Below are 72,089 nucleotides of genomic sequence, written 5' to 3' on the forward strand. Positions count from 1 at the left end.
ATCCCGGGGTCCTGGGATCAAGTCCTGCATCAGGCTCCCTGCATGGAGCTTGCTTCTCCCTCTGCCTGTGTCTCTGCCTTCTGTGTCTCTCAAGAATAAATACAATCTTAAAAAAAAAAAAAATTAGGTTTGATGGAGGGTTGCCTGAGGGTTTACTGAGGTTCATTCATGCTGGATGAATTTTCAAGTTTCTTGATTGGTTTGTTTTGCTGACTTTGAAAATGCAGTCAGTCATGTGTGTGATGACATGGCATTCCCATCCCAGCTTCCTGACTCTGGAGAAAGGAGTCCAACCTTTTTGACCATGCTTTCTGCACCGTAGAAAAGGGGAGAATGATGTTGAACATTCACAGGCTTTGCTTGCAATATGATGTGTGTCTGGTTGCTAATATACAAGTGTGTAACTTCAGCTCTATAGTATATTCTATAAACTAAACCAAAAGGCTTCTCTTGGTAAAGATATATTATTTATAAAATTTACGATCTTTAGGCCCCAACTAGCATATTTTAAACTGAAAACATGTGATTCAATGTCTGAATTGGCTCTGGCATTTCAATTATTAAAAAGTGGACTAGAAAGTTCGAGATGACAGGCAGCATTTGTGTTGACTGACTTTCAAAAAAAAAAAAAAAGGCTAGTATACAAATTAAAATGCTAGATGAGCTCAAGCTCTCAAAAATGCATTATCATCTTCACAGTCATCTAATTTAGAGACAATGGAACAAATCCAAGTAACAATTTTATTCTAGTCTATAGCACAATTTTTTACATACATTTTAGTGGTTTCAACAGTGTTACTTTTGAGCAGACTTTAAATGAATCCACAAAAGTTAATATATTAAAAACAAAATATACACAAAACAACAGGCATCAGGATGTTCAGAATCATGCAGATAGGGGTGGTCTGGTTGGTGTTATCACCGGGCACCTTGCCTATGTAAGAATTTATCAGCAAATACCAGTTCTGTTCTTCATTCCCATGTAATTCACTTAAATCAGAGCATTCTAAATATGTACACCCAAAATAAACCCTCTTTTAAAGCCATATAGTACAACATTTCAATGAATAAGCCTAAATGTGTCATTAAACCAACTATTCCACTGATCAAACCCAATTCTAGCAAACAGTCAATATGAGCACAGATCTAAAGGCAAGGTTATCTCATTTATTAAAACACCAATAGGAGATTAATAAACAAAGCAACTAATGTTAATCTTAATATAAGACACTGAAGGAAAACCAAAAATAATATATTAAATACCACTCGACTGAGCCAGGATATAACCCATGAACTACAGATGCATGAGTTTCTACCTATCAAACAATGCTTTAAATATTCTTCTACGGAAAAGAAAAAAGTATATCAGGAGATACAGAGGAAAGATAGGAATGTGAATTTGTGCATCTAATTCCACAACTGAAAATGAGTATCAAACTGATAATATTAAGCTAAGTGACAATGACTTAACTGACGGGCACCAAACAGGCAATACCACTATTTACTGTAATTCATAATACTCTTCAGGAATCTTCAGTGGATGACCACTCTAATAATACCATCATAATATAGTTGTGAATACTCATCCACTGTAGAAAGAGACCCTGAAGAAAACATGGCAAAGGCATAGAGAAAAAGTTGAATCTTTTGAAAAAGTTAATGATATCAAAATACTTTTCCATCACTGGTAAACCAAACTAGGTCAAGTATATGCCCCAAAGCAGCATGGAATTCAGAGTCAGAGGTTGGCAGAAAAGTTTGGAAAACCGCAGTTTTTAAAAATTGGCAATCCCCCTATGCTTAATAAAACTATCAGAAGAGGTATAATGTTTGTTCATTTGTGGAATGTTGACAGCTTGCTGCAAAAATTCACATGAATGAGGAACGCAGATGCGCTTCAATGAAATATTCTTTAAAAATTTACAAAAAATGAAAATTTCTATTTAAAAAATAACCATGTTATGCCAAGATGAAACATGGTAAAAGTAGTGTAAGTTCTGTCCATGATTCTTCACACAGCTTATGGGAAAGTGATAGAAACAATTTTCTCTTAAAAAGGAATCTTTGTTATTGCACTGACTTTTACAACCTGACCTAGTAATTTAGAAAAATCATGTAGGAAAATCTGTAAAATTAAAATACAAAATTCTGTTTGTAAACATCGGCTGGCCAAGTCTATCCGGAGTCCTTCATGATAGTGGAATGGAATGAATAATTAATTCACTACCTTATTTATCTGCTGTGAGGCGGAAAATTCTAGAACACAGCTTTTAGACTTTCACAGTAATTATATTCAAAAGATAGAAAGTCAGTGCAGTTGTCTTTTTTTTTTTTCCTCTGTGCAATTTTCAGCTCTTACCCTACTCCCAAGTGCCATAATTGAAATAATACTGGTTTTGAGACCTAGTACAGATTGGTCATAAATGTCGCATAAAGTCTGTAGGACTTCGATAAAGGTATTTCCAAATGGCATAGTAATGCACCGCAGCTGCCGTGGCCACAAACAGGTGCCAGATGGCATGGGCAAATGGAATGATGCCATCACTCTTGAAGAACACAACTCCCAGGCAATAAATTATGCCCCCACAGGCAAGTTCATGAAGTCCATCAGTGTTATTCTGTCAACAGAGGAAAAAAAGAAAGAGGTTTTGATGTTACTCTTGAAGTGACAAACTGAAGAGATCACTGCAATTCCCCCAAAGCTGGACAATGAAGGAGCTTCCCAGACAGAATCCTGATCTGTAAACAGGAACTAAACCTGAGTCTCTCATGCACCCACCTGGAGTACCCTTGGGGGCTGTCTTGATTGGGGCAGGCAGTCGGGTTACTGGCCCCCTTTGTAAGAAGCAGCACACTCCGCTCACCTACAGCATGCTGAAGCGGACTCTAACCCATCCAGATACGGGAGTTCATTTTAAGCAAGTATAATCTTTGACTTTCCACCTTCTTTAAGAGCTTCCTTCCCTACCAAGGCACATCCACACTGCCACATTTATAATGGACATCTTGGCCCAGGTTTGCACCTCCCCCATCCTCCTCAAACTCTGTTCTACGCTGAGATTCCCCTGCTTATGTGAGCTTATGGCTTCCTTATGGCTGACATGGGCAAATTACAGCTACAAGTGGCCTCGGAGATCAGACAGCAGGGAAGGATAACATACTTCCTGACCTTCTAGATGTTGTCGGGCCATTTTGTCTATGAGCCCAAGTGTTTTTTAGCTCAGCAGGAAGTTAACAGTCATGTGTGCTTTATAACACAAAAAGGAGAATTTTTAGGCTGCTTGAAGACTTGGCCCATCTTCAAAATTAAACTAGGCTGTATGAATGAGGGGAAGAGAACAGAGGCGGGGCTTAGGAGGCTGATGAACAAATCAGTCCCCTGGATTCCTGATGACTAGGAATAGAAAGGTCTCAAGTTCTGCAGGGTGGTGAAAACCAAGCCAGATTTTGGCAAGGCCTTGGAAGGGGATGGGTTGCGTGGGTGTCCCAGAGGCCTGGGCAAGCCTGTGAGCCCTGGAGCCTTGGACTGCAGCCAGGTCCAGCTGGGAGCATGGGAAAGCTCTAACGCAGCCATCAACCTGAATGGGTCGCATGCACCTAGACAGCAGCAGCAACGGACAATCATGAGCTAAGAGCCAGGTGTGAGGATCTAGGGCCACAGGTAAGGATCAGTCCTTTCGAAGTTCACTAAGACCCCATGGTTTTTGTACGAGCAAAAGATGGGGAAGGAGCCAACCCACGTCGACTGACAACAGGTTTCTCATTAACCTTTGAAAAATGAAAGTCAGCCAGATCGGTTTTTATCAAAAACAAACAAAAACCCCCAAAACAACCCCCTCCCAAAATACCACACATTTATTATTTCCTAAAGATTACAAAGCAACTGATATCTGTTAATTATACAAAATTCTATGTGTATGTGCATTAGGGCTATTTTTCTAGAATACCTAGAAGGTATTCATCAGATTCTAGATTACCTAGATTATCAGATTCTAGAATACCTTCTAGAAGGTATTCATCAGATTCTCAAAGGGGAATGTAATTCCCAAACAGTAAAAAGTTACTCGTCTTATATAACACAACCTCCTTATTTTAGAGATGAAGAGAATGGAACCAGAGGAATGAAGTAACCTGAACAAAGCCACAAAGCTGGGCACAGCCCAAAAGATACCACTTTTTTTTTTCTCTCTGCTAAAACAATAAGCAAGAGACCAAGCCAAGTATAGAGGATGGTTCTGACATATATTCTGGTAACAGTTCCTCAAACACCACATTTAACTTACCAACTTTCGGAGAACCAGAATGTAGTTAATCCTAAAACAAAACCTGTTCTCTTCATTACCTGTGTCATTGTGCTATTACTTTATCCCAGGCACTCTTTGAAGTGTTTCCATATATTTACTCATTTAATCTTCACAACCCTATTTAGGTACTATTAGTATCCTATCTTTACAGAGGAGAAAACTAAAACAGAGAGATTACATAATTTGCTCAAGGCTATGTAGTGCTTAAGTGTCAGAATCAGGATGTGAACCAAGGTGGTCTGGTTTCCTGAACTTACATTCTTTTGTTGGGGAGGAATGGGGGGAAATGGGTAATTTTTAAAAAATTGATAATTAATTTACAGAGTGCAATGCATAAATATTAAGTGAACATCATGGGCTTTGACAAATGCATACACCTATCTAACCCATACCTCAGTCAAGACAGGCAACTAGCCCAACACCCTCTCCCAATCCTGGACAATCTCTTCCAGGCAACCACTGCTCTTACTTCTGCTATTACCACAGACTAAGTCTATCTGTTTTAGAGCTTCACATATGGAATTATAGTGTACGCCTGTTTTTGTGTCTGGCTTCTTTTTTTGTACAATTATCACATTTCTGAGATTCCTGCACATGCTTATCTATATCAATCATTCTGTTTTATTATTATTTAGCATTCCCTTGATTTATTTAATTTGTTTATCAGTTCTTTCCATCCGGGCCTTATGGAGTCTTTTTGTCGATGTTTTCATTTCTGTTGGGTAGTACCTGTTAAGTCATAAATTTATGTTTAATTTTACGATACATGGCTAAACCATTTTCCAAAATAGTTATACCATATTACATTACCCCCAATGATGAGTTGGGGTTCCAGTTATTTCACATCTTTGCCAGAATTTGGTGTTGTCAGTCTCCAGGGTATATTCTGGTAGCACATTGAGGTTTTAATTTTCATTTTATTTTAATTTCACTTTAATTTTAATTTTCTGATGACTAATGATGTTGAGCACTTTTTCAAGGGCCTATTGGATGCTCATGTACCTTTCTTTGTGAAGTGTCTGTTCAAGTGTTTCACCCACTTTTATAGGATTGATTCTTAATCACTCATTTGGATTATTTTACATATTCCATATACATATCCTTTGCCAGATACATACAGAGAAAGCAAATATTTTCTTCCAGTCTGTAGGTGTCTATGCATTTTCAAGTTTACTGATCTTTTCTTCTGCAGTATCCAATCTGTTGTTAACCCCTCCAATAAATGTTTTTCTTAATATACTGTTTTCAAATCTAGAATTTCTACTCACTTCCTTTTTTGTAGTTCCATTTCTTTTCTAAGGCTCATTTGTTTACTCATTATGTTTTCAAGTCCCTGTATGCTAATTTCAACATTTCTGTCATCTTTGGATCTATTTCTATTGACTTGCTTTTTCCTTAGGTGCATGGTGTCACATTTTCTTGCTTCTTGCTTATCTAGTAATATTTGGATAAATGGATGCCAAACTGTTAATATATAGATTTTGCTGTCTTCCCTTCAGTAATGTTGAGTTTTGTTCTGGCAGTTTATGTACAGAGGATCAATTTTATCCTTTTCAGGTTTGTTTTTGGCCTTTGTTACAATAGTTCCAGGACAGTCCTTACTCTAGAACTGGAATAGTTCTTCTCCTAAGTGTAGAGGTCAACTTGCTAGGTTCAGTTGAACACCTGTGTTGTTCAGCATGGTCTCTCCACTGTGGCTGGCTGGACTCTGATCAACCTTTCAGCACCAGGCACTTATGGACGCTCATTATCTCACAACTCTCCAAAAGCCACTCTTGGCCAGGGCATGCAGAGTCTTGCCCTGCACAGGTTCAGCTTTGTATCTTGGCAAGGACTCAGGGAAATCCCTTTGTACATTTCTGGAGATACTTCTCTGTGAAGCTCCCTCTTCTCTGGGATCCTACCCCAAAACTGCAGCAGGCTCAGTAGCTAAAATACTGATTTCTGTTTTCTCTACCCTGACTACTGCTCTCTGGTTCCACTTTTTTTGGTTGCAGTTTGGAAAGTGTCCCCAGGGAGAAAATTGGGGCAAATTTGAAGCTCATCTTTCTATTTCCTCAAGGAACACAGCCTTGTGTCTGTGGTCCAATGCCAAGAAACAATTGCTTCAAATATTTTTGCCAGGTTTTTTTTTTTTTTTTTAATCATTCTTTATAGCAGAAGAGTAAGTCTGATAGCCCAATATTCTGACCAGAACCAAAGCTTTGAGTGTCCAGTCATACTGTTTGTTAGTTCAGATGGCTTAGGAGGTTCTTTTTGATCTGGTCTCTATCTCCCTCTCCAGCTTTATCACAAGACTTGTGCTATCTGCAAAATTATCCACCTTGTGCAGAGGCACACTCAAACAGGTACACACACACTCATATTCCAAACAATGAACTATTTTCAGTACTTCAAAGGTGCTGGTGCTTTCCCCCTCCCCAGGGCTTCCTTGATGCCAGATTCTTTCCTATCCAATTTGCATCATCCCTACTATCTCTAGGCTTTTTTCTCTTTAAGAATCAGCTTGAACATCATTTCCTTTGGTGCTTGGGTCATGTGCTCCCATAGCAGCCTATGCTTTTCCCAAAGACATTATAAAACTTTATGATACCTTTTTATTTATATGAATTTTAGGTTCCTGCTGGGTGGTGAGTTCTATGGGGGGAAATATGAGGATTATCCTGTTTGACTATCATAAACGTTAGTCACCGACTATTGTACAACTTGTGAAAATGCCAAGATTTAGGCTAGTAAAAATACTGGATAAACCAGCTTCTATGATACCCCGAGGGAATTTATTTGATGTTCCACTCTAATGATTAGTAACCTACATGTACAGACCCTGCTTTATGTTGCTTTGGGTGTCCTGATTTGCCCTCTAACAATATGGCCTTCAAGGCAGATTTTCTTGTTTCCATCATCCATCTCCTCCCCTTCACTATTCCCTGTTGCCTTTACCAACTAAACTATATTTATTTTTGGTGCTAGGTAATTACAACAGCTATCATAAAGCTCTTACCTTAAAGAAACATATTTTGTGACATTCTCATAAGACATATTCTCTGAAAAAAAAAAAAAAAAAGAAAAAAGAAAAGAAAAGCAAACCTATAGCTCCTAAGTCTTTTACAGGTGTTTTTGTGACCATGGTAGGGGCTATATACATTCTTATGTTATACCATATTACATTACCCCCAATGATGAGTTGGGGTTCCAGTTATTTATAATGGAACCTATGTTCCATTATAAATGGAACCTATGTGCCTATGAGCTCAGGAGTGAAATTATAGGTACAATTCTTCTGACCTTTGTAGACTGAGAAAAGAATTCAAACTAGATACATTATGAATTCCTTAATTAACATAGTGGCTAATGCCAAAAAATGTAGAGCATAAGACACTGGAGCTAATGGCACTACATAAGCTAATGGTACAAAGTAACCAGCTGGATAGGATCACAAGGCTATAACCATATGCTTTATTTTCAAACTGAGTGATAGATACACATGGATTTCTCAACAGCAATTCAATTTGAAAGGGAGTTCAAAATATATACACTGACCACCTACTACAGGTAATGTTATACTTCCACCCACGAAAGTCCTTAAAATTTTCAAGTAAAGTTAGAAAAAACAAAAACAAAAAAGTCACTTTCCTGAGAAAGAGAAATAATACAACTTAAAAGCAAGTAAGTGAAAGAAAAGTAAGAGGGAAGACTTGGGAAATACTAAATAAAATATTGACACAACCAATCTCTTGTGGTCCTTTTAAGATTTAGGAAGTCAGTAATTTATAGTTTTTTCATTATAAGACATCCAAAAAATTACCCTCCTCCATGGATTTATGGTTGAGACACCCAACAATTCAGGCAGAAATATCTATCTGCAGATGACTGCATGCCTCTTTGGGAGAAGGGTAGGGAAGGGGTGGGCTGAACAGAATGGTTGTCCAAAAGAAACACATACAGAAGATTATTATATGGAAAGAAACATACTTCAGTATATAACTTCCCCAAACTACAACCAGTAGCTCCTATAGATTGCAGGGACTTTGTTGTTATATACTTTTTCTTTGGAGTCTCCAGTTAATAATAGACACGTCATAACTTCAGAAAGAAGAGTCCCAGCAATTCAAAAAGAAATAAGGTGAAATACTTAAAATTATGAAGCCAGTTCTTACCATTGATGTCACCACCAAAGCTGGAGAAAACCCCATTGTGAGATAGAAAAAGAGTTCAACCACCTTATACCTGCAGGATAGAAAGGCAGCTAATTTTATCTTCCTGTAATACTTAGATCATTTCCATACCAGCTTCCCTCCTCCTTTGAGAGAAAAATGCAAATTCTTAAACTATTCCAATGAACATATTTTCCCAGTAGGAGACCTTTGGGCCTCTAATTAAAATACTACAGTTGAGTCACAATGAACTAGTATTTCTTACAGGATTGAAATGGCATCAAATGCCACATGCGATTTGGAAAATGTTTGCTACCAAAAGTGTTATTATTGCATCCAATCCACCATGCATTTCCCCCTCCCAATCCCAGAGTATTTGCCTTCATCATCACTCCAATCCACAGCTACAAGAAGTTGAAATTATGAAGAAGGACAGAGATGCCGTGTGGGGCCGGGTTTATCAGTGGCAAAGGGATGGAAGCCCTAAGGAATAAAGGGCATTTAGTTTTGTCTCTATTTTGCATCTGCACAAACTCTGACTTGTAAGGCTCATTGCATTAGGCTACAGAATGTCTGAAAATGCTAAGAAACACACTGTATTAAAATTCAACTTACGTTTCTGCCTAATCAAAGTAAGCTCTAAGTTCCTTGGAGGCAGTCGCCAAGTTTCATTTATATTTGGATTTGTAAGGCCTAGCACAGCACCTGGCACAATCTAGGTACTCCCTAATATCTGCCCAACCAAATAACCAAGGGCCAATCACACCTCATTCTCCATGTTTTATACTCAGAGTCCACCAGGAAGTAACCTTATTATCATGGAACTGGGAAGAATGGATTTGTGGGTTTGGTATAAAAGGAGGCCTGGAATAGGAGAAAAAATATCTATTTCACCTTACTTTCTATTTTATTTAAGGATGTAAGTTAGGGTCAAGTTTGAGCCCAAGAAGCAAACTGTTCCCTTGGATTTATATACATACTACATAACACTACTCAGAATTGTTAATTGTGGTCAAAGATGCATTTAAGTGACTTTCAAAGTCAGAAGTTAGTGAAAACTGCCATTTTCTTCTGAAAAGAAGAAACAACTTAATACTTTATGATAAACACAAGTTATGTTTGTATATGAAAGCTATTCTGCCAATAGCAATAGATAAGCTAATAAACTGCATTCAAGGACAATGATTTCATGCTTGTGAATTTCTCAAGTTCAGGTATGTGAAATAATGAAAAGAGCTATGGAGTAGAAACTAGGACACTTGGGTCCTACTTCTAGATTAATTGCTAATTTGATGCACATCCTAAATGGCTTCATTTTTTTTAAGCATGTAGCTGGAATAGATGACTTTGAAGGTCTCCTCTAGGGCTGTGGATGCTAAATTTCAATAAGCTTTCCTTTTTATATTGCTTAACACTTATGACTATGGACTATAAATAACAGGTTAAAAAATGTGCCCTATGGTTAGGATATTAAGAGTTTGGATGCTCTTCCAAATATTCCCTTCCTCAGAGAATCCTAGTTTGGAAGTCTTTTGGGTATGAATCCAAAAGGGAGGTGAGTGTTGTTCTGGTGCTTATCTATTAACTTCAATCTTCACTGAAAGCTTGAAAAGCAGTTATTTTTCTCATGTGATAAGTAAAAATCACAGAGGATAAGGCTAGTTTGCTGATAAGGTCAAGTCTCCTGTGGATGTGAAGTAACATCCAACTAAAATAGTAGTCCATCTTGTCCCTCAAATGCATCCTATCACACATGTGCCATTCAGTTCTTCCCAAAGCAATTATCTACCAATAATGAATACCAAATGGTTTTGAAGATTTGTTAAAAGCAGTATATATTGTTTATGTATTTCTACTATTCTGAAGTACAAATATAAAAAGCAAATTATGTTGTAATGTAGATAAAATTTAGGCAGTTAATTTTAAAACTATCAAATGTAAATTATTTTCTCTTACTTTTCATGGTAGAGAAATACATAAATGGTTCCTCCAGCTGCCATGAGCCAGATAAACCAGCGCATATGAGATGCCAGGGGTCCAAGTTCACGGAGATTTAACCTAAAAAATGTAAACATGACAACAAAGAACAGAGGTGATAAATGAAGGGAATTCATAGGACCTGTGTTTTCCTCTAGGCTTGAAAACTGGGCAAGTGCTAGCATAAAACCAGGATGAAAAGGCATTCAACAGGTCATGGAGGTATTTAGGCAATTTCAGTAAGATTAATAATTCAAAGATAAAATTGTTAGCTGACCTTTAAGACTTAGAATTAGTTCCAACGTGGTTTAAAAATAGAACCAGCTAAAAGGAGATATGCAGAAATGAGTCCCACCACACCTGTGATGCCCGACTTTCCTTATTAGGCAGACTGCTGTCAAATCAGCTTAATTCTGATAATATATTTGGGAGCAGATTGCTTACAAAGCTTAATAAGAACCCTGAACAGAATCCTCAACCAGGATCACCTACCCCCAGCAGATACCTAATACATGGACCAAGTATCTCCATTACCATCTCTCTGCCAAGGCAGAACATGAGAAGAATTAGCTCAACATATGTTATGAAAGACATTTTGTCAGAATTTAACTGTGGGCTCTTGTAAAGCCTGAATTTTAAGATGCTGCAAATTCATTTGTATTCATTTCATATTAAGAATAGCTATGAGAAAAAAATCAAATGTTATTCTGATTGACTATCACTACAAAATTATTATTTCCAAACAGAAAAAGCACCACCTGCCTATCGAAAACTACATGGGAAAAGGTTGCTTACTATAATATTTGATTCTTTAGCTTTTAAAAATTTTATTTCCTTATTTTAAGTTGTGGAATACTTCCCCAAATCCTGTAAGTGTTCTTGCTCCAATATGATGCAGAACTACAATACAGTGACAATTAGGGAGAGAACACACTTTTTACTCTAATAGATAATTAAGTTTCTTTGTAATGATGGATGCTGCATAAGTCAGAATGTAGAAGCCTGCTGCTTCTAGTGACTACAGCAAAGTGAATTTCTGAGTGTTTAAAACTGAACCATGTCTTGATAGAAGGAATCTAACGTTCCTTTAATTGTAGGTTTCCAGGAAACAAAAGATTCTATCTTATGTATACCAAAGGAGCAGAAAGACTAAAAAATTGAGCAGAATGTGAGGTATTTTATTGTTTTTAGTACTTCATTTTTATTTAAGCAATCTCTATGCCCAACACAGGGCTCAAACTCACAACCCCTGAATCAAGCTGCAGCCTCCACCTACTGAGCCAGAATACTAAGTGTTTTAAATAGCTAATTAATTAGTTATCTTACTCATACAGCTAATGAAATGAGAAGTGCACTCCATATATAGTAGCTACTGTGCTGTGAACTGAAGACAAATGGGATAAATTTTGAAAGTGAGCTTGTTTGCCTCATACATATTTATAGCATTTCCACTTAAATGATTAGATCTCCAAGTATTCTGAGCAGCAGCAGAAGTATATAGAAAGAACGTGGAAGGCTAAGGTGACATATTTTGAAAGTGAGCGTGCTACCTAGCACACAGTTCCTAACACTTCCTCTTGAACAATCCAGTGCCAGATATATATTCTGAACAGCAGTGACATTTTTTCCTTAAAATCTACAATATGACCCAAGTTTTTTTAAAAAAAGCATCTATATGTGTGTGTGGGAGGGAGTGCGGTAGGGGCACTACCCTACACATACACACGGGGCAGGGACATGAGGAAGTTAGGGAAGGAAGAGAGACATTCTATCCCAAAAACACTACCTTAAAAAATAGAAAGACAGGATCTTACCATGGAGCATAAGAAGCAGCAATGAAGAAATAAATAACCATTCTATCACACATGTGAAAACAATGCTCCACTGTCCTAGTGGGGGGAAAAACAAGTTAGACAAAGTTTTTAGAAAATTTTCAGACTCGCAGCATGGGTTACCATTCCACTATGTTGTAATTTCCACTCCTGTTCTAGTTTCTTGTGGCAGTTATAACTTGGCTCTCAAAGTCCCACAGCTATTTTTAATGATATAAAGCTACAAGTAAAAGCTTTATATTAATTTTAAGCTTGCACATACAAAAGTCACCATGTATGAGATACAGGGGGCAGGACCCCACAGTAATCAGCTCTGAATTTATTCTGGTTAAAATAAACAAAATCTGTCTGTGCTGCTGTTTTACATTTCTTTTAGATCTGATGTAACAGAAAAATGAAATTCCTTGAGGGCAGACCATCTTTCAACGCCTATCATAGTGTAGGGCATGAAGGAGTTCATGTCTTTCTAGAACATCTTCAAAGAAGCTCTCATTTCAAATATCTTAGTGTATACAAGAAGTTATAATAAAGGAAATTCAAAAACTAATTTAGGAATAGTAGTAACAAAACAAAACCAAAAAGGGCACATTTGCTGCAAATGGGTAGCCACCTGGATTTCTAAGTGAGCTTTTCCTTCCAAAACAGAAAATTCAGGAAGTGTACAAAGATCTGGCTCACTGAGGTCTAGCCAACCAGTGGATTATAGAGAGAATCTGCCCTTTACTAAGGTGATTTAAAAGTATGAATGCACTGCATCGTCTTGAATCCATTCTCAGTGTCCAAGGGGTGATACCTATAACTTGGGTGAGTGCTGGCCTTAGATTTTGCCTCACTACACACACGGTGTTGACCAAAGCAAGTTGAGGATGTTTTAGTCATGGCTATTGTTAGTCATATGTTAGTAAAGGGAAAATAATTTAGGTCTCGGATCTAAAAAAGCAAACACTAGATTAATGCTTCTCAAGCTTGACTGCCTATCACAATCATCTGGGAAGCTTATAAAATATAGTCATAAACTCTAGTCCAGAAGATTGTAATTTTTAAAATGGCTAGAACATGGGATAGAGGATGGAGGGATGAAGAGAATCTTTTATTATTATTATTTTTTAAACTCTTTGGATGATTGTGATTCCTAATCATGTCTAGGGCCTTTCCAATTCTGCTTTCTAGACTGCTATGCACTTGTTACAGCAGGTAAAGTCAGACCTGTAATTTTATTCAAGATTCATCCCAGCTTCTCTGACCCTCACTTATATCACAGGGTAAATAGAAACGACAACATTTCCATCATAGGAGTATGTATGAAGAGTATGTGTGATCACCTAGACCATGTGTTCATTAGGACAGCATCTAGCACACAATAGGTACTCAATAAAGGTTCATTCTTTTGCTTCTAAATAAGCCTAGATTTGGATACATAAAAAATTTAGGGCAGAGCAAAAATTCACACTTATAACTCTAGCAGTGCTAATTCAAGGTTCAAGAAAGCCTGGTTTCTATTACACTTTCTTCTCCAGAGCCTGGGAGGGAGGCCCTAAATAGTGAAGTAGGTATCTACAACTCTTTATTGATTCAGAAATCTAGATATCAAAGCCAAGTCAGCCAAGGCAACCACAAGCGTTGGATTGTGCCAGGAAGATAATGAAATACTCTGGCCTCTGGTCCCTGTGACAGTGTGTGCTAGGGAGACAGAGACTTTTGAGGCTCTCTTGTGAGCATGCCCCAGCAAGCCCTTGTGATCCAATGCTGTGGTTTTATTTTAGGTCCAAGAAGCTGTCACCCTATAGGCAAAGCTGGCAAGCTGGGAACTTTAAGCAATACTGAGAGGGGTATGGGAGTCAGAAGTCTGGGACAATCAGACTCAGCTGGTGTTACTGACCGGAGCAAGGCAAGCCACTTCTGAGACTCAGATTCCTCAGGTGAAAAATAAGGGGTTTGGATTAGATAACCCCTAAGGATCCTTCTCACTCTGACACTATGACTCTACATATAAGGAGACCAGTAATCACCTCATGAATCCCAAACCCTATTCTTAGATAAAGCATGTCTTTTTAATAATTGATTGTTTGAATAGTTTGAGATGCTTTTGGACATTCTGTAAAACCAAAAGCTATATTCTAGTATTTTAAAACACTCTTAAGTCTGCTCTGAATCCTCCTTTTACAAAACAAAATTTTGCACTTTCAGGTTGTACAGAATCCATTCCATAAGCTACTAAATGGTGTGCTTCTCGCTTCAGATTCCCCCAAATTAATCCTTCACTCAGAGGAGGAATGCATTCATGTCCTTCTTATTAGGAGGCTAGCAGGCCTGGTATGCCTTGCAAAGTACTTGACAGCTAATAGTAGCAAAACATGTGAATTCTGTTTGAGTAAGATACACAGGACCTAATTCTGAAAGCTGAACTTTGCAAAACAATAAACCCAAACTGTAGCCAACCTCCTTACATTACAAGCCCTGGTTATTTGTAATTTTCAAATCATTTTGGCATGCACTGTCTCATTCACCCATCGCAAAACCCTGGGAGTCGGGCATCATTATTGTCATTTTAGTGATGAAGAGATGGCAGCTCTGTGGGGTCAGGCAACTGACACTGAGCTAAGTGGCAGGGCTGGGCGCACTCCGAGGTCAGTGTACTTAGTCACTACCCCACAGCTGCTGTGCTCTTATGGTGTCCTTGGTGAGTTGACAACCTTAAAGGACAAGTCTCAGGATTTTACATTCTAAGTCCCAGGGAAGCAGTGCAATTTTGTTGGTGGCTTATGAGTAATGCCTGCTTTCTTAGATACATATGGGGGTTCTCAAAGTCTGTCCAATCCATAGGAATCTTCCTGGATAACGGCACAGCATTATAATCCACAAGGCAAGAAAAGGTCTATCCACTCCGTAGCTCGACCTGATTGAAACATGCTGGTATGGGAGGCTAGCCTGGGTCAGCTATTCTGATCTGGCGAATGGGCAGGCCACAAATGGTACCTTAAGTGGCTCTTCTTCCACGACACAATGTGAAATACTGTGGAAACGATGAAGAGGGCGCAGAGGCCCATCCCATAAATCCATGCGGTGATCTTTTCCCAGCAGTCGTCCGACAGCCGATGCAAGAGGGCACTGCCCACGATGGCTGGAACAATGAGGAACTGAGGGAAAGGCAAAGAAAATATCCTAGGTTTTACTATATTGAGAACTTTGTTAAAAATACATAGGTTTCAGGGCTCCTGGCTGGCTCAGTCAGTTAAGTGTCTGCCTTTGGTCACGATCCCAGAGTCCTGGGATCCAGCCCTGCATCCAGCTCAAAGCTCAGTGGGAAGCCTGCTTCTCCCTTTCCCTCTGCCTGCCACTCCCCCTGCTTGTGCTCGCGCTTTCTGTCAAGTAATAAAATCTTTTTAAAAATTACATAGGATTCCCAGGGACAAATTTTAGAAAGATCATTTTAAACACTTGCCTCTCCTGGGTAATCCTAACAAGAGCCAGATGGGGTGGTTGGTGGCTGCCCTGGGGACAGCAAGTGCTGTTTAGGGCCCAGGAACAGTGCCCACCAATCAGTACACAAATAAGCAGGTAAAGGAGGCAGCATTACTCAACTGTTGCAAGGCAGTTGTTTTTTATCCTAATTTCATTACACAAGAATATATTTCATCCTATTCTCTAATGTGATTTAGAGTAGGCATTTTGGGACCTCTGGGTGGCTCAGCGGTGAACGTCTACCTTCGGCCTAGGCATGATCTTGGCGTCCAGGATTGAGTTCCGTATCGGGCTCCCTGCAGGGAGCCTGCTTCTCCCTCTGCCTGTGTCTCTGCCTCTCTCTCTCTCTCTCTCTCTCTGTGTCTCTCATGAATAAATAAATAAAATCTTAAAAAAATAAAATAAATAAATAAAAATAAAGTAGGCACTTAAAATATTCAAATGCCAAGCATGTATCCAGATTTCTCAGGGAGGGCATACTTTTAAATGTTCTTTCCTATTTCCCCCATGATCTACTGAAATCTCAACATTTCAGCAAAGGGTTAAGTGAATGAATCGAGGTCATAAGTATTAAAATGTACACCACATACACAAAATCAACTGTGCAATCATAGGTCCTGATTTTTAGTTTGGATCTGTACATTCCACCAATCTGGGAACTACTGCAAAGTGAAAGCATTAGGGGGTTATTTCATTTTTAATAGCACCTTTCAAGTAAGCAAGACTAACCCATTCATACCTATTCAAGTAATTTTAAGAGATAATCTTACAGAGAATTTTGTTTTCTGTGCCAAAGTTTATAGTCATGAACAAAAATTTCAGTGTCTATCATGAGTAGGAGTATGATTAGTTTTTTTTTGAGGACTTCATCTTTTTAGTTTTTGGTTTCCTGTAAAATTGAAGAGTAGTAAACATTTTATAATAATGGACATCCTCAGGAAAAATAAACTTTTATTAGATATGAGAATAAGCATACCTGGCAAAGAATGCAAACTTGAGCAATCTTTTTGTCCCCAACACCTACGTCTGCCCTATTGCAACAAAATATCATATCCTCTAGATAAGATCAGCATTGAATATTCAAATGCTGAAGTTTTCATTGGCCCAGATGGTATGAGAAAATTAAAGACAGTAGTTTTTCGTAAGACAGAACTTTATGTATTTTGAGATTATGTCCTTTCTACTTTCTCATGTTAAAGTATCCTCTCTCTTTAATGAAATGAGGACAATGGAAGTTTTTGTCTGTTGTAGAAATTTTATTGCTCTATGAAAGTCAAAACTCAGAGATACAGTTTAGTAAATTTAGTAAGATGATATTTTCTGTCCTAAAAAATTAACATGGAGGTTTTGTCAGTTTTTCCTTAACTTTGTTTTATACAAGTATTCCTTAACTTACAGCATACCCAAAAGACATAAGGGATCATTCAGGTCCATCTCCAGCAAAAATATTCCTAAAGGCGAACTGTACATCTCAACAGTCAAACCATATTATATTTTAAGTGCTCAATATAATGCTAATTAACAAAAACTTTATTGATTACTTTTATTGGTCAGTGGTATGGAAACTATTATGGTACACTGTACCTGTAACTTTCATCAGGGCTTTGTTGATAAATAGAAAAAATAATGGATGTATACTGGAACAATAAGAAAAGGAAGTCTTTTTTAATTATATATCATACATATGACATATTATATATTATATATATTGAATAAATTATTATTCAAACTTTTACATTCCTCATATCCTAATCCTGCCCTAGACTTAAATATACACATACAAATACAAAACTTTTCCTTATGGGCCTGTGGATAATTATCTTTGGAAATAATTTTACTTTTAGCTGTTAAATTCATCAAACATTTGGTCAAGAATAAAAAAAAGATGGATATCCTGAGAGGTATAGAAGATAAATTAGACCATGCATTCTTTAGTCCAAGTTGGTCTAAACATTTTGATCCTCTGCTCAAAGCTCACTTGACATAACTGTGTCACTAAGGCAGACAGGAGTAGATCAAGTCTAAAGAATTCCAGCAAATCCTTCTTGTCCCCAGAATCTAAGCTATGGGTCCGGGGAGATTGTACATTAGAGAGGTTACTCCAAATTTCATTACTGTAGCTCTTTTACAGAATTCAGGGCAGGCTAGTCAGGTATTAATTTTTCCTCTTTGGCGAGATTCCAGCATATTAATTATTTAAATAAAGGTCTTTTTATTCCTTAAGGCAAAAGGACATCCGGTGATAAATTGGGATGATGTTTCAGTATTAATAAGTATTATCTGAATTCTACTACTATAATATATAAAACAGATTCTTCATAAAATTTGATTTAGCTAAGGAATGACCAGTGGCATGGATCTATTAGATTATAAAGGAATCTACTAGAAACCAGTTTATTTGGGGTTTGCCTGGCATCACTGTTTCTTTACAGAAAACCTTATGATTATTCTTTGGGGAAGAAGATTAAAGACATGAAAAGGCACGACTAGAATCCAAGCAAATTTTATTCTAATGACATATGTATACAAACTATGTGTTGTACTAACACTATCTAAAATAATTACATGAACTTGTTCTAAACACTCTTCATGAAAGGATTAGATTGGCCTCCTTTTTTTCTTATCTTCATACTATATAGCAGCTACCTCCTTTCCTTCAAGTCTCACTAAATGCAACTTTCAAAGAGAATAATGAAACCATAGACAAAGGGAAATTTATAATGACACAAGACAATGTCAATAACACATTAACAGGAAAACTAAGAAAATACATATTCATAAACACCACACACAAAGAGAAGAAATGCACCAAAGCATTAATCAATCTCTGGGCTGTTTATTATTTTTTTTATACATTCTTCGGTATTTTCTAAGTTTCTTAAAATGAGCATGTTTTGCTTTTATTAGGAAGAAAAAAGTTCACTAAGAATTTAGGGATCAAATCAGCTTTTTCTTCAACAATGTGGAGTAACATCTGCTCTGAAAAGTGGATGCTGTGGAAGTTGGGACAGTATGGCTACCTGTTTCAAGGGATCACTTAGTAAGAAAAAGAATCTTTTTTAACAAATCTGTGCATCTTCCTTGCCACATGAACACAGCTGACTGTCTTGAAAAGGTGATTCTCTTCATTCCAGAGCCGGTAGTCCTCCTAAGTAGTTTTCATTGGCTTTCCTAGAACTAAGGTAATTCACTATTTTTATTATTTTAAAGAAGATATTGTCAGCGAAAATCAGTTTAGGATGGACAGAGCTGGAGTAGGTCAGAGCACTCATGCTGTGGTAGGTGAGGTCACAGAGATAGATAGGTACATCCAACTATGAGCGGAGGGTCTTAGAGATAATTGCCCCTCCTCCCACCAGAGTCCTCTGGGAAGGATGCAAAGGGCAGAATGTGTACTCACTGCATGTGTGTAACAGTTAGCAGCATGTTCGTAACAGGTTGGTTTGTAGCGGCCATTGGCTGGGGCCCGGTGGTTCATGAACCTGGACAAACAAAAAGACATCACGTGAAATAAGCTCTAAGTGTATAAAGAACAATGGGGAAGGCTGCCAGTATCGTTTGGTCTATTCTAATTGAAGAGGCACTGCTGGAAATACCTAGTTACAGGAATAAGACCAAAGCCACTAAACAGGTGTAAACTGAGCCAACAGCCATGATCCGAAAGCAAATGCCCTAATTTATTGGATTAAGTATTCTTTCAGTTTGCTCAAAAGAAAAACCTCTACCGACCAAAAACAAACAGAAATCAATCATATCTACCCCCCTTCAACTTATAACCCCCCATGCTAAAACCAAAACCAAAACCAAACCAAACCAAAACAAACAATTTAAAAAAAGGCATAACCACATCTTAAATCCTAGGTAAAGAAGGCAAGGGAATTTTTCTAAACTTTACAAATGCCAGTAACTGCCATTCAAAGGAAAGGGATACAATGCAAGGTTTCAATTTTCTCTCTCGAAATGTATAAAGCTTATAAATCTTTACACCCTATGTTTCACGATCAGCAGGCCCATACAACTAGTTTCCCTATATCATATTACCTGTTCCAGCACCAGACAGCTTAAATAAATGATGCCTGGCTGCCTCTAAGTCACCTAAACTGGAGGTATGTTTTTACCTGAATTCTTCCAGAGTTAAAAACAGTTTGCTTTCAAATCCAAATATATAACTAGTACCTAATATTCTGGCTATAAAATTCATACATACACACAAATGTACGTATGGATCTAAATATCAAAATCTGTTATACATATAGACGCATACCCATATTCCATAATTCCCTTTGGGCCCACTTTGTGGAAATAGCATGAATAGGTGAAAACCGTGACTATCATGGGACCTGATGATATGAACAGCATCCTTCCACTTCAGTGTGTAGATGAGGATCCTCCAAAACCCAACCCACACTCGTGCCATGTTTCATGAAGGATGCTGGCTTAGTCTGTCTGTTCTCTGGAAAGGCAGATGTAAATTCAGGAAGATAAAAAAGCAGCTGCCCAAAAGAAGCAGATGCAGAGAAACAAAGAGAGGTAGAAGAGATCCAACAGCACTCAGGTCTCAGAGGCCCTGCTGCATTCCTGTGCTTAGGGCCTGCAAGACATCAACAGGCTTTGAGCTATTATAAATTAAATTATCCTTTTGCATGAGCTAGTTTAAGATGGGGAAAAGGGGAGAGTCACCTGATGCTACTGAGTTCTGACTAGTTATATTTTATTTTATTACCATGATGAAAAATGGTACCAGGCTGAACCAAATGGCAGAACCAGGTCTGAAGCACATGGTCAAGCCATCCTAAACAGTGCCTGGCTTAGGAACAAAAGACTAGCATTTTCTCCCTGAATTAAAAGGGCCTGTTTGTTAGGGGTACTTGGGTGGCTCAGTAGGTTAAGTGTCCGTCTTCGGTTCAGACCATGATCCCAGGGTCCTGGGATGGAGCCCTACATTGGGCTCCCTGCTCAATGGGGAGCTTGGTTTCTCCCTCTCCCTCTGCCTCTTCCTTCTGCTCCTGCTTTCTCTAATAAGTAAATCTTTAAAAAACAAAAATAAAATAAATAAATATTTTTTTAAAAAATAAAAGGGCTTGTTATCCTTAGAGCAAATAAATAAGAAAGTGGCAGTTCCTGTTAACCCAATACACAGAGTTCAGGTGGAAAATCCATTGCGGAATTAATCTGGGACAGTGAAGATATTTCTCTTGGACCACCAATGGGTTAGTTATCTAACTAGTGTGCAGAATATACGGTATTGAATGAAATTTGCCAGATGGTTTGAAAACTGTTTAAGAGAAGCATACAGTTAACAGCTCCATAATATATCCAAGCTATTCTTGCACATAGATAAAAATAAGCCTTTTTTCCCCTGCTAATCCTTTAAGTAATTTTACTAATTTCCTAAGGGACAAGAGTGTTGCTACATAGCTCTTATTAGTAAAAAGGAAAATAATTGCACTCTTGAGAAGAATGCTTCAAAGGCATCCCAAGCATTCAAGGATGTACCTCATCATTACCCCCAGACATAACAACAGAGCTATAAGTAGCATACCCTATTAGGAATTTTTAAAGGGTCTTAAAGAGCAAGGCTCCAAGATGGTAGAGACTAGATTATATTGAGAGTGTTCTGTTTAGGGCACAGTAAGTAGGGTTTGTCTACCCACCACCAGGCTGAAGACTAAAATAGCAATTTATATCTCTGGCAGCCCAATCTAAAAATAGTCAAGCCATTACACAGCAACAGGGATAGACTTTCACATTTTCTCCTAAAAGCAAAGAAGCTGGGTGGCCATGTTTGTGACAGCTTAGTCCCTGCCCACCTGGAATCACTCAGGATAAAAATAAACTCATAAGTTGTAGAGAAAAATATCCCACCCATGTGACTAAAGGTAGTCTCTTATGGCCAGAGCCAGATTCATGGAATAAGGCAAGAGAAGAGCAAGTCTGCAAGGAGCCCATCACCGTCTGGAGCTCACTGAAAACCACCCCACAATGGGTTCTGCTGAGAAATTTACAATGCAATTTCCCCATTTCTCTCATCTGCCAGGGTACAATCAAGCCTCCAACAGAGCCTCCTGAAGGAATCATTCCTAAAAGCTAAATGGAAAAGCAGAAGTAAAATGCAAATTAACTCCCACTCACTGAACCTATTCTATTCTCTTCCCCAAAAAAGAATGAAAAAGGTTCTCAAGTGTTATAGAAAACAGCACCCATTTATGGAAGCCGCCTCTACCTAAGGCTGAGTAACCCTAAGGGTTATCCAGTTATCTGATGCTAGAAGAGGGTATCCACTAATATTTTTACAGGGTTTGAGGGAAGGTGATTTAGTCCTGAGTATGGAAAACACACTTTTAAAAAGCTATTATTTTATTTTTGAGGGGGGGAGGGGCAGCGGGAGAGGGAGACCCTAAAGCAGGCTCCATGCACAGCACTGAGCCAGAAGCAGAGCTCAATCTCAGAACCCCGAGTTCATGACCGGAGCCAAAACCAAGAAACTGATGCTTAACGGAGATACCCAGGCACCCCTAATAAAACTATTTTTAGTCAGGTTGGTTTTCTCATCTCCTAGCTCTGTCTTTCAACACTTTCTCTTGCTTCCCCCTTACCCAGCATTCTTAAGCCTCCAATCCCCCATGACAAAATTTCAAAACCTTGAGAGAAAGAACAGAGGGATGCCTGGGTGGCTCAGTGGTTGAGCGTCTGCCTTTGGCTCAGGGCATGATCCTGGAATGCCGGGATCGAGTCCCACATCAGGCTCCATGTGAGGAGCCTGCTTCTCTCTCTGCCTGTATCTCTGCCCACCCCCCCCATCTGTCATAAATAAAATAAAATAAAATAAAATAAATAAAATAAAATAAAATAAAATAAAATAAATAAATAAAATAAAATAAATATATATAAAAAAAAGGAAAGAGCAGATAGCCCAAAGCAGTGTGCCTTTTGAATGTAGATCTGTGACCGACCAGCAGATCTGTGAGGCCCAAGGTCAAATCCCAGAAGTTGTCCTTGATTCCTATGTATTCCCCTTCTCCAAATACAAGTATTGTCAATACTACTTCCCAATATATTCCAGATCAGCCTACCTCTCTACAGTTCCACAGACCCTACCTTACCTATCAAGACATTTACATTTCCAGTCTATACAAACATGAATCTCTTAACCAGTCTCCTTGCTTGTCCCCATATAGACTCTTTTCTTGATTCAGCAGTCACAATAGTCTATGAAAACCAGATCACAGCACATATCCCAACTTTGGCTTAAAACCTGCCTTTGGCTTCCCCAAGTGGCCCACAAGCTGGGCCCACTGCTTCTGCAGCCTCAGGAAGCCACCTTCCTCTCACTCTCCACCCTCCAGCTACACCACATCCTTTCTGCTCCTCAAACCACCAAGGTCTTGTCTGGCTTAGGGCATTTGTGTTTGCTGTTTATTTTTGCCTATAACATTCTTCTCCAGAAGGTTCAACCCTCCTTACCTGTCAAGCTCAGCTTAAATATCACTCCCTCAAAGCCTTTCCTGACCATCCTACCTAAAGTATCATTTCAGCCTTCCCCAACCTAGCAGAGCCCTTATTACAATTAGTAAAAATCAGGTTTTTTCAACTTGAGCATTTTTTTTTCATCTTTCCCCACTGTAATGTGAATTCCATAGCCTTTTTGTCTGCCATTTCATTTCCAATCCCAAGCACAATACCCAACTTCTTGCTGGAACTTAGTAAGTAAATGCTGAATGAATGAATGAATGAATGAATGAATGAAAGAAAGAAAGAAGAAAGAAAGATTCTAAAAATAAATAAATAAATAAAAAAGAAAAAAAGAAAAATTCTGCCTGTTGTTAACTATTTTATCTAAGGGAGAGATATCCCAATGCCAGTTATTTTCACTAGGGATCCAATAGGTTCTGTATGTAACAAAGAGAAATAGGCAGTCTTAGGACCAAAAGAACCTTGAGTCTCATGAAAAGAAAATTCTTAAAGGCTAAAACCATGGATATTCCAAGGTTCTTTCAAACAGCACTTGATGGAGCAACATAAGTCAACTCCTACTGGCTTAGTATCTTATTATATTAGCCAGTTTATGAGTGAGCATGGTGTTCTGGAAAAGTGTCCAATGCCAGAGGTGGTGATAGTGGTGGAAAACATTTAACATAGTAATTAAATAAGGGAGAAGGCATATGTATAAGAAGACTACCCCATGCCTGTAATTCAATGTTTTGAAAACACGTGTTTAAAAAAAAAAAAGCAACAGGCAGTGCTGGGAGACCCTAACACTTGTGAATAAGGTACTTTATCACATCATCAGTTTAAAGCTAACCAGTGGTCACAAGGCTGGCACTGAGGCAAGGAGCATACTTTTCCTCGGATTTTCAGTGGCCAAGACTGGAGAAATGAGTATGCACCAACACCACCATACAGAAGCTCTGTGGGTCCTGGGCCTCCGCACTGTACACATGATATTGCCTGAGCAGGGAGACAGAAAAAGGTGAACTGGCAGTATGGGTGGTGGAGAGAGACAGGAAACTGAATTGAAACCGATCTGCCCTTTCTTAGCCATGTGACTATGGCAAGTTCCCTTTTATTCTCCAACCCTATTTGCTTGTCTATTAAATGGGTATAATACCTGTCTTCCAGGGTTAGAGTTGAGAATGAGATGAGTAATACACAAACACCCAGTCACTGCCTGGCACAAGTAAGCACTCAATAAATGTAAGCAATTATTCTAATCAGCCAGGGATGCAGTGATAAGAGAAAATGACTCTGGGAGAGGAGGGTGTAGGGAGACGCAGATGTGGAAAGGATAAAGCAAGAGAAAATACGCTCTGTGTCCCAGTGGCATTTCTCCACATCCTAAACTTTTTGAGAAGCCAAGCATGCTTAAAAGCCCTCCACTTAAGACAGTGGGCTAAATTTCCTCACAGCTTTCCTCTGCAGAAAAGGCAGAACTCTGGAAATTTATCCAAAGCCACAATGACCACCAAATTTCCATTATGAACAAACCAGAAAGGTGTTCATTTCTTGTCACTTAGGCATAGCCACAAACTATGGCCTAATGAATTGTTTTTGCTGCAATCAGATGCTCTTCAAGGGAGTCCTGATGAATCTATCAGGAGAGGTGGCACATGCATTCAAAGACAGTAGGTCCCTCCCTCCAGTTTCTCTGTAATCTACCTACCTATAACTTTTCTGGATGCTCAAAAGATATATAAGGAACATGGCTCTAAGAGATGATGAATAGTACTCCCAGCATTTTAATGTTGTACACCATAAAAATCAGTACTTTTTTTGTTAATTTGTATTTGCAGGCTTTATGTCCAAGATCAAATTTACTTTGAGAAACGGCTTTCCAATTTTGTCTGTAACAGAAAAATAAGAAATTATGCTATCATTCAATCTTCAAAGAAAATCAGGGTAGGTGTAGGTGCCATCAAGAAAATAAATGTTAAATATCCATTGATAGCGTGCAGTTACTGAGAAAATTACACAATGTCTATGCCACACCAAAATAAAATGCCTCTATTTTTCATTTTTAAATGAATGAAGTAGAGCACAAAATCACATTACTACACTGATAATAAAGACTGGGTAGGTTAGCATCCAGCAGAGTAGTTCAATCAGCTAAGAAGGTAGGATCTGAAATGAAGGTGTTTTGTTGTTTTTTTCCCCATTTCTCTTAACGTTGTTTTAATGTTTGTGCAAAATAAAGTGGAAGGTGGGGGGGCTTTTATTCAAAGGATAGGAAAGAAATACAAATTCAATCAAATAAAGAAGGGTAATTTCACAGAATATTGCCACTGTTCTCTGAAAACAGGAAGAGCACAGATGTTCAAAGAAGTAAAACCAAATCACACAAACCACATGCACAGGGCTTTACCAATCATGCCTGAATGCATGTATGTTACTTTCTGCCTTAAAGCCCCTCCAACCTCATTCCTGACTTCATGTTCTGAAGCCAGACAGTCCTTTTTGCCGATACAGGCAGGCACTGATCTGTTCCCACCACGGGAACAGTGCCAGGCATTTAACACCCTGAGTGATGAGCAATATTCAGAAGTTAACCCAAGTCTTCAAACCCATCACTCTTCTAGTGGCACAGCCCACCTCAACTCTTTCTATGTGCATTGTTGGCTCCTTTACCCTTTGGGACTGAGGGAGGAATGAGAAGAAAGAAGCATAATGGGGTGAGTGGGCATCAAAGGATTAAGGAGTTGGAAAGGGAAAAAAGTGCAGTCTGAAATTCTGAAATACAATGTGTGGAACACTTAACAATACCCTCCTTGGAAGATTTTTCCTGCGTTTCTTGGCTTCTTTCAAATTCCCCATCACTGCACACTAGCGAAGGTCTGGGAATGGGGCCACGGCTGACAGATTCAGACAAAGGATGGAGAGTGAGACACAGGGGCGATGAACTTTCACCCACTTAGAACGAAGAAGCATTAAAAGGGGGGAAAGAGAAGGCCCAGGGCTCCCTCTGAGAACCATGGGCCAGGCTCCATCCGTTGCTAAAGTCAGAGACCCGAGTCCGGATTAAGGCCCCCGCGCCTCCCGGGGCTGCCCCCCCCCCCCGGCCCTCCCGTGCAGGAGCTGCCGGCCAACCTTCCGGTGGCGCCTCCTCGGTTCCTCCTCCTCGTCTGCGAACACGGGCGCCTCCACAGCAGCTCTCGCCACCCGAAGGCTAACCTGCCCCTTGCAGTGCCCGACACAGCACCGCCCTTGGACGCTATCCCTGCAAGCGAACAGCACGGGCAAGGCCCGGCCCCGGCCCCGGCCCCGGCCCCGGCCCGCCAGGCTGCAGCACGGGAGCATGCCTCAGTTTCCCCGTGGCTAGGGCCGATCGCAGACAAAGCAGCAGAACACCCAGCACCCGCGTCGACAAATCTCGCCGCAGGGCGCAGCCGCTGCCCGGCCCCTGTGCCGCGCGCCCCCAAAGCAGGGAACGAGGGGTGGAGGCCAGAGCCAGGGCCGGAGGATCCGGGGTCGGCGTCTGCGGCCGGGGTTCCGGTCTGCAGGGAAGGGCGCGAGCCCTGGCGGGACGGGGGTCGGCGGGATCAAGTGGGGTGAGCAACGCGATCGCCTGGAAGGGGGGCAGGCTCGGGGTCCGGGAACCCGGGCCACGCACCAGATCGCGGTCCTCGGGGGACGGGGGTCGCCCAGGGGCCGCACGGGGGGAACCCGCCCCGGGAGCTGCCCCCACCCCCGCCCCCCGCCCCCCGCCAGGTGCGGGCTCCGCGGGGGATGATGCATCCAGGTAAGCAGCCCGGACCCGCGCCGGACGAGGCGGGATCTGGGACCCGCTGGCGGCAGCGGCGGGGCAGGGGCGCCATCCCTCTCTCACCGCTGGAATCGGCTCTTGAACCGCATTGATCCTCCGCTCCTTGTCGGGGCCGCGGAGCTCCGTCTGGTCGGCGCCGGCGGCAGGGCGCGCGGCCCGCATCGGCCTGGGCTGCTCCGGAGGCCGCCCGCGTGCCCCGCGGACCGCTTGGCCGGGCAGGGCGGCGTGGGCCGGGCCGGGGGTCGGGGCAGGGCCGGGGCCAGACCGGGCGGCTGGGGGCGGGAGGGAGGCCGCTTAAACGGCCCCGGCGCCTCCCGCCTCCCGCCTCCCGCCTCCCGCCTCCCGGCTCCTCCGCCCCCGGGCGCCCGCGCCCCGCCCCGCCCCGGGCCCGGCTCCACCCCTGCCAGCTCCGCCCACTGCGTCCGCCCGCGGCCGCCGGCGCGTCACCACGCCGGGCGGCCAATCAGCGCCCCGAGCGGCGCGGCGGCAAAGCTGCCATTCATCCCGCGGAGTCCGGGCGAGGGGGCGGGGCCTCGTGGCGGAGGGGCGGGGCCTCGTGGCGGAGGGGCGGGGCCAGGAGAGGCTGCGGCCGGGGCAGGCGGTGCCCTCCTGGAAGGGGCGGACTTGGACAAACCCGCGAGGCCGAGGCCAGGGGGAGAGAAGTTGCACGGGAGGAGGTAGGCCAAGGCTGAAACGCAGTGGTGAAGAAGGTAGCAGCCAACCAGGGCTCTGTCCGCGCTCTAGCCCTGGCTCTGTGGCATTCGTTCGGTCTTCACCATCCATTTCTTCGTAGCTCTGTTCGTGTATTCCTTCACCGCCTCGAGGGCCTGCGCTCCCCTGGCTACTGTGCGAGGCTCCAGGGCGGATTTAAACACCTTTCCTTGTCTGCCATGGGAGAAGTCGGTATCACTAAGAAACCCTGAGATCCAATGAGAACCACAAATGGGGGTATCCTCCACAGGGACCTTTGTATTGCTGTCCCCTCAGTGCTGCTTTTTTTTTTTAAATCTAGGCAGCTTCCAAATAAACCAAATAGTACAGGTGAATCAGGGTCCTGTTGCTAAACCTAAACCCTGAGGGCTTGCTGGAAGAGATGTTCAAAGGAAAATGAATGATGGGTGGCTTCTTGATCCTTTTTCCCTTATCACTCCGGGAGTTTAGGTGTGCACCCCTCCAGGGTGCCTGTCCACACCCAAACTCCCACATCCCGAACTGGTGACTCTGGAGGGGCTTTTAGGCCTGCTTGTTAGGACTCTTTACTCTGCATGGAGTGGAGCATTGAAAAGCTGGAATTTCTTTCAACCAGAATTCTAGCAACTTTTCCATGAACATCTTCCAACTGGCAGGTACTTTCCATGGTTATTTCATTAATTTTCCCAGAAACTCCAGGAGATAGGCATTATCTTACTCATTTCACAGATAAGGAAGCTGGGAAGTTTAGAAACTTGCCAAAGGCAAATCTAGGATTTGTATCCAGCTTTGCCTAATAGAAAAGCCTCAGATCCCTTTGGCACACCACACTGCCTCTCTCTAGGATTTGTAAGTAGTATATCTCTTTAAAACAAACAAACAAACAAACAACAACAACAAAAAAACCTCTTCTATACCATGTGAGAAATATGAGCATGGATTGAAAATTTACTAATCTGTTCTGTCTGGCCACTAGGCTAATAAATGAGTGGCAGGGGGAAAAGTTACAAAGGAAATAACTAATAAAAATAGATTGAAAAATAACAATATGAAATAACATAAGGCTTAATTTTTATTTATGATAGTCACACAGAGAGAGAGGGAGAGGCAGAGACACAGGCAGAGGGAGAAGCAGGCTCCATGCACCGGGAGCCAGACGTGGGATTCGATCGTGCCCTGGGCCAAAGGCGGGCGCTAAACCACTGCGCCACCCAGGGATCCCTAACATAAGGTTTAAAAAAACAATGAATCAACAGATGCCAGGTCATATTCTATCAGTGACTTGAGAACGTACAGAGAAAAGAGGGTATTTAGAATGTGGTGAGGCTAATTAGGGAAAAGAGTACAGCAGAAGAGGAAGTCTGGAGATGGATTTTGAAAGATATGATGGGCATGACTTGGCACAGCCTTTTAAAAGGGGAGAATGGCTTGAACAAAGATGGGAAGTGGTGAATATGGGGAAAATTGGTGAGAGGCCACCTGGATTTGGAAACACCAATATGAGTGGTATTTACCCAAAAGAACAAAAATGAGTGAGATAAAAATCAGATTAAATGAATAGAACAAAAATTCCTTGACCTATAGTGGTCACTTCCACAGAAATGCTGGAGTATTTACTGAAAGTGGCTTATTTAAACAATACGATCGCAAATTTAAATCAGCCTCATTGTTGGTAAAACTCTTCCCTAAATGTAAAAGCAATCCCCAAAAGATAAAAATAAAACACAAGAACCAGCTTTGAATTAATTATGTAAACACCTGCCACACTTTTTTTTAGTGAGGTGTCCATGTGGCTCTGTTTCTGAGGACAAATCCCAAATATGGTTGCAGAAAAAGAGGTACTAAATTTGACTTAGAAATTAGTGTTATGGGAGGGGAAGAAAATGGGAAGTTTTTCTGCATTAACAGGATGTGACATTTTTGTTGAGCTCAGAGACATAGTTCTTTTTTTTAATAAATTTATTTTTATTGGTGTTCAATTTGCCAACATATTGAATAGCACCCAGTGCTCGTCCCATCAAGTGCCCCCCTCAGTTGCCCATCACCCAGTCACCCCCACCCCCCGCTCACCTCCCCTTCCATCGCCCCTAGTTCGTTTACCAGAGTTAGGAGTCTCTCATGTTCTGTCAGAGACATGGTTCTTTCTGCAGAATGGTGGGCCTGCATTTGCATGGGCATGGCCTGTGCCTAGAAGAGAGATTTTGTGATGGACCAGATGCCAACTACAGAGGAACCTCTTGGGAGAACACCTGCCTGGCTTGCTGAGAGAGACAGAATTTCTGGATAGCATGCTGACCATACTAGGAAGCACCTGCAACCCAGTCCTCTGACTGCCGTCGCCCAACCAGAAGGTAGTAACTCTGCTCAAGACTGTGATTTCAGCAGATGCTCAGGAGGGTTGCTGAACTTCTGGTTGCAAGTCTTATTTTGTGACTGGCTTTCAATCTGTCTCTTTACCAATATGACAAAATAAAGCAATTACTAAAATGTGAATGCTCCCAGTCTTTTCCAAAGAGAGGAATGCTGTCTTTTTCTATTAAGTCTTTTGCCCACATTCCCTGATGGGAATGGTCTGAATATTTGTGCCCTCCACCCCCCACCCCCAAATTGATATTTTGAAATCCTAGTGCTCCATGTGATGGTATTTGGAGTGATGAGGTTAACCAACATCCTCAGGAATGAGATAAAGGCTCTCTTAAAAGAGGCCTGAGGGAGTTCCCTGGCCCCATCCAGCATTTGAGGACACAGGAAGAAGTTAGCAGTCTGCAACCTGGAAGAAAGCTTTCACCAGAACTCAAACATGCTAGCAATTCTGATCTTGGACTTGCAGCCTCCAGAACTGGGGGGAAAAAAAGGTTTTTTGTTGTTTATAAACTACCCAGTCTATGATATTTTGTAGCAGCCTGAATTGACAGACACCTGACCTTTGAGGAGTACCTATCCCTTTCATGCCCATCTCCTGGACTTGCATGAAGAAAACAAAGGGACGAAAGAGAAATCCAAGAGGAAGAAAGAACTTAGGTAAACAGGCTATACTGATTTACATGATGAAGCTGAGTGAGGAAAAAACACTCCCTAGTCTGCAGAATATTGGTAAAGGTATTTTGTGAGGGAGGGAGGGATTTAGCTAAATGAGAAGGTTGAGAGAATTGTAGGATATGAGATGAACAGGAAAGAGATCGTGAGAAGTTTTGCTAAAAGTATGAGTTGGATACTCTAATATTTTCTAATAAGTAAAGTTTAGAATCCCTTTTTTATTCTCAGATGTTCAGTTATATTTATTGGACAGTGATTTCTTTCAGAGATTGGACCACATGGAAAGTGAGTGTACAATGGTTATGCAGATTTAACTTTCTAGGAGTGGTCCTAGAGCTTTTACAGATTCTGGCTCATTTTACCCTTTAGACCATCCTGTGAGGGAGATAATGTCCTATGTATTTTATAAAGCAGTGAAAGCTTACAGCGGCTTTGTGAGCTACTTAATTTTGCAAATGTAAGTGAGAAAGTCATGATTTGAGCCCAGTTTTTCTGACCCCACATATGGTTCCTTTTCCCTCCATGCCTCATCACAGTATTCTATTTGTTCATGACAAATAGAAAGTGCTGATGAGGATGAAACATGACTTCTCTTGGAGAGAGAAAAGCAGAATATGCTGGTATGAATACCCATGAATATTTCTAAACTTGCACATGCCAAATGATGATGCTCTGAAACTTCACCTGCTGTTGGAGCGTGTCCAGACCTAGCGTCATTAATTTATTTGTAAACCAAAAGCAACGGGGCCTTTTTGGACAAGCCCTTGCACCTGCTGTATAAATTTCTTGTACTTGGAAGAAACATAAACCTGAATGATTCTCTAAAAGCACAGACAAGTAATGGCAATTGTTATTAAAGTTTTTGTGAATCTGGAAAAGGGAATTACATTGTGTACGACTCTTAAACTTCTGTTTCTCCAGTGCCCTACGTCCTAGGGGAGCTGCCATTTCTTTTTCTCCTAAACATCCCCATTTTCCCATCCAACATATTTTTTCCAACACCAGTGGGGAAAACCCTCCACCCCCAGAAGGTCTGTCTGTACATTTTCTCATGCAAAGTTCTTTCTCTTTGGCTTATGTCACTGGCAACCCCACCAGTCATTCTGGAGCAAAACAAAGGGTCTCATGGAGATCTACCTTCTTTAAAAGATATGGAAAGGGAAAGGCTTGAAAATAACAAGTAAATTATTATTTATCACACGTTTATTGAAAGTCAATAAATACACAAAATTGTATGAGATGCCCTAGCCTCAAAGAACTTCTAGGTAGTGGGAAAGAAATATAATTGATCTTAAATCATTGTGTTAAGTGCCACGATGGAGTACTGTTCGTGATTCTTTAAGGGCACATGATAAAAATCTCTAATGATATTGAAGCTGGGTAGGAGAAGGGGATTTTAAAGAGTAGATGACACTAAGACTTAGTACCCAGTGATTAGATAAGAAAGAGTGAGTAAGCTAAGCAATAAGGATGTTGATATTCAAAGGAAAGAGAGCACAGCATATGCAAAGGCAATACATGTTGGAAGACCTGCAAATCCACATGATACAAGTGAAAGGCATTTGTGGAGAAGTGTCATAGATAGAGGTGGAGGGGTAAGAATGGTTCATATTAAATGAAGTACTGAGGCACTAAGCCAAAGAGATTTGGAGTTTATACTGCAAGCAATAGAGACCCATTGAAAAGCTTTACACACACAAACGAGGTAATCAGTTTTATATTTTAGGAAGATCTCACTGATAAACTTTGTTTGGAGTAGTATGGATGAGAAGGTTGGTTGTCTATATCAGCTCTATCTAGTAGAGCTTTCAATGATGCTAGACGTGTCCTATTCCTGTGCTGCCCAGTGCCGTAACAGCTGGCTACTTATGTTGTCAAGAACTTGAAATGTAGCCAGTGCTTCCAAGGAACTGCATTCCTACTCTCATTTCATTTTAATTTATTTAAATGTAAATAGCCACATTTGGCTAGTGGCTACCATATTGGACAGTGCCACTATGTATTCTTCTCTCTACATAAGATTTTGTTATTTATTTTAGAATAATTTTTTATTGTAGTATAGTTGACACACAATGCTGCATTAGTTTCAGGTGTACAACATAGTGATTCAGCAACTCTATATATTATGCTGTGATCACCACAAATATAGCTTCTACCATCTGATTATTCTTCTCCTTTTTATCTGTATTAACGGAAACCCCAACTTATAAGTGGGCAGATGGCTATCCAGAGTAAAGACTGAATTTTCTAGCTTGCCTTATAGCAAATATGGGCCCTATGACTAAGTTCTGAGCAATGGGATGTGAGTTGAAGTACAATGTCTGGGTTACACATTTAAAGTTACACTGTGGATAAGAAAGAGAGGCATTTGGATTATGTGGCATAGCAGAGCAATAAAAATAAGAGCCTGAGCCCCAGTGGTGTTGGTCCAGAGCTACCATGCTAGTCAGAATTTTGAGTGTGAGAGGGATGAATTTCCATCTTATTTATACCACTGTAATTGTGTGCTTCTGTCACATGCAGGTTATCCTAGCAGACACTGAATAAAACTACAAGTAGAGTGACCAGTTAAAACAGGATTAGAATGATCCAGGCAAGAAGTGATGAAGGACAGAACTGAGGCCAAGTCAATAGGGGTGGGGAGAAAGGAACAAATCTGAGAAGGATGGAAGGGTTCTTTGTAGAAAGCCAAACTCTGAAAACTCAAAGAGGAATACAATTTCATCCATGACTGCTTCTGTGAACATTACGTTAAACTCACAATTCAGTACCACTTAAAAATAGAAATCTAATGAGCCAAAGAGAAACAAAAATAGGACATATACTCTTCCCCAGACCCAGCAGAGATCTGCTGTACTAGAGGTATAATTAAATCAATATAGTACCCTGACCTATTCAGAAGCTGAGAAATCTTTGTTTGGGATTAAATGAAGGAGGTCAAGCTAAGAACTAACATATAGTATAAATTCTAGAATAATTTAAATCTGTGTATTTCGTGCCTCATAGATTGCCAACTTCATCTTAACAAAAGACAGTGATGACAAGTTTTTAGAGATACGTTCATGAAAAAGTAAAATTCATTTTAAACTGCAGCAAAGAGGCACCTGAGTGGGTCAGTCAGTTAAGCATCTGCCTTCGGCTCAGGTCATGATCCCAGAATCCTGGGATGGAACCCTCCTGTCAGACTCCCTGCTCAGCGGGGAGCCAGCTTCTCCCTCTCCATCTGCTGTCCACCCCTGCTTGTGCTTTCTGTCTGTCAAATAAATAAATAAAATATTTTTAAAAAACTGTAGCATGTCTATTGCCTGCCAAAATTTCCTAAGACTTTAAGCAAGTTAAGCAAGTTTCCTATTCCTTTTTCTATAATAAAACTTTGTAAATTGTAAAAAACAAAAAACAAAAACAAAAAAAATCTGGTTGGATACATTTTAATTATGAAGGATCTTATGGTATTTTTTTTTATCATTTCATTATTTTTAATGTCCAACATTTATAATATGAGGGCCAGGGCTTTCTCCCCAACTCAAGTTTATAAATTTTCTATTGGCTTGTGAGACCAATAGGGATACTTCTTCTTGTCTAATTTGGTTTCTTGGAAGGCTTTATTCAGGTGCTCAATGGTCATCTGATCAAATGGAATTATGTTCTTCATCTTCTCCAGCTTTTTTTCATATTCTTCAATCCCGGCCTTTGAGAGAGACAAAAACTCAGCACAGCTTTTCACATCTTCTTTTTTCCTCAGCATCCACCTGGACAGTGTATTTATCCTCTGGCACACGAAACTTCAGGGCATTAAACTTCTTCTCAAAGTCATCTACCAAGCCAGCCTTTGCCACACTGGCCTTGTAGTAAGCCCAGGCGGTAGCAGGTGGTTTCTCAGAAAGAGTAGCCAACCTGGAGGTAAGTATCTCATTCCAGGATTTCAGGGAGTTGGTAATGGCTTTCTGGTTTTGAGGTATGATCTCCCCAAAAGCTACCCAGTCAGTGGTCTTCAGAGCAAGATTTCGCCCAGCCATCTTCAGATCCTTCACCGACCCTGGCAGCCCACAGTCCACCTGGTATTTTGAATAGGAAATGAATGATTATTTATTAAGCACAAGCTCCTATGCCAGGCACCTTTGAAGATGAGAATTGTAGAGAACTCTGGCCGTGTAAAGACTTCATCCCAAATATCTGCACTAAGAGGCTTGACCAACCCTCTATAGGGTCCTAGTAGCCTAAAAAGCCTTATCCCTGGGACTAGCTGGTCCCTCTTTGAGTTCCTAGCTGGAAAAATTCAGGGCTGTCAAAATAATTGGCTGTTTGTTCTAGCCAACACCTAACTGGCCCCTGACTTCTCTTTTTTAGAACATTTACTAAAAAAATTTACAATTGTAAATCCATCCTCTGTCCCTTTGAGATGTAGCCCCTCTGTATCTCCTGTACTCAGGGCAATCTTTCTCCTGGAGCTGAAAGCCATTCCTTTGAAATGTAATCATCAAGAAGGATAGGGCCTCTGTCTTCTAGTCTCTGTGGAAGGATAGAATCCTTGCTTCAGTAATTGCCAGCTTGCAGACACAGCTGGCTTAATCACATTTACACTAACCAACCCTTTGTAAATTTTCACTTCCCCGACTTTACTGGAGCCCGATTGCTTCCCCAACCCCACATCCCCTCCCACATTCTGCCTTTTTTTTTTTTTTTTAATTTATTCATGAGAGACACAGAGAGAGAGGCAGAAACATAGGCAGAGGGAGAAGCAGGCTTCCTGTGGGGAGTCCGATGGGGGACTTGATCCCAGGACCCCAGGATCATGACCTGAGCCGAAGGCAGATGCTCAACCCCTGAGCCACCTAGGTGCCCCCCCACATTCTGCCATTAAATGCCCAGTCACTTCTACAAGGATGGGACTGGAGCTCAGCTCTTTCCCCTACATCAGTAGTTACTGAATAAGATCTGTTTTCACCATGTTAACTAAAGTTAGGCTTCATCTGTCCTTGACACAGGCAGGAGCCCATGGCATGTGTCTATCTAACACTTCTGTGATATGGGCTTTATCATCCTTATTGTGAAGATAAGGAAATTGGCCCTCTTAGAAATTTAACTCACCCAAGATCATATTGTGTTGTTCATTAGTATTTGAGTCATAGAATTATGTAATTATTGAGTGGCAGGGTTCATCTTGTTCAGCTTTCTCATTTTACAGAGAATTCTGAGGACCAGAGAATTTAAATGTTACCTCTTATAAGAGCCAGAACTGGGTAGGGTTGTCAGATTAAGGAAATAAGAATACAAGGCACTCGGTTAAATTTGGATTTCAGTTAACAACAAATAATTTTGTAGTATGAGTCTGCCCTGTGCAGTATAGGTTGTTTATTCCTTATTTATCTAAAATTCAAATTCAACTCAGCATTCTGTATTTTATCTGGCAACCTTATCTCAGGACTTTTCCCCCAAGGGTCCTTCCCACTCCATAATTTAGTAAAGCAAAAGCATCAACTATCTCATAATTTCTTTGTAGGAAATGTTGGTCATGTCTCTATGAGTTACAAGATAGGAAGACCATGATTTAGGGAGATTTGTGGGTTTTTTTTTTTTTTAAGATTTTATTTATTTATTTATGAGAGACACACAGAGCGAGGCAGAGATACAGGCAGAGGGAGAAACAGGCTCCCTGCAAGGAGCCAGAATGTGGGACTAGATCCTGGATCCTAGGATCATGCCCTGAGTCAAAGGCAGTAGCCTAACCGCTGAGCCACCCAGGCATCCCGAGATTTGTGGTTTTGATGAGACAGTAAACCTTTCTGAGTTGGGAAAACACCACAAAATAATGTTTATGAAGGAGACATGATTCATTTACAAACAAACCCACTTGAAAAAATTAAACTATATTTAAAACCTCTCTGTGTCTTGAACATGTAACTCTATCAGGGAGTCACATAGTTGCCTGGACTCTCAAGGTAATGTCCATCTGTCCCACCTCCTTATTGCCATGCAAGTTTCTCTCCAAACAATTAGTTAAGGGTCCCCTGAAGAGGAATCACAATCCTTTTTTTTTTTTTTTTAAGATTTTATTTATTTACTTGAGAGACAGAGAGAAGGAACAGAAGGAGGGGCAGAGGGAAAGGGAGAGGCACACTCAAGGCTGAGCAGGGAGTCTGATCTGGGGCTTGATCCTGGGACTCTGGGATCATGACCTGAGCAGAAGGCAGACGCTTAACCAGTGGAGCCACCCAGGCACCCCAGGAATCACAGTCCTTGCTGAAGGGGTAGGGAGTGGGCCACTGAGGCCCAAGCTGGCAGGGAAGATAAGGTTTGGCAAAGCAGAGAGCCAAGACTATGGAGAGTCGTCCCAGGAGAGCATCTCTCCCGTAAGTAAAATGGAAAATAGATCTGTCTTACTGGTAAAGAGACTGGTGCTTCCAGGGTTGACTTATTAGTGATATTAAAAAGGAAACTTCCAAGCGAAAATGGAGTCATTTATGCTAAATCCCACTGCAGCAAATCAAGACTTAATACCTAACCTAATCACATTTAAACCCTCTGGGAATGTAACCTTTAACCAGCTAAGGTAGAGTTATTATTATTAGTGAGATAACCTGCTAATAGACCCTTTCCATTTCCTCTCAGGAAGGCCACCGTGCCTGAAACAATTCATCCTTTGCTAATTATTGCCTTTTGGGGTCCCCTTTTTACGTTTAAAAGCCTTTCCTTTTCTACAGCTTGGTGGAGCTCCTTTCTATTGGCTCCATGGGATGCTGGCCAATTCCTGAATAATAAAGCCAATTTGATATTCAAATTTACTCAGTTGAATTTCGTGAATAAAAAAGTTAATTTGATATTCAAATTTACTCAGTTGAATTTTGTTTTTTAACAGTGAGCAAAAAAAAGAAAAAAGAATGTCTTTTTCTGGCAATACCTGTGACTTTGTAAACAGAGACACGAGTGGGAGAAATACCATGGTGATAACAGTACCTTTCTCTTTACGGCTGGCACGAAACCACTGATAAAAAAGCCATGGTTTACACACAAGTGCTAAGGAATGCCAGGCTTAAAAAAAAATGCTCCCTATTTGCACAGCCTTTTCACCTAGTCTATCTTAGGTAAACTACAACCGCAGTCTTGGCTGGAAGTAGGAGGCAGGCTGAATGTTTTGTTTGCCGTAGCCCCTTCCCCCACACCCATGCTTTTTTAATAAAGGAAGCTGTTGAGATTCAAACGTCAAGGACCAGTTCAAGGTCACACAGTTGATGAAGCAGCAGAGCTAAAAAATTATTCATTGTTAACTGAGATTCGAGTTCAACTCAATCCTGTATTTTTATTGACTCAATCTGACTCTAAGTAATGAATTCTTTCCTGAGCAGGAGGCTCTGTAGAGTTGGAGCTGAGCTGGTGGGGTGGGGTTGGGGGTGAGGACATGCCATGAGTGTGACCTGGGTCCACAGGCTGAACATTCAGTATGGTGATATGGACTTGCAACAAGTGCACGGGGTTCTGTTCATCTCATGGAGGCCCTACTTGATTCAGCTCACACAAAGGTCAATTTGACATAAGCAGTCGGGTTCATGAAATCTTAAGGCAGGAAACACAATATTGCTAACCCTTTGGGAATTTTACAGCTGACAGGAAATGAGGTTTTCTGCAGCTGTGTGATCTTTCATTTATGTAGCTCTCTTTGCTGCTCCTCCTGTAGTTATTTTGTTTTCCTCCATAGGCTGACTTCCTCAGCTTACTCCTTGGTTTATTTGAAACCTTCAAAGAGATGCACCATCTCTGTTCTTCAGGACATTTCATTCTGCACTGTCCTGCCCTGCCCTGGAGAAACAAACATTTCAGCACGGAGATTAAGGGCACAGACTCTAGAGGCAGATTGCTTGAATTTGACTCCTGACTTGGCACTTGACTTCTCTGGTTCCAGTTTCCTCACCGCTAAAATAGAGCTAATTACAGCCTCAACCTTGTAGGATTTTGTGAGAAGTAAGTAAGATAATGTCCTTAAATACCCAGCATAGTGATAACACATAGTACATGCTCAATAATACAGCTATGTTATTATTATTATTATTATTATTTGCTATGTTGTTATTACTATAGCAACTCTGATGTTTATAGCTCCCAGCTAAGTATTTCCAAGTCCCAATGTAAAATTCTCAGTGGAAGAAGCCATTAGCTGAGCTAAACTTGTCTCCTGAGACCGTAGGTAAATAGGCTTTCTATGAACTGGCAGCCCTGATCCAATCAACTCAGGTTGGAGGATGGACTATGAAAGAACAAACACAGCTGACTCACCAACCATTTCATCAGAGTCTGTGAGGTGAGGGGCAGTTCTTTTACAAGGGAGGATGGGTGTGGCTAGCACCTGAAAAACACTTAGTACTAAGTGTATGCAAGAGTTTGTTCTCAGACATTAAATATCTAATTTTAATAAGTGCTCACAGCCCCTGGTTTTAACCATCTCCCCTTTTTTGCCCCTCTTGGGCTAGATAGGAATTCTTCCCAATCTCCATTTCCTACATTCCAGAGATTCACATACCCCGGCCACTTTCATTAAATACCTATAGTACATAAGGTACCATGACCTGCACTGTATGTATTGCAAAGGTGGTAATAGTGGGATTGTGTCAGAGGATGGGATATAAAGATGAATAAAGAGCAACTTCTGTCTTTCAGGCACTTAAAATCTGCTGGGCTTCACAAAATAATGCTAAACCAATATGGCAACAGAGGCATAAAGCATTAAGACACCATAGCGAGGGATAGATACATTCTGTGTGCCAGGGTTTTAAAAAAAGCTTTCATGGAGGAAGTATTTAGCCTGGATGATGAAGAATGGAAAGATACTGGCCAGCAAAGGTGAATAGAAAAAATATATGACAAACAGGTTGAGTAAATATTATGAGTAAGTTTTCAGAGACGAGAAGATATAGAGGCTATTGGGACCACAGGTAGTGGTCTGGTTTGGCTCGAGTGTTAAGTTGTTGACTTAAGGAAAAGAATGTGTTATATGTGTAGAAATGTTAGCATCAAATCATGAAAGACTTTGATGCCAAGCTAGAAAGTTGTTTCCTAACTTTATAAACACATAGAATCTGTAAAAGAGAGGTAATAAAATATCCACTGTCCATTTTTGGTTTTGTTTTATGCTCTTCTTTTGTTGGCTGCATGTAATGTATTACAAGCTATGTACAAGGTGATGCTTTTGATAATCATGAAGATACGAGACGGAAGAAGGCTAGATATTTATATGTGGCCTTTCTCTGCAGCCGAGAGATCAAAAATACAGCCTTGACCCAGGCTTGAGATATGGAAGAAGATTCCTGCCTGGAAATTCAGAGAGGAATTCTCCAAAGGACTTCAGGCCCTGAATAATTTATGTAGTGACTCATTCTCCTTCCCTTATGGAACTTTTACTTTCCAAACCAAAAGAACAAATGGAAGCAGGGGTGTTTTCTTAGATTCTCTGAGTTTTTAGAGTTGGAAAGACTTTTAACTGTTGCCTCTGTTCAACATCCCCTCCCTGAATTCAGTTCTTGGTTCCCCTTGCCACATTACTATCTATTGCAATAAGCAGTTTGCAGCCCTTTTATCCCACCACCCCACACCTGAGGGATAATGCCAATGAGGCAAGATGGCTTGTGGGTTGTGTGCAATTCATTGCATGCCAACTTAGTGCCACATCTTTTTCTTCTGCTCCAAGAGAATCAATAATGCAAATAATTAAGAGAGATGCTATTACGGAGATAGACTTGATTGTATTCTAGAGTGTACTTTTAAAGTCATTCATTTGCAAAGGTTGGCAGTTGAAGGGCTAACACCAAAATTACTGGTAACGCCCTGCTTAGCTTTCTTATACACGGCTTTTATGGACAACAGTGCGCCATTTCTGATGGGAGCCAGTGACAACTTTGGACAGTTTTACTGTCAGCAAATTCTTCCTTTCATTCAGTTGAAAAATGTCTCTAACTGTAACTGGCCCATTACAGTGCTGAGAAGTCTATTTGTCCCCTGCTCCGCATTCTCTCCTAACGTTCTTAGAAACTATCCCCATTCCCCACACTGAGCAGATGACTTTCCCTGGGACATGCTAAGTGCTCAGAAAGTGTTCAATATTTCTCCCTCTACAGAACAGTTGACAAAAATGCCCCAACGTTTAGACTCTAACAAAATCTTGTGTTTTTCTGCTTGCCCCAATCTAAGAGAAAGGGGTTTGTTCCCTCTACAAGGCTTATTCATCCATTTGGACTTTAAATTAAATATTCTAGCTAATTCAGGGACTTGTTTGCTTTACACATAAGAAATAGTGTTATTCCTCTTGGGAGGAGATATTTTTCTTTCCTCAAAAACTTCACTCTGAACAAATGTACCATTTTAGAAATTTAAGTAGTGATTTTAATGTTTATCATTGAACTGCTAGGTAGTTCATTTGCCTGCTAGGCAGTGTTCTTAACTTTAACTGCATATCAAAATTACCTGGGGAGCTTTTAAAAATCCTGATCCTCAAGTCACAAAATTTGGGTCTGTGGGTGAGGATAGAAAGCTCTTTAAGGTGATTCCAGGGTATATCCAAGGTTGGGAATTACGGGTCTAAGTTCAATCCTTGCTACTCAAGAGTGTGGTTCTAGACTACCACCATCATTGTTATGTGGGAGCTGGTTAAAAATATAAGGCTCCATCTGTTGCATCTATTGAATCAGACTCTGCCTTTTTAGCAAAATAACCCTGGTGATTCCTATGCACATAAAAGTTTGAGAAGTGCTGGTCTAGACCAGTTGCTAAAACAGGAATCAGCCAGCTAAAATCTGTAGGTCAAATCTAGCTCACTGCTTGCTTTTTATAAATAAAGTTTTATTAAATAAAACTGCTCCCATTTATTTACATATTGTCTATGGCTGCTTTTGTGCTACAGTGGAAGAGTCAAGCAGTTGTAACAGAGACTGTATAGCTGACAAAGCCTAAAATATTTACTATCTGGCGCTTTACAGAAAAAGTTTGCCAACCACTGCTTTAGAGGATACAGTGGTTAAGTCCAGCTAAGAAAGCATCTCTGGGCATTTGTTAGGGCACAAGTGGAGGGGATAATAAGATGTATCTGCCTTTATGTTGGTGATGTTCCTTTTGAGGATCATTCTTCTAGCACACAGGCCTTTTATATCCACTTTCCAGGGCTCTCCTGCCAAAACAAGCCTATTGTTTCTAATAGAATTAATTCTGGATATATTCTCCAGAGAAACAGATGGGGCTGGCACAAGTCCGCCTTCAGAATCATTCTCAGATACAAGCAGACATTTTATGTCATTTAAATGATGTTGCAGAATCATTTGACTAATGCAATATTGCAGTCTCTACTGGAAAAACAGGACTGCATGAATCAGGAGGATGAGCTCTCGTGTCTGACAGCCAAGATGACCTCTTTTACTCAACTTTCCCTAAAAGATAAGAAGGTTTCTTCCTTTTTCTCCCCCTCTCTGTATCAGCTTGATTATATCTTTTTAATAAATGTGTATCCTTCATGGTAATTAACCACTGGCCTCCATTTAGAAAGTCAAAATTTACTTGGTTTGCCCAGTAAAGAAGTATGTGGAGCTGACCTGCTCTAGGTGGCATACTTTTGCAAGATAGCTTGTATAGGCTGGGTTCCAATATTTCTGCTGTAATTCTGGAACAGAGAGAAGCTAACCAACTCATGGTTATCTATGACCTTGCCATATGGACATTATATAGCATTGCTGCTCAAACTCAAACATATTAGAGATCACCTGACCATCTAGCTAAATTACAGATTCTGGTTCAGGAATTCTGGGCCTAAGCCTGAGATTTAGCAATTTTTTAGCAGTATTCAAGGTGATATTGATGATCCTAGGATCAATTTGCCTTGAAAAACAAGAGTCTGGGGCAAGGGTTGGCAAAGCATGGTGTATGGCCATATCCAGTCTGCTGTTTCAGTAAGTAAATTTTTATTGGAATTCAGCCATGGTCACTTGTCTCACATATTGTCTATGGTTTCTTTCATGCTACAATGGCAGAGTTGAGTAGTTACAACATAAGTTATATGACCTGCCAAGCTTAAAATATTTACTATCTGCCCCTGGCTTCCTGAGGGAGCCTGTTGGAGTCATTGATGGGAAGGACATTTTCTTGGTGTGAGATGCATTTCTTTTAAGGAACTTAACTAGATGCATGAATCTGTGTCCTGCTGAAGCCCTTTGCACCATGCATGTCTCTCTTTCCTGCCATCAAAGTCCTGATGAAAGGTGGGCTATTGGAATCACGGTAGTACTGACTGGGTCCCCAGAAAGGTGACTCTGAGGTGGAAATTTGTGTGTAGAAGGTTTATTAGGGAGTGCTCTTGGATTAACATCTGTAGAAGGGAGAAGAGTGAAGGAGAAGGGAGGATAGGGAGGAAGAAATGGAAGTAGGTTTGGGGAAGAAGGAGAATATAGACTGCAATGTCATCTCAAGGGAGGCCTTAGCCAACCCAATGGGGAAACTCTGAAGCTGACACAGCCCTTCAGACTGGTCCTCAAAATTGAGTGAGAGAGCCAGACCTTTGGAACCCCCACCCCTCCACAGCGTCCCTGAGGATGGGACATGTCCTTGCAACAGATGGATCTCTTCAGCCAATAAAATTTCTGAAGAGGTCTGAGGGCTGAGGGCTGTCTTCTGGCAGCTGGAGAAAGCAAGTCTTTCCTTTATCCAGAAGGGGATCTGGAAAGTGCCCCACAACCTCCATTCCACAAGGTGTCATTAGGGTTCCCATCACTTGTCAAGCAATGTTTGCTTATTTCATCCTCACTACCCTTGTAAGGTTGGAATTACTCACTTATTATTTTTTTTAAAGATGGCAAAATAGAGAGTCAGAGAAATCAAGTAAATTCCCCAGGGCTTCATAGCAAGGAAATGATACATAGTGATTCCCATCTAGATTTGCCGACATAAAAGTTCATGATTTTCCATAAAACCAGCACTTCCCAATTTGTACTCCTCAGAACAGATGATAATAGATGTTACATACAAGAGATTAAAAAAACCTATATGGTCAAATAGCTTTTGGAAATCTTGCATTATTAAACAGAAATAGATTTCCTTACAGTAGGCTTTAACATACCAATGCACAGTGTGAATCTCCAAGACAGTTATTAATATGCGTTTCCCCCCAACCTCAATTAAAAAGCAAGGAGCCCAACATGAGGCTCAATCCTAGGACCCTGGGATCATGACCTGAATGGAAGGCAGACACTTAACTGACTGAGCCACCCAGGCACCCCCCAAAATGGAATTGTTTTGTAGCAGAATGTACATTGGATCAATTTGGGGACATAACACATTACTCTAGCCATTGCCTTTTGAAGTCTCTTTCCATGGGAAGTTAGGAAAATTTGCCCTGAAAACATGTTCCTGGGACAGTTGCCCACATAGTCCTCCACCTTCCCCCTTTCCAAGAAAGGAACTATCACAGAGTTTTCCTAGAGAAGGAATGGAATGTAGAGTTTGCACTTTGTTGCATTTGGTCCTGATTTAGAAATACTGGTGCAGGATGTCCTGGGCAAAGGGAGGGAGATCAGCCTCTCAGCGGATGGTACTATCAAAGTGGCACAGGCCTCTCTGTGTTCCCACCCACACTTGGAAATGAGCAAGGTCCGTTTCCCACAGCTGCTAGGCATGGTGGTGAAGGGACTCCTTTCACTCTGAAAGGCTTTTTGGGTTTAGTGCTACATCTTGAAGTTGATGGATATACTCTGTATTTTAAAAAGTAAGGACAACTGGCAACCTTAAATTAAAATCCCTTCTCCAGGGCAGCCCGGGTGGCTCAGTGGTATAGTGCCGCCTTCCTCCCAGGCCGTGATCCTGGAGACCTGGGATCGAGTCCCACATAGGGCTCCCTGTGGGGAGCTTGCTTCTCCCTATGCCTATGCCTCTGCCCCCACCCTCTGTGTGTGTGTGTGTGTGTGTGTGTGTGTGTGTGGGTGTCTCATGAATAAATAAATAAAATCTTTAAAAAAAAATAAAATCCCTTCTCCCAAAAGTTTGAAATGCCTCCATTTAAAAGTGTTTTCTAAAGCGTTTGTGTGAAATAAAGGTGAAAAATCAATCACAATGCAAAGTTACTTCTGCAGAAAACTCTTTCTAAGTAATAAAATGTTGAGGAACTGCTCTGTGGGGGAACTGGGGGGAGGGGTTGATGGCAGTAGGATGGATGGAGGGTGGACAGGGTGGGTGGGGATTAGCCTTCTGCTTTCATGTCCTTCTTCTGGCCCAGTTCCTGCCAAGTCAGATACACTGCAGTTTGCCTAGAGGTTTTCAGCTGCAATACTGGGGGTCATCACAGACCTGCATGAAACTCCTAAACATTAATACCCAGGGCTGGGATCCCTGGGTGGCGCAGCTGTTTGGCGCCTGCCTTTGGCCCAGGGCGCAATCCTGGAGACCCGGGATCAAATCCCACATCGGGCTCCCGGTGCATGGAGCCTGCTTCTCCCTCTGCCTATGTCTCTGCCTCTCTCTCTCTCTCTCTCTATCTCTGTGACTATCATAAATAAATAAATAAAAAATATATATATAAAAAAAATACCCAGGGCTCATTTTTGACAATTCAGCTACAAGATTAAAATCCCATCACCTGGGGCACCTGGGTGGCTCAGTGGTTGAGCATCTGCCTTTGGCTCAGGTCACGATCTCCAGGGTGCTGGGATCAAGTCCCACATCAGGTTCCCTGCAGGGAGCCTGCTTCTCCCTCTGCCTATGTCTCTGCCTCTCTCTGTGTGTGTCTCTGATGAATAAATAAATAAATAAAATCTTTTAAAAAGTCCCATCACCACTTGGAAGAGTTGGGCTTGGCCATTCTTTCTGACTCCCATCTGGATAGGCTCTCTGGCTGATACAGTTTTGGAGACCAAACAGATTGTAGCATAATTCTTGTACATCTACCTACCAACCTATTTCGAACTTGAAGGTGATTGAAGGTTTACTTTGTGCCCTTCCTACTATGGGTGGGATATGAAGTTGAGGAGGTAAAGAAGGTTGAGACTTGAACTTAGCACACCACACCATTTCTAACCAGAGGGACAGACTTGCAATGTAAAATGCTTCCTGTCCGCCTCCCTCCCCCTCGGGCCCCACTGTTTGAACCTTGAGTCTCCTGCCTGAGCTGGCAAGGGGTTATCAGATAAAGGGACTGGTGGGATGAAAAGAGAGGTCAGGGAGTGGCCACAGAGGACACTTTTAAAACAGAACCATAAAGCTTTAGAAGGGAAGTAATTTAGCCCACTGTGAGAAACCCTCTTAAAAAAAAAATTCCTAATTGAACAAAATAAAACAGATTGTTGTGAATTGATTACTCTAAGCTCTGGTGACAGCAAGGCTCAGTTGGAAAGGATCTTATGCTTTCTGTGGTCAGACCCTTCATTTCACAAGAGAAAGGGCCAGAGGACCACAGCCACTGAAGGCAGTGGTGGGACAAATGGTCTCGTGTGCAGAGCCTCAGCTCCACTGCTCTGTTTCCTGCTATCAAAACGGAACGAGTTGACCCCAACGTTAGAAATTGAACAAAATTCTGGCAGGATTGAGGCCATTTTATTAACAACTCCCTAAAAGATGGGGCTTGAAGCAATATCAGTAGCTGTGTTAATGAATATTTAAGGGATGAAAAAAAAAAGGAAGACATGAGTTTCCTGGGTCAGGAAAGCACTTGGTAATCTGGAATTCCATGTGGGGGTTTTGATTCCATGCTTGCCTCTTGTCTTTTTTTAGCATTTATTGTAAGTGAAACAATTCACTTCAGCCCTGTTGGGAAATGGCCTTGAAATGACCCCATGTTCTTTCCTTGTGAGATTTGTATTATATAAATATTTTCCTCCTCACTAAATTGCGAAGAATATTAGCATCTGCCTCATAGGATGGTTATGGAGATTAAATGAGCTGTCAATATAAGTCTTATATTAGAACAATGCCGGACACAGAATACACTCAAAAAACACTATTTTTTTCCTTGTTTTGATGTTTATTTTTTAAAATAAATTTTAATTTGAAAATGTTCAAGTATGGAAAGCTTAAGAAAATAGTACAATGATCACCCAAATACTGAATATCTAGATCTAGCAGCTGTTAACTTTTGTCATATTTGTTTAGCTTACACGTAGGCATGTGTGTGTATTTTTTTGTAAAACCTTTCAAAAATAAGTGTTAGACATCATTGACACTCCAGCCCTACATACCTCAGCATGCACTCCCTAAAAAGAAGGATCCGACATAAAAAATTGGGCATTAATTCTCTAACACCTAACTTCCAGTCCATAATTAGATATTTTTTTCTTTTTTCATAATTAGATATTTTTAATTGTCCATTTTATAACTTGTTTTTAAAAAATCAGAATCAATTGAAGGTTCACATCATGTATTTTGATTTTATATCTTTTTAGTCTCCCATAACCTAGAACAGTAGCTCCCTCCCCCTCGTACTTTCTATGGCACTAATGTCTTAAAGTAAGGCCAACTGTCTTTTTTTTTTTTTCAATTGTCTTGAAGAATGTCTTACATCCTATCATTACCTACTGGTTTGTAGTGTAATTTTAACTTCTTTCTCTGCCTTGTGTGTTTCCCATGAATTGGAAACTAAGTCTAAAGACCTCATAGATTCAAGATAAATATTTTAGGCAAAAATATAATGCTTCATAGGTTATGTTAAATGTTCCATATTGTATTATTTTGGTAGGTAGATCGTGTCAGGCTGTCAACATTAGCTATTATTATTACGAGGAAAGGATACAGTACTTAAAACTTCTCCAGTGGTCCTTTGATCAACATGCCCAGAACATGGTTCCAAAAAGGAGAATTAATCTCTGTTTGCTATGGTGGTGGTGGTAGAGGGGAAAGAATTTAGATCACTGATTTCCATTAGAGACTTTGGCTTACTGAGTATCTAGACTGGTCCTATAGAGTATCAACTGGCAGCTTTAGGGTTGAAATTTCAAAATTTAATTCAGTTAACTAAAAAATTTGAAAATACTGCTCTTGACCAGATACTGTGTCAGCTACCTGGGATGGGAGACAAAGATGAGCTTAAGAACTACAGTCTAGTGATTTCTCAAAATGCTCTGACACTGGCTAAAGGGAATCACCATATTTACTCTCCTTAAGGACCATTATCCATAGGCTTTCAGAGCCATATTTGTTTTTCTTTTCATTCTTTAATTATTCTCAAAGTTCAAACAGAGGTAGAACCAGGGGCTAACATAACAGAGGAGGCCATCTACAGGAGAGACTTAATGAGGATGTGGTTAGATAATATGCAAAGAGTGATGTGTTAACATTCTTTCCATTCACCCAGATGTCATCCAAAACACAACCGCAGCTCAGGAAATCAGCTGGGAGTAGACCTGAAAAGCTACTGTTAATTCAGTTGCAGTTTCTGCTTTGTTTGAAGATTAGTCTTACCATTATCTACATTTTTTTTCTCCACATGATAATTTGTTATCATGTGGAGAAAAAAATATGTCAGACATATTTCAAATACCCGCTCCCCCTTATAAGAACTGTGTGGTTTGGGATAGTTAACCTCACAGTTTCCATATCTTTTTTTTTTTCAATTGTAGTGAAATATACATGGTATCAATTTTTACCATTTTTAAAAAAGATTTTATTTATTCATGAGAGATACGACAGACAGAGAGAGAGATAGAGAGAGAAAGAGGCAGAGAGACAGGCTGAGGGAGAAGCAGGCTCCATACAGGAAGCCTGATGTGGGACCTGATCCCGGGTCTCCAGGATCACACCCTGGGCCGAAGGCAGTGCTAAACTGCTGAGCCACCCAGGCTGCCCAATTTTTACCATTTAACCATTTTTTTAAATGAACAGTTTGGTGGCATTCAGTATGCTCACAGTGTGTGCAACCATACCATTGTTTCCAGAATGTTTTCATCATCCCAAATAGAAAGTCTGTACCCATTAAACAATAACTCCTATTCTCCCCTCCTCTCGTATTCTACCTTCTATTTCTGTAAATTTGCCTGTTCTAGGTTCCTCATGTAAATGGAATCATATAGGATTTGTCCCCTTGTGTCTGGCTCAATTCACCTGGCATAATAATGTCTTAGATATAATATCTAAATGTCTCATCCATGTTGTAACACAGATCAGAATTCATTCCTTTTTAAGGCTCAGTAATATTCCAGTGTGTGTGTACCACATTTTGTTTATCCACTCAACTGGCAATGGACATTTAGGTTGTTTTCTCCTTTTTGGCTGTTGTGTCCATATCTTTTAAAGGGGATGATAATGGACGGCCCAGGTGGCTCAGCGGTTTAGCACCGCCTTCAGCCCAGGGCCTGATTCTGGAGACCCGGGATCCAGTCCCACATTGGGCTCCCTGCATGGAGCCTGCTTCTCCCTCTGCCTGTGTCTGCACCTCTCTCTCTCTCTCTCTCTCTCTCTTTCTCTCTCTTATAATAAATAAATAAAATATTTGAAGAAAAATAAAGGGGATGATAATATCTTCCATAGGGTTGTTGTGAGGATTAGATAATCAGGAAAACACTTGATATATAGTAGGTGCTTAATATTACATCCTTCCTTTCTCCTGGTTGCAGAAGTTTATTTATCTCCTTTAGAATCTATGCAAGGGAGTGTGGTGGGGAGGACAGGATAGTTTTTTTTTCTTGTGCCCTTTCTGATCCTCTGTTACTATGTCTCTAGTTACTAGCTTGGCTCTTTCAATGGGTTATGAGAGAAACTTTCCTTAGGATGTATTGGGATGGGGAAAGTGGGGCTCAAGGGGGGACAGGATGAGGGAAGAAGCCAGAAACAGTCATCCAGTCAGTTATACGCTTCTAAACCTAAGAACATTTGTTAGCTGGAGGATTTGTTAACTTTTTCCAAAACAGCACTAGAGCTTACTGCAGAGATAGTGATCTTTGAAACTTGACCCTCCTTATTGCAAAAGCCTCAAGTGTTCAGATCTAGGCTATCAGAACTGGAAAATGAAGATTTTTATCTCACTGCAATTCTTTTCGTCTTTCTAGGGCAGACACTTGCCTCCAAATTGTGGTAGGAGGGGGCAAAGGGCTATGCTTTTCTTCTGTAGCTTAGAAGAAACATGTGCTTCAAAGGATCCCGAGAAAGAACATATTTAATCTTGAATTTGAAGGGTATTCAGAGTATGCCACTCTAAAGTATGCTACTCTGACATAAGAATTCTTTTGAGATGAAGGTGATTAAGAAAAGCCAGACACAAGGAAAACTTTCTGTCCTCCCCCTCCCTTCTAGGAAGGGTGGGGTGAGTCTCAACCACTGAAGACGACTCCATAGGCTCTTCTTAGCTCCCAGTTGGCACCAGAGGAATCCACATAACAAATTTTACGAACTAGCTCTTATTTTCCCCCACATATTAATCTTTCCGCAATTTGCCACCCTAAAAACTCAAAGTTCTTTTCCTTTTCATTGTCACTTCACTACAAATTTAGTGTTCTTTTGTTAAATGCTATATAAGCCCAAATTCTAACCAACCCCTTTAAGCTACTTATCACTGCATCCTCCCAAGTGTTGTGTGATACATGTGCTAATAAACAGCTAGATGATTTCCTCTTGTTATTCTGTCTTTGCCACTCCATTTTACAGGGTCCCAGCCAGTGAACCTGTGATGGGTAGAGGAGAATAATTTTTTCTAGAAGCCAGCTGTGCTAGGCCCCTCTCTTTAGAAAGCCAACTCCCAGATGGCTGGAAAGACTTGCCTCGCCAGGGTCATAAAACAGACTGGTACAGAGTGGGGACTAAACCCTGATCATTTCATGCCTCAATGAGTACATTCTTTTATTGCTTTGCAAATCAGCTGATGTCTAGCTGATTTTTTCCAACCTTTGAGTTGTAAGGGAAGTGTCCAGGCTACTCTTACTGAAGGGTTTCCAGAAGTTTCTGTGTGGGAGCAGCACTCTTTGAAAAACTACCTACCCTATGCAGTCTTTCATGGGGCTCTGTGAAGGAGAAATGAAAGAGATGAAGTCATGTTGGCATGAGGGATCTGGAGAGGAAGAATGGATATCTGAAAACAGCATGAGGACATATTTGGGGTGGAGTGATAATTGATATTAGTAGCAGGCTTCATGATGCCCCCCACCAAATATATGTCCATATCCTAATCCCCAGAAACTGTGAATATTACTTTATATGGTAAAAGATTGAATGTTGCTTTATATGGCAAAAGACACGATTAAGTTAGGGCTCTGGAGAATAGGAGCTTAGCCTAGATTTTCCAGATGGGCTCCAAATGCAATCACAAATATCTTTATAAGAAAGAAGCAGGGAGAGTTTTGAGGCAGAAGAGGAGAAGGCAAAATGACAGCAGAGGAAGGCAGACATTGGAATGATATGGCCACAAGCCAAGACCTCCTGGAGATGCCAGGAGCTGCAAGAGACAAGGAAGGATTGATTCTCTTCTAGAGCCTTTGGAGGCAACAGCCCAGCCAACACCTTGGTTTCAGACTTCCAGTCTCCAGAATGTGAAAGAATACATTTCTGTTGTTGTAAGACACTCAGTTAGTGGTCGTTTGTTATATCAACTGCAGGAAATTAATATAATATCTAATCTTTGACTGTAAAAAAATGACACATCCTTAATGTATAAAATTAGTGAGTTTGACCATGTACATACCACTGTGAAACCATTGCCACAATCAAGGTAATAAACACATCCATCACCTCTAGAAGTTTTCTCATGGCCCTCTCTCTCTCTCTCTCTCTGTGTGTGTGTGTGTGGTAAGAATACTTAATATAAGATCTACTCTCTTTAACAAATGTTTCAGTATATGATACAATATTATTCAATATAGGCACTATGTTCAGTAGATCTCTAGAACTTAATCATCTTACAGAACTAAAACTTTATACCCATTGAACAGCAACTCTCCATTTCCCTCTCCTCTCAGCTCCTGGTCCCCACCATTGCACTCACTGCTCCTTTGAATTAGACTATTTTGAATCTTTCACATATGTAGGATCATGCAATATTTATCCTTCTGTGACTGGTTTAATTCACTTAGCATAATGTCTTCTAGGTTCATTCACATTGTCACAAAAGGCAAGATTTCCTTCTGTTTCAAGGCTGAATAATATTCCGTTGAATATTTATACCATACTTTATCTGTTCATTGGTCAATGGACTCTTAGGGTATTTCTATATCTTGGTTATTGTGAATAATGCTGCAATGAACAAGGGAGAGCAGCTATCTCTTTGAGATCCTGACTTCAATTACTTTAGAGAAATACCCAGAAGTGGGATTTCTTGATCATATGGTAGTCCTAATTTTCAATTATTTGAGGAAACTGTTGTTTTCCATAGCTGCTGCACCATTTTGCATTACTACCAACAGTGTATAAGGGTTCTAATTTCTCCATATCCTTGCTAACTTCTCTTTTTTAAAAAAGTAAAAGCCATTCTAACAAGTGTGAGGTGATACCTCATTGTAGTTTTAATTTGCGTTTTCCTGACGATGAGTGACATTGAGCATCTTTTCATATATCTGTTGGCCATTCATATGTCTTCTTCAAAGAAATGTCTAGTTGAGTCCATTGCTCATTTTTAAATTGGATTGTTATTTTTTTTCTATTGAGTTATAGGAGTTACTTGCATATTTTGGATATTAATCCTTTATCAGATGCATGGTTCACAAATGTTTTTGCATATTCAGTAGGTTGCTTTTTCCCTCTGTTGACTGTTTCTTTTGTTGTGTAGAAACTTTTTTGTTTGCAATAGCCCTGCTTATCTAATTTTGCTTTTGTTGCTGTGCTTTTGGTGTAATATCCAAGAAAATATTGACAAACCCAATATATAAGGCTAATCTTTGATTTTATTTTTTTTCTCCTTTTATTTTTCTCCTTTGCTATCTCTCAAGGAATGGGTGGCAAATCCTCATTTCCCTTCCCTCTATTTGTCTGGTTATGTTGCTTCCGGCCTTGAGAGGTCCAGAATATAGATCTCTGAATCTTAGAAGTAGATCACTTAGTCTTTGGTTTCACTTTATAGACTAGGTGCCTGAGGTCCAGATAGGTAAAATAACTTGTCCATACTCTCATAGCTGCTTAGTGTGAGCCCAGACATGGTACCTGGGTCTTCTAATACCAAGATATCTTTGCTTTCTGTTTGTAGCCTAGAGAGAGAGAACTTGCAGTTGAGCTAGGAGACAGACGTTCACAACCATTGTAAGATAACATGAGAATAGCACAGATACTGTGCTTTAGGCACCAGTAAACTCAGACAGTAAAACTGAAGAGTCCCAGAGGTTTTCCCATCAAAACACATTTCTTTTTCTTTTCCTTTCCTTTCCTCTTCTTTTTTTCCCTTTTCTATTTTCTTTTCTCTCTCTTTCTCTCTCTCTCTCTCTCTTTTTTTTTTTTTTTTGAGGAGGAGGTAGTGAGCACCACGGGCTTGTTTTCTTCTGTTATGGGCAAGGAGGAGTGTTTGAGATTGATATGCCCTAAGAGTTAGAATTAGAAGTTTAGAGCTCAGAAGGTAATTTTCCACTTTGGGGCATTGAGGCCTGTCCACACACTGGGCTGGACCCACCTGCAGTCTTGGGCTAAGCCTGCGGTCTGAGAATCAAGGCAGTTGGGTGCTAGGGCTCCTTTACTGGGGAACCAGATATCAGTATATAAGGATTCAGGGTCACAGGTATCAGACCTGAGGGATTAGCATTGGAGTTTCAGGTGCTAGAGTATCAGGGCCTGGGAAATAGGCATTAAAATTCAAAGGTGTGGAGTCTGGAGAATTAGACCCAAGAGTATTCCCCCAACACACATTAAACATTTTTTTTTAAATTTATTTGTTCATGAGAGACAGAGAGAGAGAGAGAGAGAGGCAGGGACACAGGCAGAGGGAGAAGCAGGCTCCATGCAGGGAGCCTGATGCAGAACTAGATCCCAGGACCCCAGGATCATGACTTGGGTAGAAGGTAGATGCTAAACCACTGAGCCACCCAGGGATCCCACATTTTTAATCCACCTAGTTTCCCCAATATCCCTTGGCAGTACCTCACTGTTTAAAGCCCCACTAGTGGCTTCTCATTGTCCTTAGACTAAGATCCAAATTCCTGATTGTTATCCATAAGGCCCCAAGGGATCCAATACCTGCATCTTTTCCAACCTCATATCCTACTGCTATCTCCATCCCTTATACCATCCAGCACCACCAGCCTGGTCAGAAGCTGAACTGGTCCTGAAGTAGCACAAGGTCTTTCCTGCCTTTGGGGACTTTGCACTTACTCTTCTGCTTGTCTAGAATGCTTTCTTCATGGCTCTTCCTATGGCTGATTCATGTTTACTGTCAAGTTTCAGCTCAAATAGCCCTCCAGAGAAGACTTAAAGTAGGCCCCGGCTATTTCCCTCTATATATATGACGTGCGGAAGCTATTTTATTGGTTTATTATCTTCAAAAATATTTTGAAAAAGACCTTGAGAAAGATGCTTCCTCTCTGTGCCCGGAACAGTGCCTGACACATAATAGGTACTTCATAAATATTTGTTGAATGAATGAATTTGCCAGTTTTCCTAAACTAGGTGGCCTGAGAAATTACTACAAAATCCCTACAAGGAAAGATTTAAGAGTTTTGTATCCTTTTGAACATTTGTAAATGCATATTGAAGGCTCTGAGAAGTTCTAAAGTAAAGACTTTAAAAAACCCAGCATTCCACAAACATCTTTGACCCCATATCCTTTTGTTGAGGAATTTGTATAAATACCCTTGAGTATAGGTATTCTACAGAATACAGTCCCAGTACTATAAGTGTAGAAATCCTGCTGCCTCTTGTTGAATTACCAGTTTGTTTGAAAATGGCTGGTTGACTCCAGACTATGCATGCACATGTGCAAGCATAGTTTTATGTATTTCTATACAGCAGAGGAAAGTTGATGATAGAACTGGAGTAGGTGGTGATGTTCCCTGAGGTGGAAAAGTAGGAGCTCTGATATTGGCCCCTAGGTCGCTAACACTGTCCAGAGTGGAAATGGGCTGGACCAAGAAGTCAGCTTTTTAATAGGGCTGAACTGAACGAAGAATTTGCTGGGAAACAGCTGGCCAGAAGGCTCCAGCTCTGCTGGTTCCAAGATCTCAGCTTACATAGTGCCCATCCTGTTCTGGAAAGTGGGCTTTGTCATCACTCAGCTATATCCTGTCTCTGGGTGACCTGAGAGTGACTATAAATGTTTGCTTTCTAATAAGAAAAATGAATCTGTCAGTCATTGTTGTATTTAGTACTGTCTGCCTCCACCAACAACCCCCTCTCCTCCCGGTCCCAACACTTTACAGGTTTCCTTAAACATAAAGCCCCAGTGAGGACAAAACCATTAGGTCATGGATAGTTAAATAGTTATTCTCCTTTTGTAGTTGGTTGAGCTGAAGTTCAGAGAGAAAAAGTGAGCAAGTGAGTCCAGTCTCCTGTGTGATGGCTGGGAATAGGAGGCTGTGTTTCCACACTGTCACCCACCCTGCTTTCTGAAGTGTGCCAGCTGGGCACTTCCTCAGAATATGAGGCTACACAACTTGGTCTCCATGCATATATAGGTCACTCCTGTTTTCTGCTCTCCTTTTTGCTTCCCTTCACTCCGAAGAGGTGCTCAAACCATAGAAATCATCCTACAGGTCTCCTGCAAGTTCAGTACTTGTCCAACTAAGAATCCTTGCTTTGAGAATGTCAGTAGGGATTCCCCGGTTGGTTTTTAAATTCTATTTAAAACTTTTTAAAATTGTAGTATATCATAGGTACCAAAAGGAGCACATGTATACACTAAATGGATTTTTAGAAGCTAAACCTTATAACCACACCAAGAACAAGAAACACGACATTACCAGCTCCCTGGAAATCCTTATCACTCCCTCCTCCCCCACTCATAGGAATTTAGTACAGTATTTATCCAGTATATTTATCCAGTCTACTGTCAATGGCAGGTCCCCAGGCTTTAACAGTAAACTCCACTGACGTTCAAAGTAGTTGATCAAGACTATTTAAGCATGGCAATGGGCTGGATCTTTATTGGGTGATATTTATAAGGAAAAACCTAGAGTTTTTCCCCTTCCGAAGATCAGTAGAAGAGCCCTGATTTCTCTAGGAAATATTTGTTGGCATGGTATCATGAGTTTTTGCTGTCTGGTATAATCCATTCAGTTTCCTGTGCAAAGAGAAGTCAGGCTGGAAGGACGTGAGCACAAGTTAGAGCCAAGCCTACTTCCTCTTCACTCAGCATCCTCTGGTTCAGCAATGGAACTTCTGACAAAACCAGAAGAAATTTTCCTAGGAAGTAGGTGTTGGATATGTGTTTGGTAGCCTTGGGAATATTCATATTTTAAAAAGCTGCTTTTAAAAAGATTTTTATTTATTTATTTATTCATGAGAGACACAGAGACAGAGGCAGAGACATAGGCAGAGGGAGAAGCAGGCTCCCTGTTGGGAGTCTGATGTGGGACTTGATCCCAGGACCCAAGGATCACGCCCCAAGCCGAAGGCAGATGCTCAACCACTGAGCCACTCAGGGGTCCCAAAAAAGCTGTTTTATAGAGATGCTCTCTAGAAGGGGGAAGTACTATGAGATAAATGAAGCCCCTTATTAGATAAATTAAGAGGAAGGGGGTATTGTGGCATTTTGATGTGCATTATGGAAGAGAAAGAACTACTAGGGTCAGTAATCACTAAAAAAATAAACATTCAGGGATTATGCTCTTTAAAAAAAATAACACTGGTATTGTTTTGCTTTTAATATTATCACCAGCTCGGTTTTTTTAAAAGCCATCTTTTTAAAATGTTGGGATGCCTGGGTAGCTCAGTGGTTGAGTGTCTGCCTTTGGCTCAGGTCAGGCCAGGATCCAGGGATCTTGTAAAAAATTTTTTTAAATGTTAACTTCACAATTGGGGATAGCCACTATTAGCTTTTTGATGAATACCCTTTCAGTCTATATAAATATACGTGTATACCTTTTTATACTTTTTAAAAAAGATTTTATTTATTTATTCATGAGAGACACAGAGACAGAGAGAGGCAGACACAAGCAGAGGGAGAAGCAGGCTCCATGCGTGGAGCCCGAAGCGGGACCCGATCCCGGGACTCCAGGATCATACCCTGAGCCGAAGGCAGGCACTGAACCACTGAGCCACCCAGGGGTCCCATATATACCTTTTTATAATCATGATGATAGTGTTTTTAACTGCTTTGCACACTTGCTTTATTTCTCTAAAAATGGATCAGGGGACTTCTATGCAGTTAGGGCACACAGGCAAGTTCAAAACCTCTAGCTTCTCACTTAAGAAAAAAAATCAAATAGGGAAGATAAAATAGTAAAAACGAATTTAAAATCTTCACAAGTGATCACGAATGTTTTCTCATTAACTACTCTTCTCCAGCATAATATTTAATAATCATTCTAACTAGAGAAAGGACCATAATTTACTTAACTTATCCCCTTCATGTGGACATTAGGTAATGTCTAATTACTCACTGTGACGGGTAGAGATTTCTGGGCACATTCATTATTGTTTCCTGAAAATAAATTCCTAGAATAAAAATTGTCCAGTCAAAAGCTATGTACTTTTCAAGGCATTTTGATACTGATGCATAAGTCCCCACCTCCTTGAGAGGTTGTACCAATTTATTATCCCACCAGTAATTTTTATGAGCATTTGCCAAAGCTGAGTATGTATGAGCATTTAAAGGAGTCTTTGGCAATTTGATAGGGGATATGGTACGTTGTGGATTCTTTAACTTGTGTTGTTCATGAAGCGTAAGTTCTCCTCTGGTCTCTGATGTCACTCACAATAGAGCCACAACCTACCTGTCTTTCCAGTCCCATCTCCTTGTACTACATGAGGCACATACGCACACAGCTGGACTCACATCCCTAGCTTAACTTTCCTATGTTTCTTCTCTGGATGACACTCATACTCCATCTTCTCTCACGTTGGCCTTTCCAGTAATATCTCTCAAAGTGTACCATTTGGGACTATTTCAAAGGCCACATCCCATATCAGGTCTTCTTTGACACTCTTAAGCAAATAATTTTCCTCCTTCTCTTCCATACTTCTTTTCTGTTCAGCAGCTTGCCCTACTTTAGTTCTCTCCATAGTTAGTTTTAGGACAAGGGTGCAAGACCCATTTCTTGATTCTACCTGGCAGGAGAGTCACATCATGTTTCCTTGCCATGCCTCAGTGTTCTCTCATTTGTAAGCATAAGAAAACTAAATCCGACTCTATGACTTTGAAGTGCCATTTCACCTTTAATGATTTGTCATTTAATCTTTATATATAATTTATTTCACATCTAGGATAGTGACCCTGAGCTTCCCTGAAGCCACAGATGCTTCTAAGAATTGGATAGAAGGTTTGGGTCCTATTTTCCTTCACCTGGATTTATAGATGTAGATATGTAATAACAATATGGTGATTAAACCATCACTGGAAGTCCCTTTAAGGAGTGGTTAAGAGCTGTGGCTCTGTATTCTTATTAATTTTGTTTCTCTCTTGAGTGTAGTAGGAAGGCTTAATAAATGTTTGCTACTGTGGATCATGTTCAGATAGTAAGGTGGTGAGACCAAACTATAATTATGTAAGTTTACTCCTTGGGGCTTAAGAATACATTTCATCACGTTGTAGACACTTTTGCTATTAATTTTCCACTCATGTCAACCCATTAAAAAGGCAAGCTGAGAGGCTGAAAATGCATTTGAAATAGGCCATGATCTTTTGTCTTTTAGGCATCATTAAACATCAAGCATTTTGGTGACTCCTAAGTAGCAGTTTGCAATTTCAGACTTCCTCAGCCAGAGGACTTGCAAATCAGTAAGCAGTTAAAATGAAATGTTATTCTTCTAACACAAGGATGCAGATGTTGAAGCGATTAGTTCCTGGGGCAGGAGTAGATTGGGAGAGGATTGACCAGGCCATTTTCAAATAGGTCTGCATTATTAGAAAATACATAAATGCTCTCTAAATGAAGAACAGTGTTTACATAGGCTTGCATTGAAAGAAAAAATCCTGTTGACAGTTCTCAAAATCTTTATCTGGCTTTCTCACCAAAGGGAAAAATATTTGGGTATGCCATTAACCCATGGGGCAGTGCTATTCTTGATGCTAATGGGAATAGAGTTAGGATTTGCATACTATCTGAACAGCCACACTTGAATATGTGCTCTGTTTTTAGGTTGTGCATTTTTCTCTTTTGTTCATCTTTCTTACATTATATTATGTTGAAATTAATGCGATGGAAATGGCTTACTCAGTTTGAGGGCATTAGTCCTGTATTTTGAAGTTGGATTTTTTTCTTTCTTTTGGTGCAATTAGTACCAAAGTTGAGGGTAATGAATGACTCAATCTTATGTCTGGCCATTCTATTCCTTACTATCTCTAACTGCTCCTCCATCCAAGTAAACAAACAGACCACACTCACAAGGAATGGCAAGAGGAGGTTAATTCATATTTTTTCTGATGATGCTGGTGGCTGCTGCTGAAATCCACTTGCTTGGAATGAGAAGTTGACTCATACTGTTGATTATTCCAGTTTTAAATGATCTGTATAGCTCTGTTGCCTCCGGCTCATCTGGGTTTGACTCATCCCTCCAAAGCAGTCTTTGCACCCAATTTTCCAAAGCTCAGTCCTAGATTTTTGTTGTTTTTGTTATGGGTCAAACATCCCTTTTGAAAAAAAAAAAAAGGGAGACCCATTCAGTGTATATGTGGTATAGATACATACACATACACATACATACACACACACACACACACACACACACATATATGTATATACATATATATTTGTGGTTTATATGAGTCTCTCATGAGCCTGAACAAATGGGACAAAAAATTGGCTGAAGTATCCCTGTCTCAGAGAAGCTGTCCCTGAGTCTCAAGATGAAGTTAGGACTTCCTGTTAGAAACTCTCATACCACATGGTTATTTACAATTTTAGGATTATTATGATCATATTTATATAGTTAATTATGCAATTATTCATTTACTGTATTTGCAAGGAAACTTTAAAAAATAATTTCTTTATATGCAGAGTTTAACAAAGTACATAGAATATACTAGGTGCTCAAAAAGGCTTCTTGAACAAATTACTATTATTATTACTACCTCTAGAGGTAGTTAAATATTTGTAGAGCACTTTATAGTTTACAGAGAACTACACATTAATTCATCATGAATAGATCTTTAAAAAAGTGCTGAGTGAAAAGAGTACAAACTCATTTATGTATATTCAAAACATATAAATATACAAACCAGCACTATATATGTTTTAAAGATCTATATACACATAAGCATGACTAGTGGACACATTCAAAAGAGAGAGTCTGGAGGGAGAGAAATGGTAGTGTAAAGGAAAAACTGTGAGACATAATAAAATTAAGCAGGAGTGAGGCCTCACGTAGGGTAAAGGTAATAGGATATTAGGAACTAAGAAAGATGGTTATCTCAACTCTGACCTAAGGCCAAGGAGAGGGAGCAAACAGAAAGAGATTTGTCTAAAGTAGAGTTTGGAAAAATCTGAAGTAGTTATCTGCATCATATTTTGAGTGCAGTCCATTTCTCAAATATCTGATTTTTTTTAAAGATTTTATTTATTTATTCATGAGAGACACAGAGAGAGAGGCAGAGACATAGGCAGAGGGGAGCCTGATGGGGGACTTGATCCCAGGACCCTGGGATCACAATCGGAGCCAAAGGCAAATGCTTAACCACTGAGCCACCCCGGCCCCCTCAAATATCTGATTCTTGATCAACATCACCATACTCCTCAAAACCATTGTTCTATTCCTCTTTCTTCTCTTTCTTTTCTCTTGATCACTCTCAAAACATTTCATTGTAATGATTCTCCTTGCAACAAAGTAAATGAATCTCAAACCATAACACTAAATGAAAAAAGCCAGACTCAAAAGTCTTTGAGTAAGTATTTGATTCCACTTACATGACATTTTGGAAAAGTTAAAACTATTGGAACAGAAATCAGATTAGTGGCTGTCAGGAACTGGAGGTGGAGGAAGAAAGTGGACAAAATTTTTTTTGAAATGTTGCAAATAATCTATATCTTCATTATGGTGGTGGTTACACAGCTGTGTTAGTCTGGTAGGGCTGCTGTAAAATACAACAGATGGGGGCAGGAACAGAAATGTGTTTTCCATTAGTTCTTGGAGTCTAGAAGTTCAAGATCAAGGTGGTGTTGGTAGGGTTGATTTCTTCTAAGACCCCCTCTCCTAACTTGCAGATAGCCACCTTCTTGCTGGCTACCTCACATGGCCTTTCCTCAGTGTGAGCATACTTCTAATATTTCCTCTCATTATAAGGACACCAGTCCTCTTAGATTAGAGTCCCACCTGAATGATCCCATTTAACTCTAATTTCCTCCTGAAAGGCCTTATCTCCAAATACAGTGATATTTAGGGCTAGGACTTCAACATATAATTTGGAGGGGTACCTGATTTAGTCCATAATAATAACTGTATAATCAAAATTCACAGAATCCGGCAGCCCCGGTGGCTCAGTGGTTGTGGTTTAGCGCTGCCTTTGGCCCAGGGTGTGACCCTGGAGACTGAGGATGGAGTCCCAGGTTAGGCTCCCTGCAAGGAGCCTGCTTCTCTCTCTGCCTGTGTCTCTGCCTCTCTCTCTCTCTCTCTGTCTCTCATGAATAAATAAATAAAGTCTTTAAAAAAATTTCACAGAATCATGTACCCTAACAGGGTGTATTTTATTCAATGTAAATTTTATTATAGTAAATTGAAAAAACCCCAAATTATTCTTTTATGTAAAAATTGTGCTGTGTATTTAAAAACAGAAAACAATTACATTTCTGTGAGTATCCAGAAAAATATAACTGGTTTGTTTTTATGATCTTCATTTCTTCAATGAGGGAAACATAACAAAAGAGCCTTCCCTGCTCTGCTTACTTGCTCCCTAGTTAGTAATGAATGAATTAAATGCATCCTTTAAGTCATATTGTTTTTGATTTTTAATGGTTAGTAAATAGAACAAGTCAGGACAAAGAGCTCTTGCAGAAAAAGGCTGAAAATGTAGGTTATGTTAAGAGTCCACTGAGAGACTGATCTGGAGTGACAGATGGGAAAGGCCATACATATGGATGGTAGACAAATTAATATTTTTCTGGGTAACTTCTTTAGGGACTGGTTGAGATCAAACTTAGAATGATTTAGGATGGATTTTGGGACAAGCAGCCTAGTATTGTTGGTAAGTATATGGCCTTACATTAAATCTTGGCTTTAGATGGATAGATGAGTTTTAATACTGCTTCTCCACTTATTACCTTGGGAAAGTTATTTAACCTCTCTGGATCTTCATTTTCTCATCTGGAAAATAGGCTAATAAAAATTACCATGAAGGGTTGTCCTGAACAATTGAAATAAAGAGTAAAAACGGGGAGCTGGCACTTGGTAGATACTCCATAATCTACAGCACTTCACATTCATTGTCATTTTGGACAGCAGGACTCATAATAGGTCAGGCCTAGAGATAGAGTGCTCCAGGCTCTTGGGGTCATGGATCCCTGATGTGGTCTAGTTCTTGCTCTCTTGGGGGACAACTTCTGGGTGTAAGGAATGATGGAAAACACCTGCCCCCCATCGTTGGGACCCCAGAGCTACTTTCTGGAACTCTCTGTTAGAGTCTTTTCCTTATTTTGACCAATGTAGTACCTAAGAAGCTACAGATTTGTCTTGATTCACCTAAGAGAATTTTGGCTACTGAGTCAAAAGGAAAAAAAATTCTTCTGTTCTACTTGGGGTTTCCACAGGATCTCCCAGACTTGATAGTAGTAGTATAATTAGGAGGTGGACACATATAATAGAAGAAGAATGTTGATTAGCAAGTCCACTGCTTGGTGTAGTGGAAAGTACTCTGAATTAGAAAATAGGAAGCCTTGGCCGTTGATCTATTTTATTCCCCAAGTAAGTGATTTGAGGTAGATAGTTATTCCTCTCTGGGTTTTGTTTTCTGGCTATGTTTTCTGACTCTATGAAGGGAAAAGTTGAGTTAAAGAACTTTTAAGATCCTTTCAGCTAGGATCTTCTAATATTCTATGGTGTGGAACTAGAGAAATGTCTTAATTTATCAATTGATTTATGCAAGGCTTAAGGCCACATTCACCTGATGCTGAGCTCTGTGTTAGCTTCTGGGCAGTCAGTGATGAACAAGCCAGACACAAAACTCTCCCAGCCTGACTGACTTTCTTTCTTTCTTTCTTTCTTCTTTCTTTCTCTTTCTTTCTTTCTTTCTTTCTTTCTCTTTCTTTCTCTCTCTTTCTTTCTTCTTTCTCTTTCTTTCTTTCTTTCTTTCTTTCTTCTTTCTTCTTTCTTTCTCTCTCTTTTTTCTTTCTTTCGTTCTTTCTTTCTTTCTTTCTTTCTCCTTCCTTCCTTCCTTCCTTCCTTCCTTTTTCTTTTTTTTCTTTCTTTTTAGATTTACTTATTTATTTTAGAGAGAGAGAGAGAGAGCAAGAGAGGGAGGGGCAGAGGGCGAGGGCGAGAGAATCTCAAGCAGACCCTGCACTGAGCACAGAGCCCCATGTGGGGCTCAATCTCATGACCCTGAGATCAGGACCTGAGCCAAAATCAAGAGTCTGATGCTTAACCAACTGAGCCACCCAGGTACCCCTGACCTTGCGTTTCTATCACACTGTCCAGGATCAATTCCCATTTTAATGCTTTTATTAGTGACATAGAAGGCATGTTAATTCCATTTGTGGGAGGTTCAGAGCTGGGAGTATTGACACTGTAGAATCTGACTCTTGGAGAATCAGGTTAAACAACAAAACAAAACACTGTTAACATTTGAAAAAATGGACTAACTCACAAGATAAATACCTAAGTTATAATTAAGTACAAATAGAAGAAAAGTCCCTAGCTTGGGTTCAAAATAAATTTAAATAAAACGGGATGAAATCAGAGAGGGAGATAAACTGTAAGAGACTCTTAATCATAGGAAACAAACTGAGGGTCACTGGAGGGAAAAAGCGTGGGAGGATGGGGTAACTGGGTGATGGCCATTAAGGAGGGCACATGATGTAATGAGCACTGGGTATTATATATAAGACTAATGTATCACCAACCTCTACCTCTGAAAACAAGAATACATTCATTATATATTAATTAACTAAACTTAAATAACATTTTATTTATTTTTTATTTTTAAAGATTTTATTTATTTATTTATGAGAGGCACAGAGAGAGAGAGAGAGAGAGAGAGAGGCAGAGACAGGCAGAGGGAGAAGCAGGCTCCATGCAGGGAGCCAGATGTGGGACTCGATCCCGGGTCTCCAGGATGAGTCATTTGGTTCACTCCAGGCTGAAGGTGGCATTAAACCACTGAGCCACCCGGGCTGCCCTTAAATAAAATTTAAAAAAATAAATTAAACTATAGAACATTTTACATAAATAATTTATAAGTTAACTATTAAAAATAAATGAAATTTACAAGTAGAGGATAAGCCATACAAGGTGGTGGCTTTGAACATCTGCCCTGCTCTTCCACTCAGCCTCCTGGGATTACATGGTCACAAAGTAATATTGGTCACAAAGTTGGTAAAAGATTGAGTCTCCCTAACCTAAGATCTCTCTGCCTGGCAGTGTTATGACGCCAGTACCATGGTCGGGAACCCGTTCTTTCAACTCTTCCCTTTACAACATTTCCCTACCTTTCCTTTGTCTGCTCCTTTGAGAGTGGCATGGGCCTTCCCCAGCACTGTATCCACCCCTGTATTCCCAGCCCATAGTTCTTTGGTCTGCACATTATAGGTAATTAATAAAACTCTTTGTAAGCAGTCCATGTGAAAATAGACCAGGAGTGTTAAGCGGTATCAGTTAACCATGTGATGGAATAGCCAGGAAACACCACAATCACTGGGGCTGTGTTAATAGAGCTGTGTTGTAGGCAATAAGAGGACTCTGGACTCTGCTGGTCAGGCAAGCTCATGAATATTGTGTCTCATTCTGTATATCATATTTAATGAGAGATATTAAAATTGGAGACTGTCCAAAGAATGAACCAACTGGTAGCAATATAGCAAAGTGGTTAAGGCCTCGCACTTTGGAGTCATACGGACTCATTCAGGTCCAAGTTCTGACATGTATCGTGTGAACTTGGGGGAAGTTACTTAACCTCCCACAGTCTCCGTTTCCTCATCTATATGATGGAACTAATTAACACTACCTATATCATGGAGTTCTGGCAAGGATGATGATGATGATGAATTATGATTTTTTTAAAGACTGTATTTATTTATTCACGAGAGACACACAGAGAGAGACAGAGATACAGAGGGAGAAGCAGGCTCCCTGTAGAGAGCCCAAAGTGGGACCTGATCCCTGAACCGGGGACCATGCCCTGAGCCAAAGGCAGACACTCAACCACTGAGCCACCCAGCGTCCTTATAAATTAGGATTTCTATTTGAAGGAATTAGAGGTGTTTAGCCAGAAACTTTGGAGACTTAAGAGTGGAGGGAGTGAGGGAAGTGAGTGGAAAGTAATATCTTTCTAGATAATTGAAAACCTGCTCTTGGGATGGATATTGGACTACTTTTGGGTGGATTCAAATGACAGAATTAGGTCAAATAGTAAGATTTGCAGAGAAGAAGATAATATTGCCTCCACATGTGGCAGAAATTTTGAGAATCATTATTTAAAAATGGAATTCAAGACCACAAAGACTGTTTAAGCAGATGCTGATTTCCATGTCTTAGGATGGTAGAGAGGAACATCCTACATTGAAGTGAGTTTGGGTTCTAAGGGGTTCCCATTTTTGGCTATGCATCAGAATCATCTGGGAATAGAGCTCAGGAATCTTTACTAAGCACTTTAGGGGGTGCTGATATAGCCAGTCCCTGCATGGGTAATTGGTAGTCCCTTTTCCTGTATGCAACTATAATCGGATTCTGGTGGGGAGGTACTAAGAACAGGGGACATGAAGATAAGACAGTGCCAAGCATATTTTGAAGTCATTCGGTTAGAATGGAGGTGTCAAGTAGAAGAGGGCTTGGGGGTCTGGTTGGAAAGAAGTTAGGGCCAGCAGTGTGAAGAGCTTTCAATAGTGGGTAGGGGAATTTGCAGGTCATCACTCAGGGTTCCGTGGTAAACTTAGTACAAAGGTAGTTACACAAATTTCTCATTCTGGAAAGGTGAGTTAAATGATGAATGATGAATAACGCCAGACCCAATATTCCTTCCTTCTTGAAGTTCACCATCTTGTCACCTATCACTTAAATCAATACCTTCCCCTGTCTTCATTCCATACCTGCTCCTCGTTAAGACAATGTACAGTGATCGGTCCATACACTGGATGGGCCTTTGCATCCACAGCATGTGCAAAAGCAAGTAGAGCTTTCACTTAGATAGTCCCCCCAGTTAGTAGAGGAAGCACCCTTGGGTCTGCTCCACTGAAAAGTCTCAAGATCACAGTCTTGATGACATCAGAGGTGCCTCCGGCTGGAAGGCGAAGTTCAGTTTTCCTCTTACAGGACATGTTCTTCTGCCTAAGTCCAACAGATGACTTCTTTAATGTAAGGGCTTTTGTGCTTATCTCAAGGCAATTCTTAAGCTAATTAGTTGCAATTATTAGCTAGACTGCAGTGGAAGGCACAACAACAGAAGGGGGAAATGAGGTCATTAGGGAGATACCATCGATGTCCTGGGACAGCAAAGAGAGGAATGGCAACTGGTCATGGTGACCAATTTATGTCTCTTATTAAAGAAAAATCTAAAACCAAAACCTACTCCTGAATCCTCAGAGAACCAAGGACACAGAGAAGTGAGAAACAGGAGGCAAATACTGTAGTTACACAATGTTCCTTCTAATATCTGCCCACATCCTGAGGCAATGTCCCTAAGGAGGGTTTCCTGTGGGAAGAAATCACAGCAGACAGAAAGTACAGTGTGGCTTGCCAGAAGCTCCCCAGGTGTAAAGGCTCCCTTTCACCCTCAGCTCTGGGACTGGGGGCCAGTTAGTTCCATCTCCCAATGGTGGGTAGAGACACCCAGCTTGCTGAGTGTTGGGGGCCTTGTGCATGAAGCACCTCAGGCTGATCCTACTTTGAGTTTGGTAAAGGCAGATTGGGTTTGTGATTTTCTCCAACTGCTACCTGGCTCTCTGGCTGGGTCAACATATGATTTGCTTGGTCCTGCTTTTGTACCTTCATGAAGATAACTGATATTTTCTTTTTCTCTTTTAAAGATTTTATTTTACTTGTTTGTGAGAGACAGAGAGAGAGAGGCAGAGACACAGGCAGAGGGAGAAGCAGGCTCACTGTGGGGAGCCTGATGCAGACTTGATCCCAGGAGCCCAGTATCATGCCCTGAGCCTAAGGCAGACACTCAACCACTGAGCCACCCAGGCGTCCTGGTAACTGCCATTTTCTAGGATGGTCTGTGCTATTCCAGTAACATTTCCAGCCAAATATAGGTAAATTCGCAGCTTTTCAGGGAGGCATTATAATAGTGTGTTCGAGAGTCTGGGAGATGTATTAATTTCCTAGGGCTGCCATAACAAAGTACTAAAAACTGAGTGGCTTCCAACAACAGGAATACATTGTCTTGTAGTTCTGGAGGCCAGGAGTCTGAAGTCAAGGTGTGAGCAGGACCATGTTCCCTCTGATGGCTCAAGAGGAGATTCCTTCCTTACCCTCCTACTTTTTGCTGTCTCCCATCTGTCCATGACATTCCCTGGCTTGTGGTACCTCGCTCCCCTCACATGGCTGTCTTTTTCCTATGTGTTTCTGTCATCTTCCCTCTGTCTATGCCATGCCCAAATTTCCCCTTCTTAAAATGACACCAGTCCTGTTTAATTAGGGCCCATAACTTTATGGCCTTATATGAACCTGATTCTCTATGGAGAGACCCTATTTCCAAAGAAGATCCCATTTAGAGGTACTGGGGATGAGGTCTTCAACATACCTCTTTTGCAGGGGGTGCAATTCAACCCATAGCAGGAGTCCTATAGATCTGGGTTTAAATGTTGACCCTAGGGGCACCTGGGTGTCTCAGTAGTTGAGTATCTGCCTTTGGCTCAGGTCATGATCCCAAGGTCCTGGGATCAAGTCCTGCATTGGGCTCCCCTTAGGGAGCCCTATGTCTCTGCCTCTCTCTCTCTCTCTGTCTCTCATGAATGAATAAATAAAATCTTAAAAAAATGTCGACTCTACCATTTACTGGGCATGATCTTGACCAAGTTATTTCCCTCTCTGGCTGGGGCTCTGTTTCCTCATCTCTCAAATCAGGACTATATTATTCATTACCTTACAGGTTTGCTGTGAGGATAAAAGGAGATACTGTTTGCCACGTGTATGGCAAGCAATGAGAGAGAAGGGTATCTCCATGGATATATTGGTCTTTGCGTATTCTCAATAAGTGCTCCTGTTGCTGCAGGTGCAGAATCTGGCAGGTGTACCCTGTAGTATGCTTTGAGTTCCTAGCCGGATCACCTCTGTTGTTTTTACCATTACCTTTGATGAACTGACTCTTTCAGAAACATGGTCATTGCTTCGACTTTCCCATGAGGTGGGACCCAGCTAGTTAGGATGTCCTATAGTAGCCTCATCACCGCTTCTAGCTGAGTACCACAAGAAGAGAGAGGTAGAACAGAAACAAACAGGGTGGGCTGTCATGCATGCCTAGATATTTTGTTATTTTGGCACAGGCATGGATGAAGGGGACTGAGAAGTACACAGTGAGCTGAACAGGAAAGGCAGGGGCAGGAAGAAAGTCATGCTCTGAGAAAAAGCAATGATTTTCTGGCTACCTAAAGCCCTAGGCCTAAATACGAAATGGTTGGATGCACAAACACACTTTGGGTTTCTCATAAAATCAAAGCCTGGTGTAATAATAGTATCGAAGTTAAGAAGGAGTTGTATGCTTAAGTATTTAAGGGTGAAATCTCTCCCTAACTTCTGGTCCTAGTCCCAGATCTGCTAAAAGAAACTCTTGATAATGGAGCCTGAACATCTGTATTTTTATTTTTTAAAAGATTTTATATATTTATTCATGAGAACACACAGAGAGGAGAGACACAGGTAGAGGGAGAAGCAGGCTCCCTGTGAGGAGCCTGATGTGGGACTCGATACCACCAGGGTCACGACCTGAGCCAAAAGCAGATGCTCAACTACTGAGCCACCCAGGTGCCCCAGCATGTGTATTTTTAAACAAATTCTCCAGGTGATTGTGTTTAGCATGCTTATGGGTTATTTTTTGAGATGCATTGACTTATTCCAAACCCACATCTCTTGGCTAAATGCCCTCCCAATGAGGTATAGAAGTGCAGAGGTGCAAGATTTCTTTTGATTTCTAATAATAATTATCATGTGGGTAGTATTTTATAGTAGTTGAAAGAACTCTGGTTTGGAATCAGGAGACCTCAAATCTAACCATCATTTTCTTTCAATTTCCCCACAGGAATTTGAACTAATCGCATAACTGCTATTTTCAAGAGATAATGGTTGCTCCTTATACTGCCTTATAGTCATCACAGTGTCTGTATAATAGCAGGAGCAACCATGATTATCTCTTATATGCAATGTTACAAAACTTCCTCTTATCTTAGATTTTTTCTTCACTTTCAAATTTCTCTAGGCAAATTATAGGCTGTCATATTGTACTTATCTTGAACTTAGCTGTCCCACACTCACAGCAAAAATAATATAAGGAACAATACTTTTATATGTGCACATACATGTAGACACACATTCTCTCTCCCTCCTTCCCCCTTCCTCCCTCTGTCTCTATCCCCTACTTTTTCTTTCTCTCTCTTGCTCTTACACACATGCCTTTAATTAAAAAGCCAGAACAGATGGCACTAAGTCTCAAGATACTTTACATGTAGGCAATCCTCTTAGACCCTTACTCAGACTTAGTAATAGGCTCTTATTTTCCACGTAATTCTAACAGAACTTGGTCATCTAACTTCCAAACCTCATGTAGAAGAAAAGCAAGCAGCAAACACACTGAACAAAAATGGGATAAAATAGATAGGTATGCAGAAAGCATCAAAATCTGAGCATGGAATGCCCAGCAATAAGGCAGGAAAAAAAAGAAAAGAAATTGTAACAGAGCAATCTGGAGCCCCTAGGTTTAGGGATAAATAATACTCTGTGCCTCCATGGATCCTGGCAATGCTGTGATATAGCACAGTCTGATCCCTTCTGTTTTTGAAGATGACTCTGAGTCATCAAGACGGCTAAATTAAGTCTATATTTTCTGTTTAGGAAGCATGGACATGGGAGCTCTAGCTAAGAAAGATTTATATCTAAAATGTTTGAAAGTTTTAGACAAGCCTTTGGCTTCTGAGAATCATAGAATTTTAAAGTTGGAGAGCATCCTAATCACAATAAAATTATAACTTATTAAGTAGGTATTTGATGATAACCCTTTCCAGTGAGCTGACCAACTGGATGTAACCTCCTGCTACTCATTAATTGGTAGTTGGTGAGCTAGACAAAGGAATTCTTTCTATCCTTTTTAAAGTTGTAGGGAAGAAGTTAGACGTAGAGGAGATAATTTGTCAATTGCTACAAATAACACAGGTCCAAACACCCTTCCTACTGCTTCTCTTCAAGTACCTTGTATTCTCCACCACATCTACACATCCCCCCCCCATTCCATCTGCTTTGCCCTGCCCTACCTCACAGGCCCACATCTATTCCTATTCTTCAGTCTGGCTAACTGCCACCTCTTCAAGAAGCTGTCTGGAGCCTTCAGTCGAAACTGATTTCTCCTCTGAGGGGCGCCTGGGTAGCTCAGTTGGTTAAGTAGCTGCCTTCTGCTCAGGTCATGATCTCAGCATCCTGGGATCAAGCCCTGTGTTAGGCTCCCAGCGTAGGGAGCCTAACTTCTTCCTCTGCTTCTCCCCCTTACATTCCTGCACCCCCAGCTCATATTCTCTCTCTCTCTCTCAAATAAATAAATAAATAAATAAATAACCCTGGTTTCTCCTCTGAACTTTCATGGGATGTTACTGATCTCTCTCATTTCTATATTGTAATATAGGTTTAAAAAAATTATGGCTTCTTCCTCTTTTTAAAAGATTATTTATTTGTTTATTTGAAAGAGAGAAAGAGAGGGCACAAGCAGTGGGGAGGGGGAGAGGGAGAAGGAGAAGCAGACTCCCTGATGAGCAGGGAGCCTGATGTGAGGCTTGGTCCCTTGCCCCTTCAATCATGACCTGAGCTGAAGGCAGACACTTAACCCACTGAGCCATCCAGGCACCCCTGGCTTCTTCCTCTTAATAACCTGCAGATTGCTTGAGGATGGAATCTGGATTTGATTCACTTCTGTGTCTCTAATAGCATACTGTCTCACATGTAATGGGTGCTTGATAAATGCTTATTGAGTGGATAAGTGAATGAAATAAGCCAGTTATTTATCCTTTGCATTGGTCAATGCAACATTGTTGACACAGAGAATTAGGGACTCTGGGGGGAAATATGAATTTACAAACAAGACACTCATATGAAAAATTAGCACTCTGATCCTTTTTCCCTTAGTGGAGTAACAATTTCCCCTCTTCTTAAAATGTAAGATCTAGGACAGCTGGGGTGGCTCAGTGGTTTAGCACTGCCTTTGGCCCAGGGCATGATCCTGGAGACCCAGGATCAAGTCCCATGTCGAGCTCCCTGCATGGAGCCTGCTTCTCCCTCTGCCTGTGTCTCTGCCTCTGTGTGTGTGTGTGTGTGTCTGTCATGAATAAATAAATAAAATCTTTTAAAAAATGTAAGATCTAAAAGATATGGTCTCTTTCAAATGAAGAGAAAGTCATTGAACATCATCATATGACACTGCACTTATGACTGTAGCTTCAAAACACGTTTGCTCGACATTCTGCAATTGGTTTATTCTTTCTTTCTTTCTTTCTTTCTTTCTTTCTTTCTTTCTTTCTTTCTTTCTTTCTTTTTTCACTTAGAGCACAAACAGGGGGAGGGACAGAGGGAGAGGGAGAGAGAATCTCAAGGAGACTCCCCATTGATCTGGGAGCCTGATGTGGAGCTCAATCTCTGAACCCTGAGATCTTGTCCTGAGCTGAAATTAAGAGTCATACTCAACTGACTGAGCCACCCAGGCACCCCTGAAATTTGTTGATTCTTAACAAAGAATAGTCTAATAACACCTTATACTGGTATAACATGCAGGGTCCAAAATGCTTTGATATATCCAATTTCTTTTGGCTATTGTAATGAAGTATAATGGCAGGTAGGACAGTGTTATTATTCTTGCTTTTCAGATGAAGATTCTGAACTAACATAAATTATACAAGGTTATATTGGAAGAGGCAGAACTAGGGCCATTTTTTTCTAGCTCTCAGTCTAGCACCTAAGCCAATAGAACACAGAAATTACTCATTCAAATCTTGTTTGGTTCAGCTCAATGTCCTTTTGTATCTTGAACACCCAT

The 72,089-nt window shown here is 40.7% G+C and overlaps 2 protein-coding genes across 3 annotated transcripts; both read right to left on the reverse strand.

The window, feature by feature from the left end:
• Window positions 1-727: 727 nt before the first annotated feature.
• On the reverse strand, window positions 728-27,835 carry MMD (monocyte to macrophage differentiation associated). 2 transcript variants are annotated; one of them, XM_072747514.1, is made up of 8 exons: window positions 27,050-27,835; window positions 24,890-25,070; window positions 19,130-19,211; window positions 15,244-15,404; window positions 12,250-12,324; window positions 10,415-10,516; window positions 8,462-8,531; window positions 728-2,618 (listed from the first exon to the last, which is right to left on the reverse strand). In XM_072747514.1, exons 2-8 carry the CDS (start codon window positions 24,928-24,930, stop codon window positions 2,418-2,420), a joined length of 732 nt encoding a protein of 243 aa, XP_072603615.1. In that variant the 5' UTR covers window positions 24,931-25,070; window positions 27,050-27,835; the 3' UTR covers window positions 728-2,417. The 2 variants fall into 2 exon arrangements, with proteins under 2 accessions (XP_072603615.1, XP_072603616.1); XM_072747515.1 differs by lacking the exon at window positions 24,890-25,070.
• A 6,406-nt stretch (window positions 27,836-34,241) lies between these two features.
• Window positions 34,242-34,728, reverse strand: LOC112918074 (ATP synthase subunit d, mitochondrial-like). Its single transcript, XM_072742962.1, has 2 exons — window positions 34,511-34,728; window positions 34,242-34,449 (listed from the first exon to the last, which is right to left on the reverse strand). Exons 1-2 carry the CDS (start codon window positions 34,726-34,728, stop codon window positions 34,242-34,244), a joined length of 426 nt encoding a protein of 141 aa, XP_072599063.1.
• Window positions 34,729-72,089: the final 37,361 nt, after the last annotated feature.

This window comes from Vulpes vulpes, chromosome 2, assembly GCF_048418805.1.
Source record: "Vulpes vulpes isolate BD-2025 chromosome 2, VulVul3, whole genome shotgun sequence".
NCBI lineage: Eukaryota > Metazoa > Chordata > Mammalia > Carnivora > Canidae > Vulpes > Vulpes vulpes.

What these genes read in the sequence shown, in the direction of transcription:
- MMD (XM_072747514.1), bottom strand. Translation starts at nt 24,930, where the DNA reads ATGTTCCTTATATATCTTTTGAGCATCCAGAAAAGTTATAG. An exon ending in AGCATCCAGAAAAGTTATAG is followed by an intron (nt 19,212 to 24,889) that starts GTAGGTAGATTA and finishes TTGTTTGTCCAG; the next exon opens with GTTCATGAACCACCGGGCCC. An exon ending in GCTGCTTCTTATGCTCCATG is followed by an intron (nt 10,517 to 12,249) that starts GTAAGATCCTGT and finishes TACATTTTTTAG; the next exon opens with GTTAAATCTCCGTGAACTTG.
- LOC112918074 (XM_072742962.1), bottom strand. Translation starts at nt 34,728, where the DNA reads ATGGCTGGGCGAAATCTTGCTCTGAAGACCACTGACTGGGTAGCTTTT. An exon ending in GTAGATGACTTTGAGAAGAA is followed by an intron (nt 34,450 to 34,510) that starts GTTTAATGCCCT and finishes GTGGATGCTGAG; the next exon opens with GAAAAAAGAAGATGTGAAAA.